The sequence below is a fragment of the Lotus japonicus genome, chromosome 1 (genome assembly GCF_012489685.1).
Source record: "Lotus japonicus ecotype B-129 chromosome 1, LjGifu_v1.2".
Classification (NCBI taxonomy): Eukaryota; Viridiplantae; Streptophyta; class Magnoliopsida; order Fabales; family Fabaceae; genus Lotus; species Lotus japonicus.
In genome coordinates this window covers 113,182,273-113,251,743 of record NC_080041.1, presented here as the reverse complement: position 1 = coordinate 113,251,743, position 69,471 = coordinate 113,182,273, and the positions used below count along the sequence as shown (strand labels likewise).

The 69,471-nt window shown below is 36.0% G+C and overlaps 10 protein-coding genes across 20 annotated transcripts; 5 read left to right on the top strand and 5 right to left on the bottom strand.

The window, feature by feature from the left end:
* The first annotated feature begins 2,097 nt into the window (after positions 1-2,097).
* On the top strand, positions 2,098-5,519 carry LOC130729403 (transcription factor bHLH62-like). Its single transcript, XM_057581156.1, has 8 exons — positions 2,098-3,055; positions 3,404-3,637; positions 3,717-3,782; positions 3,886-3,954; positions 4,136-4,207; positions 4,304-4,528; positions 4,635-4,737; positions 5,119-5,519. The coding sequence occupies exons 1-8, from the start codon at positions 2,372-2,374 to the stop codon at positions 5,145-5,147; spliced, it is 1,482 nt and encodes a 493-aa protein (XP_057437139.1). The 5' UTR covers positions 2,098-2,371; the 3' UTR covers positions 5,148-5,519.
* Positions 5,520-10,136: 4,617 nt separating this feature from the next.
* LOC130729401 (40S ribosomal protein S8-like) lies at positions 10,137-12,960 on the bottom strand. The gene is made up of 5 exons (XM_057581155.1): positions 12,826-12,960; positions 12,658-12,730; positions 11,066-11,396; positions 10,458-10,627; positions 10,137-10,360 (listed from the first exon to the last, which is right to left on the bottom strand). Exons 1-5 carry the CDS (start codon positions 12,827-12,829, stop codon positions 10,282-10,284), a joined length of 657 nt encoding a protein of 218 aa, XP_057437138.1. The 5' UTR covers positions 12,830-12,960; the 3' UTR covers positions 10,137-10,281.
* Positions 12,961-23,409: 10,449 nt separating this feature from the next.
* On the bottom strand, positions 23,410-25,067 carry LOC130729400 (EC protein homolog). The gene is made up of 2 exons (XM_057581153.1): positions 24,112-25,067; positions 23,410-23,790 (listed from the first exon to the last, which is right to left on the bottom strand). The coding sequence occupies exons 1-2, from the start codon at positions 24,210-24,212 to the stop codon at positions 23,631-23,633; spliced, it is 261 nt and encodes an 86-aa protein (XP_057437136.1). The 5' UTR covers positions 24,213-25,067; the 3' UTR covers positions 23,410-23,630.
* Positions 25,068-25,215: 148 nt separating this feature from the next.
* Positions 25,216-32,287, bottom strand: LOC130729398 (peptidyl-prolyl cis-trans isomerase FKBP62-like). 3 transcript variants are annotated; one of them, XM_057581152.1, is made up of 13 exons: positions 32,050-32,287; positions 31,873-31,959; positions 27,951-28,211; positions 27,781-27,855; positions 27,620-27,700; positions 27,340-27,531; positions 27,156-27,245; positions 26,865-27,040; positions 26,404-26,526; positions 26,173-26,319; positions 25,963-26,090; positions 25,556-25,674; positions 25,216-25,456 (listed from the first exon to the last, which is right to left on the bottom strand). In XM_057581152.1, exons 1-12 carry the CDS (start codon positions 32,216-32,218, stop codon positions 25,563-25,565), a joined length of 1,641 nt encoding a protein of 546 aa, XP_057437135.1. In that variant the 5' UTR covers positions 32,219-32,287; the 3' UTR covers positions 25,216-25,456; positions 25,556-25,562. The 3 variants fall into 3 exon arrangements, with proteins under 3 accessions (XP_057437135.1, XP_057437134.1, XP_057437133.1); XM_057581151.1 differs by having other exon boundaries at positions 25,216-25,417; XM_057581150.1 differs by having other exon boundaries at positions 25,216-25,417; positions 25,530-25,674; positions 32,050-32,286.
* A 2,823-nt stretch (positions 32,288-35,110) lies between these two features.
* Positions 35,111-37,479, top strand: LOC130729396 (probable glucan endo-1,3-beta-glucosidase A6). Its single transcript, XM_057581148.1, has 3 exons — positions 35,111-35,514; positions 35,655-36,962; positions 37,322-37,479. Exons 1-3 carry the CDS (start codon positions 35,457-35,459, stop codon positions 37,357-37,359), a joined length of 1,404 nt encoding a protein of 467 aa, XP_057437131.1. The 5' UTR covers positions 35,111-35,456; the 3' UTR covers positions 37,360-37,479.
* Positions 37,480-37,625: 146 nt separating this feature from the next.
* LOC130729397 (UV-B-induced protein At3g17800, chloroplastic-like) lies at positions 37,626-40,416 on the top strand. The gene is made up of 2 exons (XM_057581149.1): positions 37,626-38,774; positions 39,469-40,416. The coding sequence occupies exons 1-2, from the start codon at positions 38,419-38,421 to the stop codon at positions 40,250-40,252; spliced, it is 1,140 nt and encodes a 379-aa protein (XP_057437132.1). The 5' UTR covers positions 37,626-38,418; the 3' UTR covers positions 40,253-40,416.
* A 711-nt stretch (positions 40,417-41,127) lies between these two features.
* Positions 41,128-45,006, bottom strand: LOC130729395 (chloroplast envelope quinone oxidoreductase homolog). The gene is made up of 4 exons (XM_057581147.1): positions 44,810-45,006; positions 43,624-43,765; positions 43,020-43,111; positions 41,128-41,995 (listed from the first exon to the last, which is right to left on the bottom strand). Exons 1-4 carry the CDS (start codon positions 44,873-44,875, stop codon positions 41,291-41,293), a joined length of 1,005 nt encoding a protein of 334 aa, XP_057437130.1. The 5' UTR covers positions 44,876-45,006; the 3' UTR covers positions 41,128-41,290.
* Positions 45,007-46,782: 1,776 nt separating this feature from the next.
* Positions 46,783-64,391, top strand: LOC130729393 (uncharacterized). Of its 8 annotated transcripts, none has more exons than XR_009015970.1 (13): positions 46,864-47,172; positions 47,246-47,315; positions 47,659-47,868; positions 48,673-48,854; positions 49,024-49,198; positions 49,279-49,484; positions 49,966-50,091; positions 50,186-50,316; positions 54,447-54,590; positions 54,681-54,762; positions 57,266-57,329; positions 58,110-58,885; positions 58,963-59,547. XR_009015970.1 is itself a non-coding variant. In XM_057581140.1 (9 exons), the coding sequence occupies exons 1-9, from the start codon at positions 47,133-47,135 to the stop codon at positions 64,201-64,203; spliced, it is 1,410 nt and encodes a 469-aa protein (XP_057437123.1). In that variant the 5' UTR covers positions 46,783-47,132; the 3' UTR covers positions 64,204-64,391. The 8 variants fall into 8 exon arrangements, 4 of the variants coding, with proteins under 4 accessions (XP_057437123.1, XP_057437125.1, XP_057437126.1 ...); XR_009015969.1 differs by having other exon boundaries at positions 57,266-57,359; XR_009015971.1 differs by lacking the exons at positions 57,266-57,329; positions 58,110-58,885; positions 58,963-59,547 and adding exons at positions 55,780-56,125; positions 56,207-57,231.
* LOC130729394 (uncharacterized) lies at positions 60,016-61,845 on the top strand. Of its 2 annotated transcripts, none has more exons than XM_057581146.1 (3): positions 60,016-61,099; positions 61,183-61,470; positions 61,660-61,845. In XM_057581146.1, exons 1-2 carry the CDS (start codon positions 60,884-60,886, stop codon positions 61,447-61,449), a joined length of 483 nt encoding a protein of 160 aa, XP_057437129.1. In that variant the 5' UTR covers positions 60,016-60,883; the 3' UTR covers positions 61,450-61,470; positions 61,660-61,845. The 2 variants fall into 2 exon arrangements, with proteins under 2 accessions (XP_057437129.1, XP_057437128.1); XM_057581145.1 differs by having other exon boundaries at positions 61,655-61,845.
* An 897-nt stretch (positions 64,392-65,288) lies between the features above and the next one.
* On the bottom strand, positions 65,289-68,971 carry LOC130729391 (GTP cyclohydrolase 1-like). Its single transcript, XM_057581139.1, is given in 3 exon segments — positions 65,289-66,014; positions 66,016-66,752; positions 68,299-68,971. Coding segments are annotated over 3 exon segments (1,386 nt in total). The 5' UTR covers positions 68,513-68,971; the 3' UTR covers positions 65,289-65,579.
* Positions 68,972-69,471: the final 500 nt, after the last annotated feature.

Below are 69,471 nucleotides of genomic sequence, written 5' to 3'. Positions count from 1 at the left end.
AAGTAAGTGCCATCCAAGAGAAAATGAATGTATCATAGGATGGCAAGAAAAGCAACCACGACAAGAGGAGAAAAGCTCTTGAGTTTCAAGAAGGTATTAGTATTTGACACAATGTGACCATTTGTTTCTAAAAGTCACACCTCTGATGACTGAGAACAACATCATGTATGGGTGTATTTGACACAATGTGTAGTCAGGATCCATTGTATCATTTAATACAAAATTTCACTTTATTAACATATTTATACGTATGTACTTCAATAGTATGCACTTTTCATTAGTACATAAATTAAAGTGGGTTATCTAAATGACCATGATAAAGTTTGGGTTAAATAACCTACCATCCAATCACATTGAAGATAAGTGAGTTGAAATTTCTATATTTTATTTATTAATTTATTTTCAACTCATTTATCTCCAATGTGATTGGATGGTGGGTTATTTAACCCAAACTTTATCATGGGTCATTTAGACAACTCTAATTAAAGTGGGTAAACTCATATTTCAAAAATGTGTCACATTAATTAATTAAATTAGATTAAGAAATGTTTAATTACTCATCACATTTTTGAAAATATGATTAGTTGACAATGTAAATATTAGTGCGTTGGAATTTAAACTCTTATGGAAGTTTTTAAATTTAATCTACTTCACCATAGCTTTTGATGCAATGGTTGAATTGATAAAATTGATTATTTTAAAGTTGAGTATACAAAATTTGACTTGTGGTGTTAACAAATATTTTATATATGTGGGAGCAGGCGAAATTAGAAGGGGCTTGGTAGAGTATTTGCATGGTACTGCATATTTCGAGAAAAAAGAGACATTTTGATGTTTTAACGTCCAAGGCCCGGCAAACACTCTCGTCCGTCTTTTACGGAGGTAATAGATTAGTAATTCTTGGGTCAAGGCACAGTAAACAAATTCAATTCTGACTTTCAAATGTCATAAGAGCATCTCTAATTTCTAACACATTTTTTTATCTCTATCTTTTTACTATCATGTCAAATATATTTATATTTTTTCCTTCCATTTCTCTAATCATTATGTAAGGTTTATGAAAGATAACTCTAGTAATAAGAGCTGAGAGACATATGAGTTTAAGAGGAGAAAATACATAGATCAATTTTCATATGTGTAATTTATCTATCTAATTTCTAAAATAAAAAAGTGTATGCATTGCAACAATTTTCCTACACTTATATATATTTTTTTTCATTCATATTTTTTACCGTATCACTTATTATATCTCTTACTTTTCTTTTATCTATTACTATCAGCTCTAAAATTGGAGAAAAAGAGCTCATTTGAATTTGGGCTATAGAGTATTTATTCAAATTTATCATATTATTTTTTTAGTAGTTAAATTTGAATAGGTGTTTTTTAGTCCGTATTCAAATAAAATTCAAATAGATGAGAAGAAATAAACATAACATTTTGCATACTTGATAAAGTGTTTACCAACTAATTTTTCTTAAAAAATGCTACCATTTGTGTACCACAAAATAGGAAAAAACAGTCATATAAAAAAATCTCCATCTCTTTTTTTTTTTGTTTATTTCAATATACACACAAAAATTATGTCCACCAATCTTTATTGAAAAAAGATCAATCTTGATTGATTCATACTCCAAAGAAAATTCATTTCATTTCAACTTATTTTTATTTCTACTCTCTCATCTTTTTATATTATATCACATATTACATTTTATATTTTTCTCTTTTTTCTTGTTATCTATTTCATTCCTCCACCTCTTTTTTCACTAAAAAAAATGAGGTATGAACAAAATATCATGCAAAAAGAATAATGTTTTGATTACATTCTAAAAGAAATATGAGAAATAAAAGAAATATAATACACATGTGATAAGAATGGAAGAGAGATTTAAATAGAAAAAATAAGTGGAAAAGAGATGAAAGAAAAAATAAATTGTGATATGTACTCATGAAAAGAGAATATCAAGTTACTGCTATCCAACAGAAGAAACAGTGTTACTGCTAGAATTATAAACAACACCAAAAATAACAAAAAGTCAAACATTGAGAATTATGATTGAACTTGATGTTGGATCTCTATTTAGGCCCCCCATAGCAACCCTCTCACTCCCCTTTCCCTTCCCCTCTGTTTATCTCCTCTCTCTCTCTTGCTTATTTCACACCAAACCCAACCTTCTCAACCATTTCACTGATCATTCCATTCCACCACCCAAAACCCAATTCCCCCTCTTTTCTAATGTAACCCAATTTCACAACCAATTTAACCCCTCAAACATCATCATCACCTTCATTCTTCAACTTAATTTCATCATCACATCCATTTTTTCCATTCTTCAACTTGAGCTTGAGCTTGATCTGCTTCATCTGTTAACTGATGGAAAATCAATTCTTCTCTAATGGTGGTGTTCCACCTCAACTGCATTTTGACCCTTCAATGCCCACTTGGCAATCACCACCACCACCACAATCATCTGAGCAGAACCAAGATTGCTTCTACAACACCCAAACATGGGAGAATTCAACGGATCATCACGCTCTTCACTTCGATTCCGCCATGAGTTCAATGGTTTCTTCTCCTGCAGCTTCCAATTCCAACATGTCCAGTGACAATTTCGCCATCAGGGAGCTCATTGGGAAATTGGGGAACATTGGTGGTGGCGGTGATGAGATCTCACCGGGTTTTCTCAAATCAATGGCCTTGAATTCCACTGTGGCGGAATTCTCAGGCGATCCCGGGTTCGCGGCGCGGGCGGCCAAGTTTTCTTGCATTGGAAGTAGGAGTTTCAATGGCAGGAGTAGCCAATTGGGGCTGAACAACAATGCTGAGTTGACTCAGAGTCAGAGGTCTCCTTCATTGATGGAAAATGGGATGCTTCTACCTAGAGTCTCGAGTAGTCCATCGTTGAAATTGCTTGGGTCTCAAATGGAAGGGACCAATTCTCAAGAGGAATCTACAATCTCTGAGCAGAAACCTTCCCCTTGTGTCAATTCCAGGAAAAGAAAAGCTTCTTCCAGAGGAAAAGCCAAAGAAACTGCAAACTCTACCAACCCTCCCATGGTAACGACTTTTTCTTAGAATTCATGTTATTAGACCCAACTCTATAACAAAAGTTAGCTCAGAGGTAATGATCGCTTTATCGTATATAACGACATATTTAGTTATATCTCTGGTCAATGCGGTACTTCTGGACACGGCCCCTCGTGCCCAGGATTGGAAATTTGGAAGAATATGCATGATTAGACATCTGCGCGTGGTCCATAATAGTTTTATGATAGACTCTGATACCATCTTAAAATTAGAGTCAGACCTTAACTGAATCTAAACCTTTCAAATAAAAAATTGTCTTGTTTTTCACCTTTAATTCATATGGCAATTTTCTGAATCCTAAAGCTTCTTTTACTGCAGGATGCTGAAGCTAGCGAAGACCAAAATGCTAAGCGCGGAAAGCCGAATGAGGATGAAGGAAAAGAAAAAAATGGCTCAGTTAAGGCTGAGGAAGATTCCAAAGCGGGTACTAGTAGTGGAGGTGATGAGAAACAGAACATGAGTAGCTCAAAACCTCCTGAGCCACCAAAGGATTACATTCATGTGAGAGCAAGAAGAGGTCAAGCTACTGATAGCCATAGTCTTGCAGAAAGAGTAAGAATCACTTCCAATGACAATGACAACAAACAAACGTGTGCACGCTTTCGTTTTTGACATTGTGTATTTGTAATAGGTTCGAAGGGAGAAAATCAGTGAAAGGATGAAGCTGCTCCAAGATCTTGTTCCAGGTTGCAATAAGGTGCGCTGATAAGCTAGATCAGAAGTCAAAATTGGATTAGTCTGTTTGCTATTTTAACTAAATGTGTTCCTTACTAATTTGGTTTTTGAACTATTCCTTGTAGGTCACTGGAAAAGCACTTATGCTTGATGAAATTATAAACTATGTCCAGTCATTGCAGCGTCAAGTTGAGGTGGGATGACAATCTTTTTGCAGTTGTTCAATTACTGGAGAAATCTAAACTTTCCATTACCATTTTATTTTTTGATGTTAAGATAATAAATGATGAAATAATTGAAAAATCTCAACCTTAGAATGATGATCACAAGGTTTTAGATTTCTTGCTCATTAAGTATGCTTCTTTCTATGTGCAGTTCCTATCTATGAAATTGTCTTCTGTTAACACCAGGCTGGATTTTAGCACTGAAAGTCTAATCTCAAAAGATGTAAGTTTCAGGGCTCTAGACAATGGATTTGCTTTATTAGAAAAAAATATTGGTTTTTTCTGATATGGGATTTGTTGACTTATATGGTGATTTCAGATATTTCAATCAAATAATTCTTTGGCACAACCATTATTCCCACTAGATTCCTCAGCACAAGCCTTTTATGGGCAACAGCCACAGCAAAACTCAGCAATCCACAATAACTTTCCTAATGGAACTGTGACCCACACCTCAGTGGACCCATTACATACTGGTGATCTGTGCCAAAACCTTGGCATGCAGTTACTTCCACTAAATGGGATTAATGAAGGTGGCTCTCAGGTAATAAATTTCTTCTAGCTTCTCTTCAGAAAAAGTGAATAAAAAGGGTCCATTTTTTCTGCAGTTTCATGCACTTTTCTCTTACTCTTCTTATCCGACGATGCAGTTTCCACTAACGTTCTCTGAAGATGACCTCCACACCATAGTTCAAATGGGATTTGGTCAAACTGCAAATAGGAAAACACCAATAAGATTTCAGAGTATCAACGGTAACAATAAAGCAATTGAAATAGAGTAAACCTTCAAATTCATCTTTGAAAGATCCCGCGTCGGGTAGGATCGTCCCTGAAAGAAAGAAATGTCTTCATAAGTCCATGAATGTGACAATGGTTAGTTAAGTTGGTCCCTCCGTCACTTTTCATCCACTAACGGCCAGAGATTTTTTAAGTGACAAATGGACCAACTAGATTGGCGAATGACACATTCATAGAGACTTTTGAAAGTGTTTTCCTTCTTTTAAGGACGAACTGCTCCACGTTATATATTTCGGGGACGAATTTGAGGGTTCATTTTGGAAAATATGTTAATGACCTGTCATTTTCCGCAGGCCCAAAAAATTGATCTTCATATTATTTTCTTGTCCAATGCAGGCTCAAATCAAGTGCCCTATGAAAATTAAGCTCTGATCACCATTCATTACGCCTGAATTGATGCCCAGAGGAATAGGAAGATTGCTGTTGTACACATCAACAAGAGATTTAATTCGAACAACCCCATGAATTATTAAGCCATTATTGTCACTATTCAGTAGGTCTAATAGAAGCCTCTTTTGTCTTTATGTTAGCCATTCCCATTTCTTTTCTTTTTCTTCTTACCCTTTCCCTTTCCATGATTATAATTTTTAATCATCTGGGGTTGTTCTTTTCAATTTTTTTCACTGTAAAATCTTTAGGAACGATTCTGTATTATTCTCTTGGTGCAAATTCTTGTTATTATTGCGCCAAATTGTAAGATAGTGCTAATTAAAGGAGTTTTTTTCTACCAGCTATCATTATCACTCCTCACTTTTACAGTTTACTATTATTGTGTGCTTTATATAATTCATACATCACATCAACTCATAAAAAAATTCGTGGGTCTTCATTAAAATCACATTAAAGGTCATGTCAATTTAACCTTCTGCTAAATCGCGTAATCTGGTGGATATGATTCTCACTTGTGTTGGTAACCAGCTGTATTAGTGGGGTCTTTTCTAATCACAAATTTCTAATTTGAATGATTAGGACATTTGGTTAACTTAAGCTATGCTCAACCACAATTTCTGGCATTTTCTTGGTATTTTTTCCCTGTAACTCTCTTAGGATCACCAACAGCAGAAGCTTCTGTCCCTATTTTTCCTTTAACTGTATGAAATAGAAAAATCGAAAGGGATTAGAGGTTAGAGAGGTTAGAAGTTACAACCACTCCTTATTTTTTTAACCACATTTAACTTTCATTATCATGTTGAACCAGGTATAATACTACTAGCATTAAAACTCTCAGTCTCTCACTATTAAATATTTAACACAACTACATCCATAAGACTTGAGCATGAAATCTCTGCTTAAACTAGAATAATACAACAACAATTAATCTCCGCGCTTGATGATAAAACCACTCTCCTTTCAAAGAAAAACAAAAGTTTATCACTAATATAGAGCATTAAATTAAAGGAATCCCAGGTTGGCACAGTGTTGAACTTCTGACTAGGCCCCCAATGAATGATTGAGCTTTATAATTTCACAACTTTTATTATTCTTTTTGTGAATATGAAAAGGGGCTTGTAGTGGACTTCAGGTTTGGAAAAGATACTCTTTGAGATATTAGACTAATATTTTTCTGAAGGGTTGTTAGCAAAAATCCAGTTTATAAGGTTTAACTAAAGATTTCTGGGGTTCCTGTCTTACCATTTTAATATTACTGGGTCTATAATTGGTTTGCAGGTTTCTGTGATTTAATAAATGGAAAGATGCTTTGAATGTGGTGCTGTATACAGAACACTTGCACATAATAATATATTACCAGACTTGTTTATTATTGTATAATGGAAAGTTTATTTTAAGAAAAGAAAAAGTATCATTAACAAATGGGAATGGAAAGTGATAATCTGACAGCCCTGTCTCCAAAAACTACCAACGCCTAATCATATTGAGACGTGTCAGGGATCGATTCGTATATATTTTGTTCAGAATGTGAACAATTATTAATGACACAAAACAAATAATGTATGAAATTATTAGATTGAGGCTTTAATTATGTTAAACTTTTGGTCTAATATATATTCGGAAGTCATAAATATACTAATCTGAGTCTAATCGGGTGAGCCTATTTAAAGAGTCAAACCTCTCCAATCTAAATGCAAATTAAATTGTATGTACTATTATAAAATTTAATCTATGTTTAGATGATATATTAATATATTGAATAACGTGAATTTACATAATTTAATAATTTCCTACTTTTCCTCAATAATATTTGCTGTGTTTCTCTTTATTTGTGTTAATATCTTGGATACAAGGTAAATGTGAGTGACTAATGAATTGGAAGAAACATAAAAGATGGAAGGTGAGAGCTTGATCTAAAACAATGATGAAGGTGCTTATTATGTTATAGCTTAAGCTATTCCCAATATAAAGGATTAGTAAATCAAATAATAGATAGTAAATGGCCGCTTATATTATGAGTTTTTTTCTATCCCAGCTTTCATCTGTTTAGATATTAAGAGTATGATTAACCAAGTTCTAGGAGGTGATGTTTCTAAGAGAAAATTGAATTGGCTGAAGTGGGATAAATTATCTCAATTCAAGGCTTTTGGTGGGCTTCGTTTTCGTATTTTTAAATGTTTTTCACAACCTGCCTCAATGATGGAGATTGTTGAGATTTGAAGACTCCTTGATGGCGAGGGTTTCTAAGACTTGTTATTTCCAGATATCCCTTTGGGCTTGCTAAGCATGAGTTACACCTTAATTATACTTGAAGTAGTGTGTCTAACATTAAAAAAGTATTACTACTACAAGCCAATGATTATGTATAAAAAGTCATAAGAGTATAAAATTTAATTTAAGTTTAATAAAAATTGTCAAAAAAGAAAAAAATTATAATAAATTAAAAAATCATTGTTATGTAAAGAAAACAATAAAATCAAACTATTTTCATTATTAATTATTTAATATTCTCTAAAACTTTCCTCTCTACTCTTTCTCGACCTTGTACGAATGGTGGTTGGCTCGCAGCTAGGGATGTCAATGGGTACGGGTGGGCATGAATAGTATATATCCATCACCCACTCCGCAGGTAAAAATCTGTATTCGTACCTGCTCCATACCCACATGGATATCTATTAAGTGAATTTTTAGCAGATTTTGGAATATCCATGGATATTCATGGATTGTGAACAGTGTAAATGTAAAAAATGAATAGGCAAATGTAAAAAATAGTTCAGAGATGGCAACAAGAGTGATAAAAAATTACCCAAGAGATGAAAGCTAGATAAAACGCAGAATATTGAAGAGGTACTGAAGAACGTAATTTAAGAACACAACATGATGAAGAACGCTTAGGGCCCGTTTGGTGCGACGTATATTATAATGCCTGATAGTATAAGACCTGATAATATTAGGCCTGATAGTATAAGCCCTGATAACTTTCTTATACTATCCAGCGTTTGGCCATACTCTGTATAATTTACCATATCGTTTAAATTAATGCAATTTTATGTTTAGTGAAGTATTGAATAATGATATATAATAAAAATCAAATATGGAGGTGATTATAACAGTGGTGGCGGTGGTGATGGAAGTGGTGGTAGGTTGATGGTGGTGGTGGCAATGGTGGTAGGTTGGTGTTGGTGGCGGTGGTGGTGACAGTGGAGATAGGTTGGTGGTGGTGGTGGCAGCGATGGTGGTTGTGGTGGTGGCGATGATAGGGTGGTGGTGGTGGTGGTAAGGCGGTGGCGGCTGCGGTAGGGTGGCGGCTACGGTGGAGGGTGGAGGCAATGGTGGTGGTGGTGGCGATAGGGTGGTGGCAATAGAGTGGTGGCGACGATTATGGTGGTGGTGGTGATAGGGTGGTGGTGGTTACGGTGGCGGCAACACCGGTGGTGGCGGCGGCGGTGGTGGTGATCGGCTGGTAGCGATGGTGGTTGTGGTGTTGGCGACGATAGGGTGGTGGTGGTAAGGCGGTGGCAGCTGTAGTAGGGTGGCGGCGACGGTGGAGTAGAGGCAATGGTGGTGGTGGTGGCGAAAGGGTGGTGGTTGTGGTGTCGGTGGTGGCGGTGGTGGCAATAGAGTGGTGGTGGTGGCGATAGGGTGGTGGTTGTGGTGTCGGTGGTGGTGGTGGTGGCGGCAACCCCAGTGGTGACGGTAGGGCGGTGGTGGCGGCGGCGGCGGTGATCGGGTGGTGGCGGCAACACCGGTGGCGGTGGTGGTGCCAATGGTGGTGTAAGTTGGCAGCAATGGAGGGTGGTGGTGATGGTGACTTATACGTCACAACTTTATCATGCCTTATCCATCACCATCACTCACATGATGGATTAAATAATACGTCATTTTAACGTATAAGGGGACTTTGATGGATAAACTTATACAATACAATGTCTCACCAAACAATGGATAAACTCATAATGTATTGTATAAGCTTATAATATCATGTGTAATACGACATGCCAAACGAGCCCTTAGCAACAGGTTAATTTAGATAAAACTGCAAATTTGAATTGAAGTACTGTTACCATGAAATTTGTGTTAATTTTCTCTCCCCTATACCAGAATTGATTATTTAAGAAGTTACAATAAATAGCTTAAGAAAATAATTAATTTTCTGCTTTTTAATTAAAATATATTTTCTCAAAACAATCACAAACACCTGAATATATGCATAAGTGATTATTTAAAAAAAAAAGTGATTATTTTTAAATTAAAAAAAAATGGCAAACTAGCCCTTAATAAGGATCAAAGATGATGATTTACTAACTGCTTGTGAGTTAACTTTTGTTAACAAAATGACTTAAAATTTAAAGTTTAAGGATTAACAAAGATGAAATTAAAGTTAAAGAGCCCATTTGCAAAATGGCAATTTAAGATGGCTTCATGAATTGTTCCCAAATTATTATTGAAAATATTGTTTACAGTTTTCAAAATTAACCGCAACTATGAAATGTATGCATAAAGGGCAACCCAAATGTACCAAATAGCCTTGCACTTACATCACTCCCGTAACTATGAAATGTATGCATAAAGGGCTAACATCACACAACTGATTTGACCAACCCAACCTAAAAATGTATGCATAAAGGGCAACCCAAATGTACCAAATAGCCTTTTTACAATTATGATACTAGTATTTATAATGTAAAAAGGCTCTAAAATGAACTTCAAGTGAAAAAACAAGTATATATTGATCAATTAAATTTTATATATTAAACTACAGTTTACTTATTTGAGGTAACATCAACCATGGGTATGATGGAATGTGAAGATTTGAAATTCTCTGGAATAGCCTAAATATTTTGAAATTTTCACCGGATTTTGGATTATCAATTACCCTCAAATCCGAGAGCTAATAGAGCTAATAAGGGTTACTTGCATGGAATATGTTGAATAGAGAAAATATGTAGAATATCAGCATCATGTAAAAGGCCAAAATCAAAATTCAGATGACATTAGCATAAAACTAGTCAAACGTTCACACTAACAATATCCTACAACATCATCTTGAACAGTACCAATTTCAACAAAACCAACTCAAAGACAAGAAGAAATTTGGAAAACACAAAATTAGGCTGCAGCACCCTTTCCCTTCTTCTTCTGAAGTTTCTTCATGTAAAATTCCAGTTCCTTACCTTCTAGTATGTACCTACACAAATCAGGAGGAAAAAAGGGTTAAGCAACAAAAATAAACAAATAGTCCCACCCAGCTCCAAAACATTCTGCCACAAACAGTTGAAGCATACCCATCAGCCCTGCCACATTGACCCGGGCGAGAAGAAATACATGCCAGCAATCGGCCACCACTAAATTGCTCTTCGATGTGGGCATCAAGAGTACGATCTTTCTGGCGATTCTCAAGCTTCCTCTGCACATGGTTACTTTTCTTTCCGTCTTCAGCAGCAGCTTCACCCTCCTGAAAGGTTCAGGTAAAAAGATCAGGCAATGAACATCAGCTTTGAGACAAGACTCAACTACTAATAGGAAAGAGCACAATCCACAAAATGATTCACCAGTACCATTTATAGGGGATAAATATTGATTATTTATTAAAAACATTGAATAGGAATATGCATTGCACATTACATATTAAAGATTTGACCCAGCAAGTATATAGGACTCTAAGAACAAGTCAGTTTTGAATGTAAAAAATAACAAAACAATCAACTTTATTTAACATATTGCTCAGAAACATATAATGTAACAGAAACTGATATGCCAGAGATTGCGTTCAATTTCAACATTTCTTATGCTCATTATTAATTCAATAAGATATTATTTAAGAAATATACAAAAGCATAGAGATATATCAAGGAAAAAAATGGAAAATGGAGAAAATTTCCCAAAGCATCACCTCTGTAGAGTCCTTCTTGGATGTTGTTTTCTTCTTTCTGCCAATATCAACCCCATAGTGCTGAAGGTACCACTGTTTGAACGGAGCAGCATCAACCTGAACAATAGCACTTTTGACCAGGGTTTGGGTTCGCACAAGCTCATTGTTTGAGGCATTGTAAACCACATCTAATAGACGCGTCTTGCGAGTTACTGTTTCACTACCCCATGAAAAGTTTCCAGTATCCAATCTCAGTGCCCTCCACTTCACGTTGCCACCTCTAACACGAATCCTCCTAATAGTCTTGTTGCTTGACAACTTGGTGTTTGCTGCCTGGCGACCGAGCTCATACCTATATATATACAGGACAAACAACTTAGAATGATAGAGTACCGCGGCATCACACTAAAACAGAAAGCCAAAACATTACATACATCAATGAATAAATAATCAAACAATCACACTAAAATCGATCTGCAATAACCGGTGTAAACAAATAAAAATCCTAGCCACATTCAGCAGCAAAGAATAACAAGTTACAACCATAGTTGTCAAGTGTGTGATAGTGGCCCTAAAAGACCATCACGGGCATCCATTGCACCCATCCAGCTTCACAGCTGTCTCAGCTGCCATAGCAGCAGATAAACAGGTATTTCATATTTTCACATGCTACAGGGCCATAAATAAAAATTGGAAACTCCAAAAAGAACCTCAAATGTTAACATTGGAGGGGCCATTTATTGGTGTAATTTAGGGATGTCAGACGAGACAGGTCTCAAAACTCCATTGTTTATTCAATAGTCTCAAATTTCAAGTTAAAACGTATGATTGGGTCATTTCTGTATGATTGTAGAGTTTACCTAAACTCTCAAGTTTGACAGCCTTGCCATGTATTATGACATGAATTTTGTACAATTTTGTCTGACAATTAAGCATTTAAATTTATGACACAAATTATATAAACTGAAAACAAATTTTCAAAATAGCAATTATCCAGCTATGTGCTAAATGACTAGCATTTTGGGGATCAACCACTTCGCACCGCTATTCAGATTCGTAACTATGGTTACAACTCATAAGAAGAGATAACCAATTAGTTCACTAGTTCATTTGCAGGGAGAAATGGATAGCTAGCTATTTCATTATTAACCCTTTGCGGATCAGTTTATTTACATTCAGTAATTCAAATTTTCCTGACATAGACGATACTTCATTCAAATTCAAACTACGAAGCAAACACATTCAAATCTGAACATTAAACAGATTTTGGATTGGTATGATTAATATGAATTTTTAATTCATTAACCATTTGAATTCTCCATTTTCCCAGTGAACTCTAAATTTCAAAAATGTCTAAAGCTAGATCTCACATAGTAGCTGGCAGATAAAGATCCATTTTAAAAAAAAACCAACAATGACTCTACATAGCAGATTACAATCAATACCATTTTTACATAAACACAGGCTCATTTTAGAGCATCCTGAGTTTACAACCATCAAAAAATCAATAAAAATGACTACCAAATAAACATAAACATCTGATTCAGCATGAAAATCAAACAAGTTTAAGAAATGCATGAAATTCAAAATGGAGTTTAAGAAAATAGGCTTACTTTCTCTTCTTCCTCCAGCTCTTCTTCTTGCCACCAGTGGCACGTCTCTTGTGCATGGAATCCCTAGAAATACCTGTACAAGAACAAAAGCAAAACCCATTAGAGAGAAAATTCAACTACCACATACCCTAACTGCGATCGCAGAGTAACAGTGAAGGTGAACCATACCCATCTTGGTGGAGCGTTGATCTCTCTCTCTCTCACACACACTCTCTGTGTCGCCCCCTACCTGTGATTCTATCACAAAACCCTAACTGCGCTATATATCAAACGCTATTTCATAAAACGGACCCGGCCTTGTTTCACAGTATTGGGCCCAAACTTTCCAACAAACCCATCGGCCCTACTTTTTTATGGTAATTTTTTTTTTGATCGGAAAGATACATTTTATGGTAATTTAACTGACTATATCGCGATTGACCAAAAAAAAAAAAAACTGACTATATCGCGGTGAAGTTTTATTCGCACCTAGGGATGGCAACGGGTAGGATCGGGCACGGGTTTTACAATTACCAAACCCAAATCCAAATCTCAAAACCCAAACCCAAACCCAAACACAAACCCTTATGGGCGATAAAATGAAATCCATGCTCAAATCCATTGGGTTTCGGATTTACCCGAAACTCAAACCCAAACCCATTAGTTACGTAGCAACTCAATCAAGAACTTACTTTTATATAAAAAAAAAAGTGAATTTCATATAAAGAAAAAAAAATACTATTCATCATCCTCATCCATCACTAAAGTGAGACAACAATAGTTTAAAGTTTACTTTCTCAAACATACAAAAGTACAATTAATCATCAAACACTAAGAACAAAGTTTATAAATATATATATATATATATATATGTATGAAGGTTTTTTTGTAATTTTATGTTTCAGGTATCTTTGGGTTTGGGTTTGGGCGGGTATGGGCACGGATTTAACTAATACCAAATCCAAACCATAAATGGCTACGGTAACGGGCAAAACTCAAACCCAAACCCAAATCCAGTCAACTCGGATTTTGCCCGTCAAATCGGATCGGGTTCGGGCGGGTACCCATGGGTTTGGGCAAAATTGCCATCCCTATTCGCACCTAGAAATATAAGAAGTTCAAGTATGATAGCTCAAGTGGTAGAATCTGGGGACATATGAGTTGGGTAGCGGGAGGTCCAGAGATCGATTCTTGACGGGCATGGACGAACCCATATACGTTTGACAAAGCATTACTAAAAAAAATATGACAAAATATAGAAATTTTGTTAAAGGGGTTGTCTAAATAACCTATGAGAAAGCTTGGGTTAAATAACACATCATCCAATCACATGGAGATAAGTGGGTTCGAAATAAATTAATAGATAAAATATAGAAATTTCAACTCACTTATCCTCGATGTGAATATAAGTACATGAAAGGAATTAAGTACTAAGCCTCATGATAATTTTTTGATGCATAAGTTTTCTTAAATATCAAATTTAGTATAGTATCATGTTCAAAAACAAAATTAGTATAGTATCATACTATAAACAAAAAAATTTATTTAACCCTAAGTAAATAATCAACGAATGTTGGATCCTAAAGGATCACTCTCTAAGTTTTGATGCTTAATAATCAAGTAATTAAAAAGATTTTATAGTAGTTTTTTTTTTTGAACTATTATGCATGAAATCGGTGAAGAAAGGATCATCAACCAAAAGCATCATCAGAAGATAAGAATTTGGGGATCTTATGCCTTGGTAATGGAAACTAGCAAAGATGATGCTGAGCAGGGCCGGTCCCGACATTTTAGAGGCCCTGGGCAAATAATAAAAATTGACCCCTAATGATTTTTTTAAAAGAACATTATCTATTTAAATTGTAAATAGCATCAACAACTTCAAAAATATGTTACACTTATTTATTTAAGAAATTCAGCAGTTGATAATTCATCGCTATTTTTGTGATGAAAGTTTCCGTCACAAATTCTGTCACTAAATATTTAAAATATAAAATTTTAAAAACATCATACAAAATGTAGAAAAAGTCGGATTCGAACCTGGGCTTCCAAGGAGGAGAGGTTCTAACCAGCCTTAATGTTGCCAACAAGATTGACATCTCTTACTTTAATATTTTAGCGTTTTGTTTATTATGAACGTTTAATGAATTTTTTTTTGGGCCCCTTCTTTTTTGAGGCCCTGGGCTGTGGGCCTGCTTGTACAGACCCAGGGCCGGCCCTGATGCTGAGCAGCTCAATGAAGACCTTTAAGAGCAAGCATTCAAATGGAAAAAACTGATTCAACAAGGATGTTCCGTTGGAATCAAGCTGAATTCCAACTATGTGCGAACACCAAATACATGCACCAAGCTATTAAAGTTCTTAAACCAATCAAGCACTGAAGACTTCAAACTACAAAGATCACATCCTGAAGCCCACACTAAAAAAAGCTACATGTGCTGGGATAAAGATCAAATGAAGGAGCACTTCCAGAAGAAGCTTATACCAAAGGAAGAACATAAGCTGAAGAAAACTTGAATCAGATCGAAGCTAAAGAAGATAGTGAAGCAAGCACTCATCTTGAAGATCATATATTCATGGCACGTTTGGTACGATGTATAGTATAAGGTCTGATAGTACAAGGCCTGATTGTATTAGGCTTGATAGAATAAAGTCTGATAAAATTTTAATACTATACAACGTTTTGTCATACACTATATAATTTGGTGGCAACACTGGTAATGTGGTAATGGTGGTATTGAAAGGTCATGATGGTGGCAGTGGTGGTGGCGGCAGTAGTGGCAGTGATGGCAGTGGTGGATGGTGGCGGTGGTTGTAGAGGGTGGGGGCGGCGACAGTGGTGGTATGAAGGTATCAACGATGGTGGCAGTGGTGGAGCATGGTGGTGGCAGCGACGACAGTGGTGGTGGTGACGGCAACGGTGGTGGTAGTGGTGGCAGTAGTGGCGGCAGTGATGGTGGAGGGTGATGGTAGTGGCGATAGCGATGACTAGAGCGTGGTGGTGGTGGCGACGACGGTGGTGGCGGCGACAGTGGCGGCGGTAGTGGTGGAGGCGGTGGTGGTGGAAGGTGGTTGTGGTGGCGGCGACGGTGATGGTGGATGCGGTGGTGGTGGTGGTGGAGGGTGGTTGTGGTGGTGGTGGTGGTGGTGCAAACGACGATGGTGGCGGTAGTGACGGTGGTGGTGGTGGTAGTGGTGCAGCGGCGGTGGTGGAGGGTGGTTGTGGTGGTGGTGGTGGCGACGGTGGTGGTGGTGGAGGGTGGTTGTGGTGGTGGTGGTGCCGACGACGGTGGTGGCAGTAGTGATGGTGGTGGTGGTGGTAGTGGTGGCGGAGGGTGGTTGTGGTGGTAGTAGTGGCAGCGACGGTGGTGGTGGAGGGTGGTTGTAGTCACATCAACAGGGGTGGTGGTAGTGCCGGCGACGGCGGTGGCGACAATGACGGTGGTGGTGGTGGTAGTGGTGGAGGCGGTGGTGGTGGAGGTGGTTGTGATGGAGGTGGTTGTGGTGGCGGCGGCGATGACGGTGGTGGTGGTGGTGGTGGAGGGTGGTTGTGGTGACGGTTGATTAAATATATTGAAGTAGTTTATACATTGAAATCTTATCATGCCTTATCCATCATCTATAGGGTGGATTAAATAATCCATCATTTTGATGTATAAGAGGAGATTGATATATAAGCTTATACAATACAATGTTGGATAAGCCCATAATGTATTGTATAAGCTTATACAATCATGCCTAATACGGTGTACCAAACGAGTCCTCAAGCTTCTTATAACAAACCAAACACGTTGAAAAATATTTTGGGAGTAATGGTCATATTAGTCCCTCTATTTGTAACGACTTTTGATTTTGGTCCAACCCCGAAAAACATTTGATCCATATCCCTCCGATTGCATCTAGTTTGGATTTGGTCCTCGCCGAATGGTAAAGCTCCAACGAGACTGCTAAGTGGCAGGTGAATGATGACGTGACTTTATCCACATTATTTTTAATTAAATTTTAATTCCACAAATATATTTAATAATTAAATTAAATAAAAAAATATTAATTACAAAAATAAAAATTAAAAAGAAAAGAGTGACTATTAATAAGAAATGAATGACGTGATTTTAGAATTAATAAAAAATTTATTTTCCAGATTTTTTTTCTTTCTCCAATATCAAAAAATTACAAAATCCTCTCCTTCCATAAAATATTCCCAAATTTATGAGACAATTACAAAATCCTCTTCTTCCATCAAATTTTCCCCTCATTTCATCCAAGCTTTCACATCAATCACTACTCCATCTTCCTCCCTCCTCCTGAAGCTCCCATTCTCCATGTCTATCCAGGCTGGTCTCGCCGCGACCAACACCATAACCTCTTCATCTTCCTCTTCCAATTCTTCTTCACTATCATCTTCTTGCGGGAAAACCCCAATATACTCCGGAACAAAATCCCCAAATAAATTCTAGAGGAAGTGAACGAGATGCTTCCTTCAGATCTGAAGACTAAACATGAGAGAGTGAATGGGATTGATGAGTAGATATGGATCTGAGTCTATGAAGTTCTTGTCTTCTTGAAGAGAGGGAGACAGTGATTGATTCATGAACTGTCAAGAGCGAGAACGAGAACAAGAACTAGGAGTTTGAATCTCTATCGTGGCGTTTAGATGTTGGCTGGAACATTGGCAGCTCTAGGCGCAGCGACACAGTCGATGATGGTCGTGATGTGGTGGTGCTAGGTTTTCCTTCTCCATATCTCTCTCGGTCTCCTTTCCAATGTTAAAGTTTCAATTTTTATAATTCTGAGTTGGGTTAGAGTTGTCTGTAAATTGGGGTTGATTATTCTGCCTTTTTAGCGTTGTACAATTTTGGGTTTTGTGGGATCTATTGGTGGGTTTGTGGGTAGGAGATTGCTTGGTTTTCTGGGTGAATTGATGGTTTAGGGTTGGTGTTCTGGATGTAAGGAGGTTACAAATTTCAGGCAGTGGTGATTTTTCTAGGTGAATTGAGGGACTTGGGTGTTCGTTCTATGAAGTTGATGACAAACAACCTTGCAAAATTCATTGGGCTTAAAGGTCATGGCTTGTCAATTTCTGGCAGGGTTCCGGTGTTATCACAGATTACAAAAGAAAACAAGAAGTACTTGGAGACCAAGCGTGTGAAAATGGGTCATGACTATAACGTTGAATTCAACAAGTTGAACAACAATGATGACAGTGTTACTTGGGAAGCTAGTGGTGATGGTGACTCTAATGCTGCTGCTAGCATATAAATCTGTTTCTTTTCTACCATATGCAAACAATTCATGTCATATTTTCGGTTGAAGGTTGAGTTTACATGGTTTTGTGTTTTGTTTGAGATTGGAGGTTGATTTTCCTGGTTTGAATGAGAAAGGATGAAAAACACTCATGAAGATGAAGAACATTCATGAAGATGAACTTTTTTGGGTTTTTCATGATTTATGTTTGCATGTGGTAGAAAAGAAACAGATTTATATGCTAGCAGCAGCATCAGAGTCATCATCACCACTAGCTTGCCCATTAACACTGTCATCATTGTTGTTCAACTTCTTGTTAAATTCAACGCTACAGTCATGACCCATTTTCACACGTTTGGTCCCCAAGTACTTCTTGTTTTCTTTTGTAGTTAGTGATAACATTGGGGCTCTGTGAGAAATTGGCAAGCCATAACCTTTGAGCCCAATGAATTTTGTAGAGTTGTTTGTCATCAGCTTCATAGAACGAACACCCAAGTCCCCCAATTCACCTAGAAAAATCACCACTACCCAAAATTTGTAACTCCCTACATCCATAACACCAATCCCAAACCATCAATTCACCCATAAAACCAAGAAATCTACAACCCACAAACTCACCAATATATCCCACAAAACCCAAAACTCTACAATGCTAATAAAGCAGAAAAGCCAACCCCAATTTACAAATAACCACCCAAACCCAAATTAGAATCAGAAAAATTGAAACTTTAACAATGGAAATGAGATCGCGAGAGAGAGATATGGCGAAGGAAAACCCATCACCACCACAACACGACCATCATCGGAACCCCAACACCACCACATCACGTCCATCATCGACTGTCTCCGCGCCTAGCCAATGTTCCAGCCAGCATCAAAACATCACGAATAGAGCTTCTAACTCCTGGTTCTTGTTCTCATTCTCGCTCTTGATGGTTCATGAATCAATCACCGTCTTAGTGCTTCATAGTATTCTTCACCAATCTCATTGTATCCATTATTAATTTAAATGTAGAATTAGCAAAGAAAGTTTGAATGATTTTGAAAAATACACAAGCTCACCAATTTGTGAACTGCCATAATTTGTCTTGGCATCTAATATTGTCAAATTATAGCATCAAACAGTAAGCACTATAGCTCCCAAAAAATTATAACCCACAACATAAAAATAAAGGGCCATAAATAACCAATTAGTAGTCACAGTAGACTAAGAATGCAAACTAAGATATGTATACAAATGCTATTAAACTTATAAATTTCAATATCTCCTGCATTTTGTCTAATTGTATTCTATGCATGTTTTTTAGAAGAAAGTAAAGAAATGATGTATTCTAAAAGGAAATAATCCCTACTATGATACATTTGCAAAAGAGGACTACAATGTTAATGCTGACTTCCTATAAGATGGACCGGATATGTAAGATTTGCTTCTCTTGCATGCTTATGCACTAAATAAGTAAATATCACATGGAAGAGTGTTTAAAAAGAAAACCAGTATATGGCTTCCCTATTACTATTATACTTGGAAACTATCATATAAATTATAAAGTTATAATGCTTATAACTTTGGCTTGCCATTAAAATGGCTGGGAAGATTGTTAACTTATGTCTGGAAAATGGTTTAACATTATTCAATTTATTGTCTATCCTATAATTCTTGTCTATGTATCAGCCATTATAGTTGTTATTGGAAATTTGGAATTGTGATCACATCATTGTTTCAATATTAATACTATTTTGCTGCCATATCACAAAGGAAATTGTGTTAAATTTTAACTAAAGGAAGGGTTATTTTGGAATATCAACTAATAGTGAGTTTACCTCCCCAACTTCTCCTGCATGTGATTGAATTTAAATTTGACATTTGGGGGTTAACTTCTGATGTCTTTGTTATAAGGTCTATGTTTTTTGTGGTTGAGGGAATACAGTGAGGAAGTTTATTGATGGTGAACTTGGGTACTTGAGGTGAGCCGAAGGTGAGAGTTTTTCTAGTTCTGAAGGAATAAACTTTGGGTTTGGAATGTGATGCAATACAGATTTTCAGGACAATCTCACCCTTCCTAGTAGAGAAAACCCGATTCTTCTCTAGTTGGTAAGTTTGTTAAACTTCATTACCTTCCTTGAAAAATAACAATGTTTGATAATAGAAGTTGAAAGAGTATTTCTCTCTTTCTATTATATATATATTTTTTATCCTTACTAATCCTTTCTAAACCCATTACCCTTCATCACATAAATAGAGAATGCAAAAGAAGTGAAAGACAATCCATCTCATTGAATTATTTGATTAAATATCATAGTTGCTTTAAGAACAATATGCATTGCAGAAACTAATAATAGGAACCAAAGAATGTTTTCTCCTCTTGCGTAACACTAGAACAAAATGCACCGTATGAACTAAAGATTGAACCAAAGAATGCTTCCAACCTAATGCATTTAAAATTAAAACAGATCATTAGAAACCAATGAGACACAATATTAGGAGTAAAATACACTCACCCCCTCAATGTTTGTGAGAATAACACTTAGCTCCGTTCTTATAAAAAATATACACTACACCCCAATAATAATCTCATAATTACACTTAGCTCAATTCTTCTTTAAAATCTACGCTCCACCCCACCCCTCTAACATCATCCAAAATATGCTAACGAGATATTCCTTTAACTCAAAATTAATTAATTTAAATATAAATAATAAATGATAAAATTATCCTCTAACCAAATAATAAATATACTATAGTTTTGTAAATATTCTAAATATTTATAAAATATCTTAAATACCTCTAAAATTAAAAATAATAATTAAAATTTATATTTATTACGGTCAAAATATTTCAAGATAACATTTATAAAATTATAAAAAAAATATGAGTAAAGAAAAATATTTTTAAATTAAATATACAAAAATATCTTGGAAACAGTTATTGTATAAATAAAAAATAATTTTATTTCATTCTCGAAAAATAATCTTAGTGATTTCAAAATTTATTTTTACAGCATGAAAACAAAGATTTATTCTCTCTCAAAAACTTGATATATCAAACTTAATAATAAGAAACTTAAGTTTACTAAAAAAAATTGGGAATGAGTTTACTAAATTTTAAAAAATAATTGTGTTATGACCCTATGTGATTGATTACCTTAGTTATTAGGCTAGTATGAGCATTTAAGCACATGATCACATTTTAAGTTTCAAAATATAAGTTGTTTAATGTTATGCACATGTAGGTTAGCTCAAGTGGTAAGAGTTGGGGGACATAAGGGTTGGGTGGGATGAAAAGTGAAGGTTCAGGATTCGAACCATGAGTAGGACTAATTTACTAATGTTTATAACAACTAACATTTGTCTATAAAAAAATTAAGAACTCATCATTTGATAGATATTTTGATTGAAATACCTCGTATTTAAATTTGATTTATATTAACGAGAGAGAAATATTTTGACAGTAATAAATATCAAGTTTAATTATTATTATTTACTTAGAGGTATTTAACATATTTTATAAATATTTCGAATATAAAAAAATTATAGTTTATTTATTATTTAGTTAGAGATAATTTAATCTATTTATTATTTATATTTAAATTAATTAATTTTGAGATAAATGAATATTCCGTTAGCATCTTTTGGATGACGTTAAAGGGGTGGGGTGGAGTGTAGATTTTAGAGAAGAATTGAGCTAAGTGTAATTATGAGATTTTTATTGGGGTCATGAAGTGTAGATTTTAGATAAGAATGGAGTTAAGTGTTATTCTCACATACCTTGAGGGGTGAGTGTATGTTACTCTAATATTAGAGTTGTGTGATTTTAAAGTTTGATTCTCTTGTCAAATTGCAAGAACCAAAGAAAATATTAAGAAGTAACAAAACTAAATAAATGAAGAACATGCCTGCACATTATGAGTCTTCAATCATGCAAGGTATAGAGACAGAGACACCATCCATCCAAATTAAAAAAAGTACTTCCACTAACTCATTGGTCTTGCAATATCTTTACCAATCGATCCCTTGGTCATAAATTTCATCAGATTGGATGCCCAAGATTTATCGACCTTCCATATCATTGTAGCATTGTAGGTTCGGTTCCTTCACAACTACTATGCTCAGAAATACATTGCCAAAGTTTCTTATTCTCATTCCCATGTTAAAATGTCAATCCAGACATTAAAAACCAAAAACCAAAAAACCAAAAACCAAAAGAGGAACTAGGCAAGAATTCTCATGTTTTGGCATTTATGCATTGTATAAAATATATCAGTCCAAACATTCAAAATCTTTTTTTTTATGGAAAAATTACGATTCTATTCTCATGTTGAAATGCACATATTTCTTGTCACCTAATGAGTGTATTTTCCATTAAGGCATTGAATACAAGAAAAGAAAACATGAACCAGTATATGGATCATGGATGGGGAATGTGGACCGTCAGATCTGGAAAATGGATGGCTGGGATCTCCTCTCCCAAATGAATAGTACAGACACTTTCTCTTTGCTTAAGCTTTATTTAGTAATAGATGTGAGAGAATGAAAATTAAATATAACTTTTTGGTAAATAAATTGTACCATTTAGGAATTGATCCTTGGACCTCCCCACCTCAACCTATATATCCCCTAGTTCTTACCATTTGAGCTATCAAGTAGGGACAGTTAAATATAATTTAAAATCATTAGTGACACCTTTGATTAGAAAAATGTTATACACCTTTGGGTCATTTTCTTAAAAAACCAATAATATTGGTGGTCTAATTTTTTTATGGGTGCTTCCTAGTGAGGATGGTTCTTTCTTAGGCCTCCACTTTGAGGATACTGTTTTAATTTTGTAACTTGGGGGGTTCTTTGAGCTTGGTTGGCTGATTGTCTTCCTTGTCTATAATGGCTTATCTTGAGATTATTATTCTCATGTTTTTCTATAAATAAAATTTTATGCTTTTGAAAAAAAAAAGTTATATTATTTAAAATTTATTTTACTATCATAAGTTTCATTTAATATTTTATTATTATAATTCATAACTTCTATTAGTATTCAAATATATAAATTTTTTAATATTATTTCTATTTATTTATATAAATTTATTGTTTTTCTTATAATTCTATTTGTCCCTTTGAATTATTGAACTAATTTTTTTTATAAATTTTTCTAAGTTCAAGGTTTCATTTTTGAGTTTAATGATTGTACAGTGTACATTGTCTGTATAAAAATAATATTTTTACACGGACGTCCAATAACTGAATGTTACATATTCAAATAAAACCTTATTTTCTGATTTGACAACCTATTATTTCAAATAAAACCTTATTTTCTGATTTGACAACCTATTATTGACAACCTATTATTGGATATCAGTGTAACATTTTTACACAGACGTCCAATAACTGAATGTCACATATATTCAAATAAAAACTTATTTTCTGATTTTAAAAAAGATTTAAATTGACAGTGTACCATTAAATTCTTACTTTTTGATTTTTTTTGTCATTTGGTGAAATTGTAAAACTTCCCTTATTTACCATTAAGAAAGAGATATAGACAGAAATGCACCTTTTTTTATTCCTGCTAGATTTTGAAGATAAGTAGGTCCAGGCATACAACATGTAATTCCATACCATTTCATATTCTAGAGACAGTCCTCCAGATATTTAGGTAGAATATGTAATAACATAAAGCTAATTGAAAAAACATGCATCCACAATTTGAACACTACACGAGACTAATTAACATAGAAACCACATATTGGACTCCTGTGAGATCAAGGGCGGCAGGAAGCACAGGTGCAACTCGCGTCACAAGAGCAACCAGTTCCGGCAGCAACAGTTTTGGGACATGAGCATGGATTGCACTCACAGTGCTCTCCGCATGAACATGTCAAGTGCTCAGCTCCACCCCTTGCACCACCACCACTTGTGCACCTGCAGCATGCATCTTAATTGTACAATCAATAATTGTGATGATACTCTTTTCTTTCCAAAGAAAAATAAATGACCTAACTAATTTAAGGATGATGATTGCTCGATCTACTGTATATATGGACTTATTTGGCAAAATCTCTGATCAATGTGAGAGTTCTAAAAAAAAGTAAAGGAACTTGTGTAGTGTTGCTCCGAATCCTCCAAATTAAAGAGTTTTAACTAGTACGTAACAGCAAATTAAGCAACAAGGAACTGATATGATTAATTGACACCAACATGGTGAGTTGAATTTTTGAACAAAAAAGAAAATAGATATTCCACCTGCAAGTGGAACCACCAGCGCATGGAACTGTGCAGCCACACTTGTTATCACATGCTCCTGCCCCTACTGCAATTTCTCCTCTACCACCAGTATCTGCCATTTCTGATTTCTCTCTTTCTCAAATGCTAGCTTCTTCACACTTCCCTTTTCTGTTGAAAGTGCTCAATATCGATGTCTCCGCTTCTACTATGTATATATCTTAGGAGTTGTACTCATGAATCATGATGTTAAATTTGATTTTAATGTACTACGTGGCAACAGCTTCACATTCAATTCTATTAGCTGAAACCACGTAGAGAGTAATAGGTAAATTCGGATCAGTATCACTGTCGTTTAACTGGCACACATCCCAAACTTAATGTTGTACCAGGTTATATATCTTTCGACCTGTTCTCCGCATGGAAAGCCTCGTGGCTTCTTAACTTTTTTCATGCCAACAAGGCAACAAGTGTTCGCACTGTGTTTAGATATGTCTGACATTACATAGTAGCAGTTAGCTATGTTTGGATTAATGACTAGTTGATCCATCAATTATAATCCAATTCAAAATTTATCCAAATGCATTCATTTTACACCATTAATTCTTCACTCACCATGGTTAGAGAATTTTAGGCCATTAATGCTCCCCCGCCCCCCTCAAGCAATTCATGATTCAACCCATTGGTATCATTCTCAACTAGAACATGCAAAATATTATTTCCCTAGAAGATGAAGACCCAAATGTGCGATTTGAAGAATAGATCATCATTTTAATACCTAAAATTAAGGATGAAAAATGATATTTTTGTCCCTAAAAGATGAAAAAGACAATCAATATAGTCTGTTATAACTTATAAGAACCAAATCAATGTATTGATGGCCTTTTCATCTTTTAAGGAGAAAAAAAAATTCATTTTACAATGATCCATATCTTTCAAGAAAATAAAAGAGTTAGAATCTAGTCTAGGAGAGAAAGCTAAGACACTATTAGAGGAAAACCCTCAAGCGCCTACTCCCTATGAAACCCCAGTGGAGAAGCCAAACGAAGGGAGATGGCTTAGCCTACCCTATTCCACATCTACTAGGGAGTTCTCGTATAAATCATTACAGTCAATAGGGAAAGATTTAACCAGGCCAATTATGTTAAAGATATATGTGAGTTTTACATTGGCTGCCAAAAGCCTAACAATTATGTTACCATTCGATATTAAATACTGTATGAATGTCCATCCTCATTTTAATAATACAACAACATTCAAACCCAATAAAAACAGGGACTCAACTTTCCTTGTTGCATATAAATATTGCTTTGCGTTTACATTCTGCCTGCCAAATAGAAGAGTGCATATTTATTAATACACGGCCCTGAAAGACATTCAATCATATCAGCAGCAAAAGCTTAACTATATTGGCGATTAGTCATAAAAAGCAAACATACTAGAAAATCGATGATGGCATCCTCACATTGCTCTCAAGACCCAGCCTTTGTGAACTTGTTGAGCATATTTCCATAAAATCTCGCCTCCTTTTTATTAAACTCCTTTACCTTTTCCTTCAAAGTCTTGTACTGCAGCTTGACTTCCCTGGTACATGCATCAAGAACACATACATTGCAACTTACCACAAGAACCATACAATGGGAGTCCAAAATAGAAAATATATTGCCCAAAATTATAGCAATTAATCTCAGAATAGTGTGTTTGGATTAGCAGTTTCCTCAAACAATTTTGAAGTTTTGAACACCCAAAAGCTTATCTCCGTAATTGATTTTGATTTTAGAATCAATTGTAGAAGTTTATCCAAACATGCACTAAATAGTATTTGAATCGCACCCAAAAGGTCCAAAAGAGAAGTTTATTCGGAGCATATACCTGTTGTCAGGGTCAACCTCAAGAGCTTTCTTGATGTCAAGTTCTGCCAAATCCAAGTCAGCTAACTGCATCAATGCCTCGGCCCTTCTATAGAGGGCTTTCACGTTTGTGCTCTCAAGGTTTAACACCTATCAATCACATAAGAAAAAACATTAGTTTTTTAAATGTAAAAGAACATAGTGATTTCTATAGATGGAGACAGTATAATACCCTGGTACACAATTTCTCCGCTTCTATAAAGTCATTTAACTTCAGCTTGCAAGCAGCATTGTTTAGATTGCAGGCAACCTTCAAGGTCTTCGACTGCTTTTTCTCCTCCTCACTAAACGAGGTATCATACTCTACGTATTTCACAGCCTACAGTTAAATTTCGGTGACCAAGGTCTCAGAAGATGCACCAACATGTAAAACAGTAAACTAATGTATAATTTCTCCAAATACCTTATCATATCTTTTGGAAGCTCTAGCATATTTACCAGCTTTAAACAACACATTCCCTTCTTCTTTCTTCTTACCAGCAGCTTCAATTTTCTCTTGAGTGTTCAGATCCCAGGACTCCTTCTCCTGAGGGAAAGAAAGATATTAGAATTACTAAGAGAGACTTCCAAAATACAAAATCCAGAATAAGAAAATGAATAAGAGTGTCAAATACAGAAAGGAAGGGTCAACGACAAAGCACAAATCAAATTCTAGAACATCAATCTTATTCCATGGTGCGCCAAATTGCCAAGAAAGCTGGTCATCTTATTCTAATAATTTTTTTACGACTTGGTTGAGATAGAAGTAAGTCCCAAACAAGATGCTAGGTCTTTTTAATAACAAATTCGAAAATACTTTCCAACAAAAATAAAACATTAACTATTAAAGCACAGCTTCAATTCATCACTCAGTTCTTAACTAACCTTCTCAAATGACACTAGTTCAACTTCATAATACACAGTTGAATTAGGAGGTATCACAGCCAACTCCTGCTGGGACTCTGATATACCAAAAGCATACTCGGGTGCAATAGTCAACAATGCTACCTCACTCTTCTTCATAGTCATTACAGCTCTATCAAGACCATCGATGACTTGCTCTGTTTCAGACATTCACATACACAACCCCCCAAAAATAAAAATAAAAACAGATAGATAAATAAATAAGAGTGGATGTCGAGGAATGGGGTAAAACATAGGCATGCTTCAACTTACCCTCATCTGTCTTGAATTCAAACAGCTCTTCTTCATCATGGCCCTTTTTCAAAAAGACAGTACCATCTTGCAGCTTACCAATTAGTTTCACTAGAAGATGCAAAATGATAAAGAAATTATCAACAAAAATGTACTAAACATAGAAATAAAAGCAATAATGGTCATTCACAAAATTATTAATCACATTTCACTATGGCCCCCTCATTTGGACGCTCAAATCCTTCTCCATCCTTGAGGATCTTCTTTATGATCTTGTCACCAGTTACTTCTGACACAGTCTTCCAAGAGACTAACTCGAGCGTAATCTGCAATGTTGCATTTGGTGGAACTGCACCTTCATCACCATGTGCTGGCTGCCCCTTCACACCAAATCCATCTATGACCCAACAAGGAAATGGATAAAGGAAAGAGCATAGAGTATATTAGTCATTACATATCACCAAAGCATTCCGTAGACAACTTACATTGTGGCTTTACTTTCAAAATCACTTTCTCTCCCTTCTTCATGGTTTTAACAGCCTTTGACAACGCAGGACAATAATGACCTATCATGAATTAAAAATTAACTTAAGACACCGACAAAGAAGATAACAAATGTTTACTAACAAAGTTTATAGGCATTGACCCTCTCTGACAGTGAATTCCACTCCATCAGACTTTGCAACAAGCTTTCCATCTTCCAGATGAACCTCATACTTAACTGCATTACCAGTGAGTACAATAAATAGTTAAGACTGAGCCAACTAATGCAGGAGGAATCAAATAAAAAGAACTATATGGGAAGTGTATATATACCCAATACTTCATCAAGATCCTTGGGGTTCTCCCATTTCTCCCCCTCAGTCAATATCTTCTTATATATCCCGCCATCCTTGCTTATATCCTTCAAACTAGTCCAAGACAGAAGCTCAACATCAAATTGGAGTGTTGCATTAGGAGGAATTGTTGGAGGGGAACCACTTTCACCATAAGCTAGCTCAGGAGGTATGGTGAAAAGTGCATTTTCACCTTTCTTCATGGTTTTAATACCTTCATCCCATCCTTTAATTACTTGCCCTGCACATCCATGACATCAATTAGAGAAATTTTCAAGAAATGACTGAAGAATACTTCCAAACTGTTTTTCTTTCTACTAGTCAAGCATAGTCAAGCATACAATTTATATCTTAACCATTGACACAAATATCAAAAACCAGAACTTCATTAAGTTGCATCACAAGCTGCCCCGGTACCCAACAAAACAATTTAAGAAAGCCTGAGAAGACACCCCACAAAGAATGCCAACAGAATCACCGAACAGTAAATGAAAGACTAAACATCCATATGTTTGCTAACATAGCAGTCCATAGAAGGGAAATTCCTGCTTCAATTTATATTTTACAATAAAGTTGTTTGGCTAAGTATCGGTGGAAAAGTGCAACGGAGAAAAATAGAGGTGTAAAAGCGTCAATAAGTGTACTTTGAGGTTCTATTACAAAGAACAACAGAGTACATTCTTCCATAACCTTGTTAAACTCTAGTTTTAACTCATAAAATTGTACGAGTTTGCAATCCTACGTGACTAAATTGATTTACATTGCATGTAAACTCGTTTTCTAATCAACTCGGGTGAACTCGCAAGTTCACGAGTTCAGCAAAAAAGGGAGAATATCCATTTTTTTGCCAAAATGGCAACATTTCATCACACAGTCAATACAGTACTACTTTTAATCTTTGCAAATTCCTCTCGCTTTGTCCCTTTCCTTCTATTCTCTAATATTCCTTTGCTTGTTGCACACAAGAGTGAGCTGGTGCAATATTTCTAAAATTGTCTACAAACCATGATTTGGAATCTTATGTCATATAAATTCTTCTTAATTTCAAATTATGAATTGATAATCAGATATCCAGAGGAACATATAATAGTTATATTTTTACTCTTACTCGAAGATCATGAACTTGCTCTTGTTTAAAGTTTTTCAGTCTTTTACCTTGGAAATTTGTGTTAATTTTTTTCCAGTTAACTTATGTTTAGTCATTTTGTGTATAACTTTAACTTGTTATTATTAGTTTGTCATTGTTTGATTTGGCTAGTTAAGAATATTTTTAATTTTATTAATGTTTTCATCACTATCGGGGTTCTTTTAATTTAACTTTTGCATGAGTTAGCTCTTATGTGTTTACATAAACTCCCAGTTTGACAACGAACAGGTATGTCAGCATATACAGTTCCATACGATTCTGAATCGTGTGACTGATCAAAATTTAGATACCTCAAATAAGGATTCAGAAATCAATCTAATAAAAGAAGGATAACCTAGTCCAACGAAAGGGATTTGTTTTCTCAAACGAGGCCAAAAAGGGCAAACCATGCATAAAATTGAATTTCATAATGAGTGTCGTTCTGGAAAAGGAAGGCAGAAGAATGATGAGAAGGAAGCCTATGCAGCAAGAGAGGACTCAGATGAAGATCCAATTTCCCTCATGGTCACAACTACACAAGTTCTGAATCTGGAATTGACAATTGGTACCTTGATTCAGGGTGTTCCAACCACATGACCAGCCACAAAGATTGGCTGGTAGAGTTTGATGATTCAAGGATCAGGAAAGTGAAGTTTGCTGATGGTAGAACCTTGAAGGTGGAAGGCAAAGACAATGTGGTGATTCACACCAAGGATGGAAAAACTGCAGTAACAGAGAATGTTTTCTATGTGCCTGACATGAATGCAATTTATTGAGCTGTGGGCAACTTGTGGAAAAGGGATACACTGTGATCATGAAGGATGCTTATTTTCAGCTGTTTAGTGCTGAAAATAAGTTGCTTGAAGATGAGCAGTGGGACTGGAAAAAGGGTGAAACCAGTTTGAGAAGGGTTCAGATTGACATGTTTGATAATTCAAGTGAAACTGAAGACATTCCTGCACCTGAACCGATTCCAGAAGTTGTGCCAGAAGAAATTGAACACGATCAAAGACCTCAAAGACAAAGAAATAGGCCAGAGAGATATTCACAATTTCAAACAGCACCAGATCATGCTGTGACTGATGAAGGGGAATTACTGCAGCTTTTAGCTTTCATAGCAGATGCAGAACCTCTCAATGTTGATAAAGCACTGGTTAAGCCAGTGTGGAAGAAGGCCATGGTTTAGCATATGTTTTCAACATACAAAAGAAATACACTGACTCCCTGTTACGTATACTGGGCACTGAACAAACCACACCAAAAAAATGCTTAGATCGTCATTTTCGATAAAAAATAATTTCACTTTAGCGACACATCATGCCGAACTTGGCATGTTTAATGAAATGGGAATGCTAAAACCTATCCCTAGAATACTACTTAAATAAGAAAAAGATACTTAATGAAAACAAAAGCATTTATTTGATTGAAAGCACTAAATTCCGTCCCATACTTATTTTTTTTTTTAATAAATGGAAGCATGTAATAATGTATAAAATGCTTCTTGACTAACAATACTCTTAGCCCTTAGGGTTGTTCGGAGGGGGTTAAGACAATAATATAATATTCATAACAGTACATAGAGAATTAAAATATTAGTTTTAATAATCTACTATCATTCTATATTTTTCATCCTACACAATTATTAAATTAAGAATATTAATTTATAATGAAATTTTTTCCATTTCCTCTCTTTCGCTTCAAAACACCTCCTCCCAAAAAATAAGGGTTCTGGAAGAAAACAATTAAAAGAAAAAATTGCTATTTTCAAATTAAATAATTATATAATGTTTATCATAATAGATAAATGATTAGGGCATAATGTTGATTTATCATTTTATAACTTTCATTCTAAACAATAGTACTCAAAGTAGAAAGTATTTATTCAAAATCCAAAAACTGTCCTCTCAATCAACCCATTTTTGTATTGAAGGTTTAACAAGGGTAAACATTTTACTTTCCAATTCATGGAATTATATAATATTATGCAAAAAAAATGTATAAGCATATCAAAATAAATACTAATTTACGAATTTATTTCTTTTCTTAAAGATATTTATTTGAAAAATTTATCCCCTGCTCACTTACCCCTCAAAAATCTTCCATACAAAATTATAAATATACACTTACCATGACATATATACAAAACAATTTGATACATTCACATTTATTTTCTCTTGCATCCCAATTTATTCCTTTTCTTTTGATTCACTTCTTTATCTCTCTGCTTGGAGATGGAAATAAAATCAGTTGTGAATAAATTAGTGTTTTACCAAAGTACACTAACTTCCCAATCCCATGAACCTACATTAAACCCTTTTCCCCTCGTTAAGCAAAACGGTCTCGGTTGAGAATGAAAATCAGTATCTACACCCACAAATACCATTTTTTCTCTCAATCCATCATCGTGTTACATCACATCATATATCACATATATCAGTTATCCCTATTCGTCCCCGAAAGTTAGCTCAAGTGGTAAGAGCTAGGGAACATAAGGGTTCGAGAGGGTGAAGGGTCCAGGGTTCAAACCATGAGGAGGACTAATTTACTAACATTACTAACAACTAACATTTGCCTATAAAAAAAAAATCAGTTATCCCTATTCTCTTCCTATCTCCAAAATGGGGTATACCACGAAGCATTATTATTGAGCAAATGTGATGTCCCATGAATCTTTTACTTTCACAAACTTCATACTCAGAGTCTCACACACTCACAATTCAGTTCACAATATACATAAAAAAAAAAGGAAAAATAATAGTTGAATGACGTTACCGACCCTGTCCGAGCGTGAAGGAGAAAGGAGCATCCCTGTCGCGGCTTGAATCGAATTTCGACCCGTCAAGCAAGGTCCCCGTGTAGTGAACTATCAATCAAACACAAAAACCTCAAATTAAATCAAAACAAACAAAAATCCTAAAATGAAGGAGAAGAACACGGAGATTGTTTGTACTACCTTGGACTTCGTCGCCGACTTCAGGGGTTTCCCAACCTTGACCTTCCTTGAGGAGCTTCTTCCTGAGACCACTGTTGCCGATCTCTCTCTCCTCGCCCACCTTGTCTTCGGGGAGATCGAAGTCCTCGTTCATCGCCTCCATTGGGGGTATGTCCATCACTTCTTCCATCGCACAGAGTAGCGGAAATTGAAGTCGTACAGAAAGAAGGAAGATGAGTTAACAATAGGGAGACTAAGAGGTTCTAGAGAGTTCCATAGGCTAAGGAAAGATTAAAGAATAGAATAATCTTTTGTCTATGAGGTGTCAATAAGTGATTTAATTGAAAAAGAAGAGAGAAATAAATAGAAAATAAAGGTAAAAAATGGGCGGAAGTGTGTATAAATCATAACTATGAAGGAAAATATTCTTTTGAGTGAGAGGTTCTTTTAAGTAATGTAAAAAAAATTGTAAAAATAGTACAATTTAGAAAATATTTGTTAAATGATGGTTTGTGTGGTGATATGGTCAGGAAAGTCAAACACGCATCAAAAGAGACTCATACTTATATTTGAATGAGATAAAAGTGCACAAAAACTCAAACACATCTCAAGTGAGGCTTGTCGCTTATTTATTTGACTTGTTTAAACAAGCCTCAATGAAGCTTGATTTATTAAGACGAAAGTGAACGTCAAACTGAAATTAACTAGTCAAATTCTTTTTGTTTGAACCAATCTATCGTGAATAATTGAATCGATTGCTATTGCTCAGGAATCCTAATCCCTTGGGAATTTAGGCAACGTATATAGGTTGTTATGGAATTTGAGAATCTCAACTCTCCACAATTTTGAAGTCCATAACTAACTAACTAACTCCCTAGCAAAACTAACCCAATTATTTATAAAAACCTTTAACTCGGTTCCCCCAACAGTTAGAAAATCCTATATGCCCACATGGCATTACTAACTGACTCTCTCGTTTCCCCTCCTCTGATAGACTTTTGTTATTTATGGCCTTCCTTTATGACTAATAACATCAACCCTCCCCCCCACCCCGACAATCACCTTGTCCTCAAGGTGCAGAGATGGAAAAACAGTATTGAAATCTTCCCAACTATTCTCACAAGGAGGCAAATCTTGCCATTACATCAATACCTCTCAACCTCCAACTGAAGTTTCCCGGTAAAACAGAACTGAAATTGGTTGCACATGCAAAATCATGTCTTCAGACAACATAAGTGGCAAAGTTTGAGATTCTCCAAGACTTGGAACTGACTTCTTAAGCAAGGACACATAAAATACAAGATGCACCCGACTCTAAGGTGGAAGATCAAAATGTATAGGCCGCAACTTCCAATTCGCCTGTAATTTGAAAAGGTCCATAAAATCGAGGACTCAGCTTCTAGTTCTTCCTCTAAGCCAAATTTTGAAGCTTATAGGGTTGCAACTTAAGGTAAACCCAATCCCCCCCACTTGAAACTCCACTTCCCCTCTTATGTTTATTTGCCCGAACCTTCATTTTATCTTGAGCCTTAAGTAGATTATCCATTAATTCCTTGAGCAACACATCTTTGTCTCTTGTCAGTTTATTAACCTCATCCACCTTTGAAGGAATAGTAGAACCTTTCAAAATACCCAGAGGATCCTGCCGTATAATGCCTTGAAGGGAGCCATCTTAGAAGAGACATTGTAATTAGTGTTAAACTACAACTCTGCCTAGGGCAACAGATCTGGCCAACTCTTAGTTTTAGTTCCTGTCAAACACCTTAAGTATGTTTCCAAACAGCGGTTAGCCACTTAAGTTTGCCCATATGATTGAGGATGATAGGCAGTAGAAAATTCAATTTAGTACCAACCCTCCTGAAAAGCTCTTTCTACAACTGGCTCATAAAGATAAGGACTATTTCCAAGACTACGGAAGAAGAACCCATGAAGTTTAATTATGCCTTTCACGTATATAGCTGTCACATCTGATCTAAGGCTGTGTAAGGGTGCCCCAAGAGAAAAAATGAGTATATTTGGTCAATCCATCAATAACCACCAAGATAGTTTCTTTCCCTTTGGTTCTTGGCAAAGACCCTATAAAATCCATAAACACATATGTCCATAATTGAGTGGGAATGGGTAGAGGTTGTAAGAGTCCTGAAAGGTCTCATATTTATTTCTTTCACAGACCTCACAAATGTGAATAACCTTCCTCATGCCTTCCCAATAGACCACCCCCGCTACCCTTGTAAAAGTTCTATGGAAACCAGAATAATGGCCCCATATAAAGAATTATGAAACTCTGCCATTAGCAAGGCCGCAAGGGTATCTTTGCAGAATTCTTTGGAATGACCAAACACCCTTTGTAAAACAATCTACCATGTTAAAAAACATATCCAGGATGAGAGGAAGAATCTGAAATTAGGTTTGAATAATTTTCTGCAAATTCAGATCATTATGGACCTCGTGTTCTCATTCCCCTAACTCATTTTGCCACCAAATAGTTAAAGCATAATACATCATAAGACAAGGCATTAGTCACAATATTCTCCTTTCCATGATTGTATTGAATGTCAAAATTAAACCAAACCAACTTGGAAGTCCATTTAAATTGTTCATTACACATTACCCTTTGCTCATTAAAAAAATTTCAAACTTATTTGATCCATTTTGATGAGAAATATATGCCCCAATATGTAATGCTTCCATTTGAGCAAATTGTTGAAAGTTTTCAATTAAGCAAAATCTATCATAAGCAAGAAACAGAAAAGCCTAAACCTTTGGGGAAAAAATGTCGGTGAAAGGACTAATGGGATCATGAGGCATTAATCCGCATCAATATCTTTCTACTTACTTTCCAGTTTCCAGCACAAAGGTCCTCGGAAACTATGCACTAAGCTGAACGCACATGACCCTTTTTTTATCTCTCAAACGGCTAGCTTCTTCTCTTTCTCTTTATGGCATACAGATACAGGTACGGTGTAAACCTTTTCAGACTCACTATGTTAATTATCACCATCATCTTGCTTCATAGAAACTCACCAAACCAAATGCTTACTTTGCTCTATACTTGAGCTTAAAAAGGAGACCCCGGCCCCACCTTTTTCACTAGATTCCTCTTATTTTCACCTTTTGCAATAAAGAGAAAAAGTTAAATATTCCCACCCAACTGCAAAATCCACGAAGTTGCCGTTGTTCAACTCATTAATGATCATTTCCTACAACTACAACCTCACACTCTTCCACTCTCCAAGCATATGCATATCCATTCCCTTCTCTGAAACACTCACCTTCTATTTTATCTTCCCTCACCAACATTGTTTCTAGTTCATAGGTTGATCTAAACACAGACACATTGTGCCAAGTGGAGGGAGTAACAGAGTAGAAAACAGAGCAAAACTGTCCATGGTATAGGGAATTAGGGATCCAACCTCTGTTTCAACAAAATGTCTATTGCTCTTCTCACTGCAATGTTAGTATTCTCCATGGTTTTCAACACATCAAGTAAGAAAACCTCGTTTTTTTTCTACTTTCTACTGGTTTTGTTTTGTTTTGTTTTGTTTTGTTCTGTTCACTAACATGTTCTTCTTCTTCTTCTTCTTCTTCTTCTTCTTCTTCTTCTTCTTCTTCTTCTTCTTCTTCAGGTGCAGCAGCATTCTCATCACAACCAGGAATCTGCTACGGCCAACTAGGCAGCAACCTTCCACCACCGCGAAAATCAGCTGAGCTCATCAAATCCCTCAAAGCCAAACGCGTCAAAATCTACGACGCAAACCCAGAAATCCTAAACTCTCTCAAGAACACCAACCTCCAAGTTTCAATCATGGTGCCCAACGAAATCATCTCCAACATCTCCACCAACCAAACCTTCTCCGACCAATGGGTCCACACCAACGTCGTACCCTTCCTCCCACACACCCTCATCCGCTACCTCCTCGTCGGCAACGAAGTCATCAGCTCCACCACCAACGAAACCTGGCCCCACCTCGTCCCCGCGATGCGCCGTATCAAACGCTCCCTCACCGCCTTCGGGATCCACAAGGTCAAAGTCGGAACTCCCTCCGCCATGGACGTTCTGGGATCCTCGTTCCCACCCTCAAACGGTGCGTTTCGTGAGGATATATCGGGTCGGGTCATGAAACCCATGCTACAATTCTTGAACCACACCAAGTCGTTCTTCTTCCTCGACGTGTACCCGTTTTTTGCTTGGGCCTCCGACCCGGTCAACATTGACCTTGATTACGCGCTGTTTCGGGCTAAGAAGAAGAACATCACGGTTTCGGATCCGGGTTCGGGTTTGGTTTACACTAACCTATTTGACCAGATGGTGGACGCGGTGTATTTCGCCATGGAGAAACTCGGGTTTCCGGGTATTCGGATCTTCGTCGCGGAAACGGGTTGGCCCAATGGAGGTGATATTGACCAGATTGGGGCCAATCCTTTCAACGCGGCAACTTACAATCGGAATTTTGTGAAGAAAGTTATGAGAAAACCGGCGGTTGGGACTCCGGCTCGACCGGGTTCGATTCTTCCATCGTTCTTATTCGCCTTGTTTAATGAGAACAATAAACCGGGTCCGGGGACGGAGAGACATTTCGGGTTGCTGTACCCGAACAGGTCAAGAGTGTATGACATTGATTTATCCGGTGAGACGCCGGAGTCGGAGTTCCAAGCTTTGCCTCCGCCGGAGAACAATGTGCCTTACAAGGGGAAGATTTGGTGCGTGGCGGAGCGCGGTGGTAATGTGACAGCCCTAGCGGCGGCTCTTTCGTACGCATGCTCCCAAGGGAACCACACGTGCGATAAGATCCGACCCGGAAAAGCATGTTCTAGACCCGATTCGCTTTTTTGGCACGCGAGCTATGCGTTTAGCTCTTATTGGTCACAGTTTAAGAAATTGGGGGGAACTTGCTACTTCAACGGACTTGCCACGCAAACTGCAAAGGACCCCAGTAAGTCAATTTTATTTTTTTGAAAGTTAAAGTTTTGTTTAAATTTTTACTATGATTTTTTGAACAATACCAAAAAAGAGACTTATAGAGTCAATTTTATTCTTTCTTAGTGGGTTTTAAACTAGATTTTGTTTATTTTTCTTGTCTTTCTGCATATGTAATCATTGAAATGAAGTGTTTGATTAGCTAATAAGAGGACATGTAATGATTAGATTGGTTTAAATTTGAAGTATTTTTTTTTTTGAATTAGGGAAAATGAATTTTTTGTTAAATCAATTTTGGAAGGAATTCTTTGTTGTTTGTTCCCTAAATAATATTTGACCAATTATTTGGCATTTTCCTCTTTTAAACTTGCGTAGGTTATGGATCTTGTAAGTTTCCGAGTGTGACACTATGAGGAGGAATCAAATCAAGCAAATGGGGTTCTCATCATCATCATCATCATCATCATCATCATCATCATCATCATCATCATCATCATCATCATCATCATCATCATCATCATCATCATCATCATCATCACTTCCACCATTTAATGATTCTTTTTATTGACTCTGTAATATTAGGAATTTTGAATTTGGATGTTCTTTTTTATGTACTTTAATTTAATGTTGCTTTCATGTCATTAATGTGTGCTCCTCCTATAGTAAACATTGAACCCACGAAGGAGGAACTTACATTGAAGTATGATAGCATAATTGGATCGTCATTATATGAAATTATGATGCTGGGAGTAAGGTCTGATACAATATTTTTAGGGTTTATTTAATTACAGTTTTATTTTTTAACTTTTAAAATTGTGTCATATATCACATTGATCATAAATTCAAAAAATATTTGAGAAGAAAGTAAAGATTTGATGATTTTATACATATGGGGGCTTTTTTTGATGCAAATACATATGGGATATGGGGGCTTTGACCCTCTATGTAAAAAAAATGATTTTATACTAAGAAATTTATATTTATCTCAGGGACACGTTAAAACTTAAACTTAATGTTCACAAAGACCCTAAATTCAAATTGGTATGAGATAGAACAAAGAGAAAAAGAGATAAGATAATGTTTTGTGGACTCTAAATTCAAATTAGTATGAACTAGAAACAGATAGAAGACAGGCAAGATATCATGTGATCGAAAATTAGATAAGAAAAAAAAGATAAACTAGATATGATTTATGAATTGTTGATAACGTTGGAGTGTTCAAAAATTACTAAATTAGTATTCAAATCAAATCAAGTCAAATTATGATCTATATAACCAAATTTCAGCACCAAATCAAATCAATAGGACAGAATCTTCAACCCTTCTTCCACTCCTCAAATTCAGAACACTCTCAAACAACCCTATCCTTTTACCAAACTAATTTCATTAATTTTGTGTAACTCTCCAACACCATCACTTCATATTCAACAACCACATTATTCTTCTTCTTCTTCTCTTCCAAGAAACACACCATGGTAACTCTCCAACAACCACCAGTGTTTAATTCCTCATCATCTTCTTCTTCATTGAAACCCCAGTTGAGATTCTTCACCGAAAAGCATGTGGGGAACTCTTGTTTGGTCCTCAGGCGCAAAACCATGAAGGTGAAAGCCAGTTTAGGACAGAGCCACTGCGAGTTCCGAAGCCTCAACACGCCCCTTGAACCAAGAACCAATGTAGGGAAGTTCCTCAGTGGTGTTCTTCAGAATCACCCCCAGTTGTTTCACATTAATGCAAAGGAAGAGTTGAAACTTTTGAGTGATGATAGAGATTCTGCTGTTTCTCGCATGCTTCTTAGTCAAGGTTCTGATGAAGCATTGCTTCACAGGTTTGTGATCAATTTCAAAACCCTTTTCTTTTGATTTTGATTTTGTTTTGTTTTGTTTTTAGCTCGTGTTTTTGTTTTTCTGAGACTGCTTCTTTGTTATGTATCCTTCTTAAATATATAAAACAAAAAATGAAAGAATGTGGACTTGTTTGCCGTAGTGAAATTATGATCCTTCATGTTGGATACGTTAATACATAATGCTTTGGTTCTCTTGGTTTCTTGGATACTTTAACTTAATTTTCTCTAGTTTAATTTCCATACAACTTCTCTTTTGTAGTTTTCTCAGGATTGCATTTGATGTAATTTTCTCTACACTTATTGTTATTTATCTGCATTATGCAAAAACAATCTTAGTTAGATAGATAGCTAGACAATAGCTTTTAGTTTTGGTTAATAAGTGTTCTGTTAATTGGAATTCCATAAGGCAGTTCAATGACTTTTACTTCTTCATTTAATGGGGCCAGGTTTCACTGCATTTCCCTTACTGGGAATAGATTATTTTGGTTATGTAATTGAACCCTCCTGACATGATTTAAGAATTAAGATATAAGGACATTATGGCATGATTTAATCTATATGCAGCCAACCCCACCTTGAGAATAGATTTTGAAATTCAATGCATAATATTGTGTATACTTGTAGATATTCATTTAAAAATGTATTTACTTAATTTTTTTTCTTTTCTGAATGCTAGGAGGATTGCAAAGTTAAAGGATAAGGAGTGTGAGATTGCTGTAGAAGATGTCATGTATATGCTGATTTTGCAAAAGTTCTCCGAGATCAGGGCACCTCTGGTTCCAAAGCTCTCTAGTTGCATATACAATGGAAGGCTAGAGATATTGCCTTCTAAGGATTGGGAGCTAGAATCTCTTCACAGCCCGGAAGTTTTGGATATCGTAAGGGAATACACGAGCCTTGTAACAAACTTGAAAGCAAATCCTAGCATAAATGAGACCTGGGCAACGACTACGACGCAAAAACCCCGGCTTCGTGGAGTCTATGTTGCTTCCATATTATATGGTTATCTTTTGAAGTCAGTTTCATTGAGATACCACCTAGAACGAAGCCTATCTTTGTCAACTCATGATGATCCTTATGCTGGTCATGGGTCCAAAGGTGTGATCTTTGGCCAAAAGAAGAGTCTTGTACAATATGAATGGCAAGGCTTGGTAAGAGAGGAAGAGAAAATTGAAGGTTTGAAAAGTTATGTCATGGGCTTTCACACTCTATTGTTGCAAAGATGTGGCACACTGAGATCTAAGGAAGCTGTGAATATGGTACGCAGTCATAGTCAAGCACTTTTTGGGAAGGAGAAATCTGCTTCATCTGAGCATGATGATGGTGATGATGATGCTATTTTAACTTCGTTTTCTAGTCTGAGGAGGCTAGTCTTGGAAGCTGTTGCTTTTGGATCCTTCCTCTGGGAGGCAGAAGATTACATTGAGAGTGTATATAAGCTTAAATACCATGAACCATAGTTAAGGATCCGGATCAGGCGTATTTTCTTTGTATATAAGTGAGTTTTGGCCTTAGTTTTTTAGCTTTACATCAATTTTATATTTGTATACTTATAGTATGAGTTAACTAAAAAATGTACAGTTTTAGTGCTTGATTATTTACCTGCGGGATTTAATTCGTTACAAAGTTGTCTCACCTATTTAATGCATACATGTGAAGAAAGAGGTAAACAAAATTTCAATATGAGGGAACATGAAAGAATTTTCACATGAGAGGATCCTTATCCTATGCACATGTGTTTGTATTAACGTGCTGAGAAGTGACCAAAAGTACTTTCAATCCAATGAGACTAGAGGAAAGTATTGGGGTAGAGGTGAATTGGAATGTGCGTAAACAACGTTGAGTCAATCCTTCAAGTGAATTCCATTCATTAAACGTACCTTGAAAATCATAAACCTCACGTAAAACAATGTTATAACGGAAGACAAGCGACGCTACTATTATGTGGAACAAATTTTAATTTTGATGCCCGACTTGGCTTATGCTAAATTTTGACGCTAAATCAAAGGTTTCTTGTAGTACCTTGGCTTTGTCATATCACTTTCTTAGTACAACACATATCTATATGTTTGTTGGAAAATAATTTTTAAACCCCAACACAGTGCAACTATCTAAGGGACATAAGTGTTATGCGGAGATTTTCGACTGCCGTTAAATGTAAAGAGTAAAGTAACAAAAGCCTTTAACCTCGACTTTTTCAAGAAACCTCCGTAATCATCTGTATGGGTGTATACGAGTTGGATTGATTGAGGTTTGCTACAAAATAGAATCTTGTCTTTTGAACTCTTTTTATTATTGGTTATTATTATTGGACAAACCTTTTGAACTATTAGGATGACTTGAAGTCCACGCATATTGTTACGAGACAAGTTGAGGAGACATGGCACATCATCTTGTCTTTTTCGTGGAAATTATTGAGATCTTGCATAGCATGTACATGGTTCTCTTATATCAAGATATTCCTTAAAATTCATATAATGTACTGTATACAGTCAGCATTATTGTGCACATTTAGAGCTCAAAACTATTTTCCCAGTTGCATGACCATCAATACTCTTAGCCCAGGCATCTGCAGCCTTGGTTAGAGGATATTTGGAGTCTATAACTGTTCTAAGCTTTCCTTCCTTAACCAAATCCACCAGATACTGAAGGTCCTTCCCCTTTGGAACTAAAAGCAAAGGCACAAGTTGCTTTTTGGAAAAGGTAAGTTTCTTCAGAGCAAATGTCGCCATTGAACTCAAAGTAGGAGTTATGTCCACAACCTTCCCGTTCACGCTCAAGTTCGGCTCGAAAGTGGACCAAGGAAAGCCCTCTGCACAGTGGACCACTCCATCATATTTCTTACCGGATGGACTTTTCAACGCAGTGCCTGCCGGGGTCTTGTAATCAAGTACCTCATCAGCGCCTAAACTTTTGATCAATTCGACGTTGCGAGCTCCACAGGTGGCAGTGACATGAGTGTTTCCTAGCTTTGCAAGCTGAACTGCGTAGTGTCCTACGCCACCTGAGGCAGCGGTGATCAAAATGTTTTTCCGTTCACTGCTTCCGTCAAGTTTGATCCCTATGGATTGGGTGAGTGCCTGGAGTGCTGTGAGACCAGCAACAGGTAAGCCGGCACATTCGGATGCCTTGATTTCAGATGGTCTTGAAGCAGTGAGAAACTCCTTGACAACAGCAAACTCGGCTAGTGCTCCTCCACCACTCTACCATAATAAAATTTCATGACCAATAAAACAGGAGGCTGGTTGATATTGACATAATAAATAGGAAACCATATCTGAACGACTGGACATGTATCAGGAACAACTTATATTACTCTTAAAAACTAAGTACTAAACTCATCAAGGTTTTATTCTGGTATACTGATAATATCTTTTGTGTCATTGCATCAGGTGTAGTTAAGTCAAATGTTAAATATTGAACATTAAACATGTATATGTTTGTTTCTGGGTTATAATTTGAAAATAAGACCAGAAATAGATCTTAGATAAAAGAACCACAGTTATTAGCAGTGTAATAGCATAAGAATAGATTTAAAATAGGATAACTTCTACCTTAGATCATTTTTTATGTCTCAAAGTCAAAATTCCATTACTAAATTTATACATTATTCTCATTTAAATACCAGAATCAAGTACTTAAATTAGTAGAAGTAACAAGTGCAATAAGATATTCAAATGCAATAGATAACTCAATATATATGTTCATGTACAGTAAGATACCAGAAAAGAAGTTAGTATGTGACTCAAAATGGAAAGTCGTGTGAAGTTAATTAAATTATCATTTTTGTTGTGAGCAGTGACTAACAAACTATTAGAAAACTTTAGCACAAAGACAAAGATCTAAAGTCTGTTCAGTTGAAGAAAATGTTTATATTTTCATGTATTGTTCTTACTAATATTTCCAAAAGTGTCACTTTCTTTTCACATTTTTTCTTACTTTCAATTTTTTGTTTAAGAAATAGTGAAAACAGAATTTGGTTGTTTCACCATTTTCTAAAACAGATAATGTAAGAACAAGGAGATATTTTTGTAAATATTCAATGAAAATGAAAAATGAAAACAACAAATATTTTCTCAAACCATAATATTTCCAGATAATTATCTTGCTGAGTGAAGTCTTCAAATACATGATTTATTAATAAAGAGACTAGATATTCGTAGTAGTAATGTAGTATTCTTTTCAAACTAACAGAGCTAGAAAAATAGAGTATACCCAACAACTTACAAAGGGGTTAACCATGCCGACAACTTTGTCACCAGGTTTGAATTTCTTGACACCCTGACCAATTTCCACGACCTCTCCTGCTATATCAGTGCCTATTACAGAATGTTGACTCTTTAATATAGTCCTCTTGAAATGTTTGGAAAACATAACAATAACATAAAGTACTACATTGAAATTAGAACTCGATTTCAACAATCAGAAAATCACCATTTAAATATCAAATTCAATTTGTACTTTGTAATTGATTTGAAACTAATTTTGTATTTTGCTTCTGATTCCAGATATTTTAGTGAATGGTGCAATTAAAGTGAGATCTAAGATTGCAAAAGTGGTAGTGGATGTCAAGATAAGATAAAAGCATCAATACTGCAGTGATAGACTGTATTTTAAGAGAACATAAGATCATTGCATGAAAATTTAAACACTAGAAGAGGCAGATATTCATCGGATTCTTGTCAAAGACAACTGCTTGAAATCTATGAAATTCATATAAATTTCTAAAGGTGATGATGTATGTTTAACCAAAAAATACAATAATCTCTTTGAAACATAAATAAAAATCTCAAACAAGAGAAAGAGAGAAAAGGAAACAAAAGGAAGCTACCAGGTATGTATGGGAACTTCCGGGGCAATAGTGGCCTCAACTTGCCTATCTGTACTTTCCAATCAAATGGATTTATGCTAGCAGCTTCCAATTTAATCAAAACCTCATCTTTACTAGGAGCAGGTATGGGAACTTCAACTTGCTGCAGTACGTAAAAATTATAAATCACATTTGTAATCTACTAATGGTTTTTATGTCATTAACGATTTCTAAGCCCAGAAGTGTTTCCTACATCAGATTGAACTTTCTTTTCCGCTTCAGGCAACGTTCAGGGTGCACAGATAAAGTTGTCACTTATTAATGCATGTTACATATATTAGTTTCGTATATGATATGGGTATGAAGATGAAGATTCTTCGTTAACCTTTTGAAAGCTGTCAACCCAAAAACCTCCCTATACCACTCATAAGTCATATCCCCAGATAAAGTGTCTCTTGGATGAAGACTTACTCTACAGATATTAGCTTCTAATTTGACAGTCGAAAACCACAAAAACTTACTTTACAGCTCCGTTTTTACCCTCAATAAAAGAAGGAAGTTTATTAAATTGAGGAACATGTTATAATTCATAAGTCACTTCTCTTCCAAAGAAGTCATCATTAACATTCGGCTTTTGATACTAGAGAGAACCACAACATGCTTGACCTAGGAACATCATATAATCCTGTAAAATTTGACAACAAAGTAATTCAACAATACACAATTTTTCGCTGATGGCGGGTTTTGACAAGCTTTGGCTACAGCTATCTCTCTCTCAAACACACAATTTATCTAAATATCCACCCAATTTACATTCACAGAGACATAGTTTCAAACAGAAACGCTGCAATATCAATGTTAGGGTAACAGAGAATTGGCTACTTTTCTTGTCTCCACTGATGCATTTGTGAGCCACCAAAATCTTTCACCATCCATGACACAGCATGATGATTAGTTTAACCATGAACCAATAAAATTAAAAAAAAAAAACCTGTCAGGGTTTGTACATTTTCAAATTCATCAACACTATGTGACTAACACTTGTTCACTGTCAAAGAATTTATCCAACATAGAAATTTAAATTATAAAACAAGAACAGATTGGGCATGTATGTTGTACCTTCCTACTGGGACATCATCATGAATCATGGCTAGTAATCAAAATGAGACATGTAAACAATCATAACAACAATTGAAATTAAAAAAACCTTTAAGGCAGAAGGTCCTCCACCATAGCTATTGTACTGAACCGCATGCATGAGCTTGCTACCCATGTCGAGAATGTACTGGAAATTGGAAAGACGCAGAGAGAAGAAGAATGGAGGTTAGAGTGAGGGTGTGGATAGCAAGAAGACAAGTAGTGGCATCAGGTTACGGTTCTTGGACACCACGTCAACAATATCAAATTCCCCCGTGGAATACAGATTTATTTTTGGGAAAAAATGCAAATTAAATGTTTGACTCTCGTGCCACTTGGACCTTAACCTTTTAAAATGTGCATTTATTTCTCCAAACTTATTAAAATGTGCACAAACAACTCTTTTGTTGACTTTTCTTTTAGTAATTTTTAGTAGTCTTTATCACTTTACAAGGTAAAGAGATAAAAAAAATTGAAACAAAGTAGAGGAGATTCTTATTTACCTTTAGCTAGGCAACATCCTAATTAAACGTGTGTTAAATTTCTATTGAAATTAACATGAATTTACATTGCATTCGACATAAGAAAATCTGGCTTCTTCAATTTATGTTTAATTCAACGTGTCAAATTCTAACTTTTCTATTGATATTCTAAAATACATGAAATTATGTTTGTATTTGCATCAACCCCCAATCAAATATACAGATTTCTACTAAATTGCAATATCAATTTATACAGCCACAAAACTCAAGCATTCTCAGTAACATATCCCAAAGCACCCTTGTAGTTGTTCCACAATTCTGTCACCATATTTGATATCATGTCAGAGAGTTCCTCAAATAGCTCTGTCACCTGGTTTAAAGACTCCTCCAATGTAGTCTTGAATTTCTCAGCAAGTTCTCCAGCCACAGATCCTGTAGCAGACACAGATCCTGTGATGCTCTCTTTAAGAATATCAAACACTGAAGAGATTATGAAACTTATGGAGTCAATAACCATCTGAAGGATGAACTCAAAACATGACCTGATGATCTCTGCAACATGTTGAAATATTCCAAGTGAGCCCTCACCAGATTGTTTCAAACCTTGGATTAACAGCACAATTGTACGAGCTATAGTGTTGAAGATTAAACGTGTTAACACACTCCATAGTGTCACCACAACAAATGTAATTGGTTTCAGAAGAAGAACCAACATTGGAACAACAAAGTTTATGTTTGATGGAGTAGTAAGCTTAGCAAAGAAGGCAGAATCAAAGTTCTATAATATACATCAATTTCTAGGGACTTTGAATTGAAGGTTTCAAAGTCACATTCAATTTTTCTAAATAGTTTATATAGCAAGTAAACTCTTGAACGCCAATTAATTGATTAGATGTAGCTTCCAAGTATAAGCTAATGAGTAAATTATTGCTTACACCTGACCAAGTTAGAAACTTCAAACTTGCAAGGATGAAAATGACGCAAATTATTTGTATTAGATATTGTCGAAAAAATGTACTAATCAATACTAAATAAACATTGGTTATCGATCACTATTGAAAGAGGTTTCTTGACGTATGCTTCAAAGTAACTCAACTTAATATATGCAGTATGCTTTAAAAATGATCTGTTACTACATAAACATTACAATATTACATTTTTATGTGCATTTTTTTTTTGAAACTCTGGAACCTGTAAGTTATTGAACTTATAGAGCAGTACTTAAACCCCTGTGGTGAAAGTTTTATGAGACTACGCAAAGTATTATTGAAGAAAAAAATTCATAAAAGATAGGAACAAGAATTACGACTAACAACAAAGATTATAAAATAAAAATAAATGAATATAAGAGTTTATTGAATTTTGGTTAACGCGTGCTATGCACTTGCACTGAGCTAATTAAGAGGGAGCCACTTCTTGAATCAGGAAAGCTCACAGAAACAACTGTTTGGAGTGCTCAAGCTAACAATAGAATAGAAAACCAAAGAAAATTTAAACAAAGTTGTCGGACTCAAAAAACACTTACATGAGACTTACCTCACCACAAGGGGACTAGTAGGAGTTCGAAACTGCCACCTGTCAAATACGAGATTTGTTGAGTTTGCATGTAACCGAAAATCTTGTTGAGATAAAATGATCCGTTGAATACTTCTCTAGTTCTCTATAATGAATCTTACATAACAAGTCAAAAACTAATTTGCACAAAAGAAGGAAAAATCCAGTTGAAATGAATCTCCAGTCCACTCTGTATACATAGAGTTTATTTTTTTGATTGAATTTAAGATAAAAATTAAAATTATTATATAAAATAAAATAGAGCATCTATTTGTTCTGAGTTAGCTTGAAAACAGAGCAGAGGAGGAAGAAGTTGGCTTCACTCCCAAACCACTGAATCAGCATCACCAATTCATCATGGGTGGAGGTCATGACTCCATTGTTGCACTTTCCCAAGGTATTTTTCTTTTCCCCTTTACATGGATTCTTGTATGTGTGTTTGACCAAACTACCCACATCCCAATGCTCAGGTACATATGAAGATTCTTGTTCTGAAGAGGATTATCTCTTGCTTTCTTCTCACCCCCAACCTGCTCTCAGGTACTGATCATCACTACCTATTTTTACTATTTCAATTTCCTCAAAGTTTATAATTGTTCAGCTGCTGCTACAAATTTGGTAATACTATAAATATTTCCTTGATTTTTAATCATAATTATTCCTTAAATCAATATATTGTAAGTTGTAACTATTGATTAAATATATGTATATGTAACTCTTTCACTTTGTTTTTGTCGTGGAAATCTCCATTTTTACTCATGAATTTAATAACTGTTTACTGACACTGTAAAAAAGTTTGTCCAATCATATTTTGCTTGTTCTTTTTTTTTTTTTTTTTCAATTAAAGTATGATGTTGAAATATGATTGGATGGTTATGTGAAGCTTGCAAGATGATGACAATAGAGTTCATATGGAGGAGTACAACTTAGTCTCTGCAGAAATTGGTGAACAAAGTACACAGCCTTCTTCTAGGGTTGATTTTGATGTCAATGAAAGGAAGAGGCTTCGTGTCTACCAAGAAATACTGCAAACTTATGATCAATTGAAGATTGATAGCAAGAATTTGAAAGAAGCAAAAGAAAAAATCTTGAGGTATTGAACTTAAAACTTATTTGTTTAATCTGCTTTCCCATATACGTTTTAATGAGAAAGTTTCCAGGTTAATTTTTATTATTATGAAATTTTACTTCTATACATTGAAATTTATAGCATCCTCTTTTGGAAATTTGGTATCTGAATAGTTAATTGAGAAACAGAATGAAAAAGGCCAAATCAAGGAGTTTCCTGTGGTTATTTTTCCTTGTTCTGAAACTCCTTGAGAAAAATAGTGTAGGACTTTGGGCAAAAGCATAAAATTTGTATTATGTATGATAAGCTGAGCAACAGCTTTATTCACTGTGGACATTTGTTTGTACAGTCTAGGAGGAAGGGGGTGGTGTGGTTCCTAATGGACATTTGAGTTTTTCAGTTCTATACTTTGTTCATGGAAACAACATTGCTGATAAATAAAATTGGAAACAGAATCAGATCAGAGTAGATCCTAGATATTTGTTAGTTTTAATATCTACTGTTATCTCTGTACGTGCAATGCCTTGAAACATCAGTTGCCAAATTTTGCGCTTCGCTGCTTCCTTTTATGTTCCATGGATGAAGGCCTCTGCTTATATTATTCTTCCCCCCCCTATCTTATATGCTTCATTTGATGGAAATTTGTTATCCTTAACTTTAAGTATATAATTGAAATTTCTTTGTAGATCATTCTAAAATTAAATTTCAAATGTTTGTGTGAGAACATATGTGGAGTTGTGGACCTAAAGGAAGTTTATTGTGAGTGTGATGTGAAACCTTAAAGTTTCAATGTTGATTATGTGATATGTGGTGGTTTGATTGTCACAGCTATAGGCCTGGAGCATGGATTGAGAAGGTTGGTGGCTTGAAGCTATGTGATTATGATGTTCCGAAGACAACATGCCTCATTTTGGTTGGTCCAAGTGGTTCTGGGAAAAGTAGTCTCATAAATAGAATCTCTAAGGTGTTTGAGGATGACAATTTTGCACCAGCAAGGGCACAAGTATCATGTATAATGTTTTTCACTTTATCTTTCATGGAAATTTGAAGTATGAAGGAGTAATTTCATTTCATTGTTTAATATATTGTTGTCTATCAGGATGAATCACTGTTAACTCAGCTAATTGGTTTCCAACGCATTATCATGTATAATTTGTTCGCCTTATCTTTTGATGACAGATAATTCACTTAATGGGGATGGAACTTGTTTCCTCCGAGAGTATATGATTCCAAGAGAGAAAACTTCTATCTGTCTATATGATACACGTAGCTTGTCTGATGATTTAAATGAGAACAATAGAATGCTGAAGAATTGGATGACAAAAGGTGTTTGTAATGGAGAGCTTGTTGTCAGGTTTGAATATTTAATATACATAACTTCCCAAGTTACTTATATTCCAATAATTATATGAAGATCTAGTAATTGCCTGTCAGGAATACCGATAATCAGAAATTGAGGAAAAGTTTAAAGCATAAAGACAACAAGAAAGGTTTATTTTCCAGCAAGAGCAGAGAAGTTAATTTTGTGATATATGTTGTTAATGGTCTTTCGGTTCTGAATGCAATGGAGAATACTTCGGAGACGCAGTACACTGAAACAATTGTTTCCACTTTCAATTGCCCGTTCCTGTCATTTAAAGGTATTTGCAAGGCATGCTCCTGTGTCTTCCCTTTCATAAATTTGATAGAATCATTAAACTGTTTTCATTATACATGTGTTTCCCCCAAGGAAGAAGAGCTATATAGGCCAAATTCTTATAACATAAACATTGTCATATCTACAAGTTGGGTTCTTCCAACCTTGAGGAGAAGGTTGCTTTTGAAGGTGGCTGTATTGTTTGAATAGAAGGGTGGAACAAAGGGCGCCGGAGTAGTTTGGATTAAGTAGGGTAGTTAGTTAGTTAGTTAGAGGAGACTCAACTGCATAAATAAGGAAGAAAAAGTAGTACAATGGATACATTCATAAAATTAAGAAGTTTGTATGAAAAGGGGAACTCTTGGAAGAGAATTCTTTCTCGACTCTCAGTCATTAAATTGGTCATTTCCTTTTATATTGTGTTAATCAATTTCCCTGGGATCATAACAGTAGTCAATCTGACAGTTTATTCCTATTACCTGCAGATGACAAACCTGTACTTGTTTTCACTCATGGGGATCTCCTATCACTCTCTGACCGTGCTCGTGTCCGTGCACATTTGGGGAACATATTGGGAACTCCTCCAACAATGCAAATTTTTGACATCCCAGGTAGCCTTTCGATTTATATTACCATCCCTTTTATTGAATATTCTTTGATGTTATTAAGTTAACATAAGTTTAACAATTCTTATCTATTCTGTAGAAAGTGATGATCTAGTCACTGAATCTGCCATTATTGGAATGTTACGATATAGTCTTGAGCATGCTGACAGCAATTTTCCTCAGAAAAGCAAGATAGATAAGATTTTATTTCCCAAAATTCATCAACACAAGGTGATAATGAAATATTGAAGTTTTACTTTTCTTCTTTATAATATTATAATTATCCTGACATATTTCTTGATCTTTTTTATTTTTATTATTATTCTGGACACAGATTTGTTTCTTTGTATCCTTTTATTAGGACAGATGTGCAGCCTATCATGTAAGAGAGAGAGAGAGAGAGAGAGTTTGTAACAGAATGAAGTTTCTGTTATTAAATTACCAACTGAATTTTTACATCTGTTTTTTATAACAGACAAACTGACTAGCCTATACCAGAATCTATACTAGTAGCAATAACTTAAGAGTTAAACTATCAAATACATTAACAGAGTCGTATACTCTATTAAAGTGGCTCAGTCAGAGTTAGACATTGCCATCTCCTACAGTAAGTATAAAGTATGCTCTTGACATTTTGGAGGAGACTGGTCTTCAAGATTTGCAAACCAGTGGGCACCCTAATGTCAAGCTTCTGCCCAATCAAGGGTGTGTTTGAAGTATAATAAGAAATCATACATGTGTCTTGAGTCTTGAACCAATAGTTTAAGTTTTTGGGATAGTTAGTTCATGACTTGTCAAACTGGGAAGCTACTTATTTAGCTGACAAATCTGAGTCCTGTGCTGCTGGAACCTCTCGGTGATCTGCCCAAATTCCAGATACCTTGGAGGACTGAATCTCACACACAGATCAAACTCAGTAGCCAAGAAGCAATAATATTGTTGTTTCTTTCCCAGGAATGACAAATTATCATCGATTCTTCAGGAGCCGGAATAAGGATCGTTCCATCATCAAATCCCAACTTTTTCTGCGCTAATCAGTGTCCATCTTGATTGTAAAACACCAAGAATTATACTTGTCCCCATTGAGTTGCTAGGAAACAAGATTCATCCTGGAGTTACCCCATGGTTAAGCAAAAAGGGGGCTTGCGGGGTCATCTGTGATGAATGAACAGGAAGCAAAACTCACAGGAGGCCACTTATCGGTAGCACTCTTGAGGTCATAGCTGAAACATGTTTTACTAGGAACTAAACGAATGAGAGGTGCTGTTTGATCATCCATTTTCACTCTTCCACGGACTGATACATGTACCGAATGCCATATCCATAGTTATATATATATATATATATAACTATATCTCGATACCAAATCTATATATGCGCCATTTTGTCGGCTGAGAGGTCATTTAACCTCCTTTCTTCCCTCTAAAAAAACTAGCAGCCTCATTTCTGGCTTATGAGCTCGCCTTAGTACAGAATTCAGAATAAGGCGAAAGATTCTTGAGGGCGGAGCTTGAAAGAATACCACTATTACCACACCACTATTACCATATAAAACAGGTAGAGAGGAAAGCTCAGTGGGAGCTGAGTTCTCATTGTTGAAGAGAATGAAAAAATGGAAGTTGCAGTTACATGTGTCAAAGCTGTCTTTTATACAGAGATAAATAACTAACTGTGAATTTAAACTAAATCTCAACTAACAACTAACTTAACAGAATTTAACTTTAATTCTTAAGTCTTGACAATTATATCTATTATCCTTGATAAATATGATGATCCTAGGAGTATTTCTTGCAATTGCCTTGGCACAGAATGAGTCCTTGCGCCACCAGTGTCGTGCTCCTCGACAGAGAGTTCATGCGCAAAAACTGAAAGTTCCGAAGATGAAACCAGATATAGAGTGGCATCACTGGCATCGTCCTCAACAGGAAGACCGCAGTGGAAAAGTTGATGCGCCAAAAATGAAAAAAGTTCCTAAAATGAAATCCCGAAATAGGGTGGATTAAAATTCGGCACATATGATATGGTAGATGTGAATAGTGCTTATATGGATCATTGGATTGTGTATAAAGGTTCTGTTCTGTCCTGTGTATTCCTTTGCAATGGTAATCTTACGATAATATATATGGAAACTATCCTGTTGGAAAATGCTAGTAATGAACATTTTTAAATTTTAACATACTTTTGTTATAAACTGAGTACAGTTTGAATTGTGAATGCATATATCTTTATACTTGGGTTGGTCAATCCTTTCTTTAACATGATTAGTCTATTCTATTTACATGAACAAAGAATTAAGTGTGTTTTCACCTAGTTTAGTAAAATTTACATGAACTATACTCGATAATAACATAAGGCTTATATATGTTTTTAGTCATTGGAAATATGACAAACGTTGGTTTCAGTTGTTGATAAAATATTTCTTAGTTTTTAGTCTATTCTATTTACATGAACAAAGAATTAAGTGTGCTGCTGGAAACCAGCACTATTCATAGAGACCACATTAGGCCCATCACCCTTTACCATATTCTCCTTCCCCAAAAGGCCAGATCTAGCACTACTACCCTTAGCCCCCGAACGAGGTGAGCCATTAGAAACCTTCAGAATCCCATGAGCCAAACCACGACCCTCCCCCAGATCAACACTCTTCCCAGAACTGGGAATCCTGACCTTGGAACTACCACTTTCACCATCCAAAGCCTGAAAACGAGAACCCTTGCTAGGAGAACCACCACTCTGGTTTCCCCCTTTTGAATTCCTCCTACGATAGGGCTTCTTAACCATCATCCACGGGCTAAAGCACTTCTCCTCATCAACCTTGACCATACCCTAAGCATCCTGGAAAATAGACTCGGGCTCAGCACCATCATCTTGAACCATAGCCACAGGGCCAGCACTAGAAGTAGTCTTATCTACACTTAGCCCTTCAGGGGAATGCACACAATGCTCATCCTTATGCCCATATCTTCCACACTTGAAACAAATGATATGCAGTCCTTCATACTCAACCTTATAGGTGTCCCCCAGAACAGTAATGGTTGGAACAAGTTGCTGACCCAGATCTACCTCAATACAAATCCTCGCAAACTTCCCCCTAGAATGAATGGAGGTATGCATATCGATCTTCAGCATGGTACCAACCATAGATCCAGCCCTATGCAAAAACTTACTCTAATATAACTCCACTGGCAGATCAGGAAAGCGAACCCACACAACAACCCTACGCATCTCTAAATCCTTGGCTCTGAATTTTGACCGCCACCTCTAGACAAGGAGGTAGTGATCAGCGATCATCCAAGGGCCCTCAAACAAATCATATTGATAGTCCTTCTTAAAAGAAAACCAAACCAGATAGAAATCATCATTAAGATCGATGACCCTAATTCCCCCTTCCTTAACCCACACCAGATCCACAATCTCCTCCGGCGACAGATCCTCACCAAAGCCCTCCCCAGAAATCACCTTAGGGCCTGTTTGGGATAGCGTTTGCAGCAGCAAACGATAGCGTTTGCAGCAGCAAACTCATGTTGCGTTCACCGAAACGCCGTTCCGAAATTTTCCGTCCCCGTTTGGATTAGCGTTTGCAGCAACGCAAAAACGCTAAAAGTCACCCAAAATAGTCTTCTGCTGGAATTGATAATTTGGAGCGTTGGGCGTTGGAGCGTTAGGCGTTGGAGCGTTCGACCGTTGAAAGGAAGGCATAAATTTGATTTTTGCCCCTTTCCTTGTCTTTGTTCAGTTTTCCCATGTCGTGCTCAATCCTGGTTTGGAACTCGCATCCGTGCTCGATCCAGGTCTCTGAAGATAACTTTATTCCTTTCTAGCCAAAGGGACCAGAGAACCGCAACCCAGATTGTTTTGACCCCCCTTTGTTGCAAATCTGTCCCAAATTCGCTACCATGTTGCAAATCCGGAAGTGAGCTTGGCAATCCAAAGGCAGAGCTGAAGACACATTCAACCACTTGTAGCAATGGTTCCACACTTTTGCTGCAAAATCAAGTTGAGTTTAGTCTACAATCTCCCCCCAAAGAGCTCTCCACGCAAAGCTGAGGACATTTGAGATAGCAAAGCCTCTACAAAGTTGATCAAAGGCAGGTAAAACATCAGAATTCAATCCCTGCAGTAGCAAGAAGCTCCTCTGGTATAGGGAAAATTGAATTATAATTTGAGGTCCAGAGAGTTATTTTTTTCTTTTTTCAACCAGAGAGTTCTTTTCATTTTGCACACTTTCTTTAAAAATTATAGAATAATAGAAACCAAAATTGTTTATATATAATGCTTCTTATAATCTGTTCACGTTTTAAATTTACTTCCTTTCATTTATTACTTGTTCTGTTTATTACTCCTTGCGCATGGAATTTCAGATATGGAGTTACCAACTCTCTTAAAGGAAAGTAAATGCAAGTAGGTGCATCAGACATTGGTTCATACCTTGAATTAAATTTTGGCTTTCTAATCATTGCCTCACTCACAAACTCATCTTATGTGCATCTGATATAGAATTAAAGGCAAGTGGTAAATCCATTTATTTCTTAGTTTGTTTATTCCTTTGGTGTCTCTATTTATATATTGAAAAACATTGGTTCACCCTATCACAGTGGATGGTTGAGGACTTGAAGAGTGTCTGAAGAGGGTTCTCTTTGTAATCCATCTTCTTGGTTCATTCTTGCAAGCTATTAGGTTTGTAACTATTCTACTCTTGCTATTTTTACTCTTGCTTAAATGATTGTGCTATTCAATATTCATGTGTGCAAGTTGAAAAATTGGGTCTTGGTCTCTTTTAATGTTCCAAAATCTAAACTGGGTTTTGATCTGAAAAACTGTGTAATTTTCTATTCAATATGTTCTCTTTGACATGCTGATCTGAAATCTCATGCTCAATCTACTGACATTAGAAAAACTGCATATTTACAAGATTTTAAGTCCCTATTTATGCTAAAGTTTGTATGTTTGTGACGTTAGTAACTTGGTATTTTTTCTCTTGCTTGTAATAGAAATGTGTTGTTCTTTTTCTTGCTAATAATTGATAAGTGTTCTATAGAATTTTGAATGATCTTTAGCACCTCTTTGCTACTGTTATGAGTCTTTCATGTCCTTGGTTCTTAACTTCTCTTTTGTTGCTTGTGAAAACTAGCCTGTTAAAAAACATTGTTTAAGCTTTGCATATCCAAATCTTAGTAAAATACTTCATTATAACATACCATTTTTGTTGATGACTAGTTGACTACTGAATAAACCTGTATCAGTACTTTATTTTGCTTTATATAGTGTCTCCAAGAATAATAACTCCCCCTAATGTGGATACCAGATTAAGCACTTGTATGGCAGCACGTCTCTAAGGATGTAAATGTGGAGCCAGTTTAAGGTTCAAGTTGTAGCTTCTACATAACTGTAGATGAAATGTGTGCACAACACAAAAAAGTTAATATAACAATAACATACTCATTCAACATAAACTTATGATAATAATAACAACTAAAATACACTCATGATTCTGTTTTTCTGAGCACACAGTTGCCAAACACCATAAGCTAGCTAATTCAGTACCTAGATAAAGAGGATGAGACCAACCAAGTCCAACTTTGGATTTTTTCTGTTATGATATTATAGTAATGAGATGCTGAATTATAGTAATTTGCTATGAACAATAATACTGTTATATGCACTTTTATCATGTTTGATATCTTTTTGTGATAGAACAATGGGTAACAACAAAAGAGAGAAAACCATTATGGATAACTCAAAGGCTACATGGGATTTTCAAGCAACTAAGTTGTATGTCAAATTATGTTTGGCTGAACATCATAAAGGGGAACGTTTAGGATCCAACTTTACAAAGAAAGGGTGGATATCTATTTTAACCAAATTTAATGCATCAACTGGAAGAAATTATGATAAGCCCAAGTTAAAAAACAAATGAGATAATTTTAAGAGGGAGTGCCAAGCATGGTACAAGTTATTTGAAAAGGAAACAGGTTTGGGATGGGATAAGGCAAAGAATATCGTAGATGCCCCAGATGAATGGTGGGAGAAAAAGCAATTGGTATGGATTTTTTAATGCAAAGTTCTAAAATTTTCATACCTTTCACATAATATATGATGTTAATTAGTTGAAAACTTGCAGGAAAATCCACTATATGGAAAATACCGAGAGAAAGGACTTTCTTTTGGTGAAGAACTAACTATTGTGTTTAAGGATGTGGTGGCTACGGGAAAGTCTGCATGGGCACCTACTTCTGGGATATTACCTAATGGCCTAAGCCAAAATGATGATGTTTATCGTCCATGCTTAGAGAGTGATGAAGAAGATAGAGAGGAAGGATCCGGAGATAGTGAAGAACTTATTCATAGTAGCGATGTACCAAGTGTTGGAGTAAGCAATGAATTCCAAAATATAAATTTAAGTACTTCCCAAGGAAATAATAGTGAAACTAGCACTGGGAAGAGGAAAAGGGTTGAGACTAGTGCAAAAAATCAGAACAAGAAAAAGACAAAATAGTCTGCCTCAAAACAAATAGCTGATGCAATAACTAAGATAGCGGATGCATCTGAGTCACGCACCACTGCTATAAACACACTTGTAGCTCCCGGTTCATCTATTGGTGAAGTTATGGCTGAGATTCAACAAATGGAGGCTATTATAAGTGATCCTGAATTGCATTCTAGATGTTGTTAGCTCATGATGATAAAGGATGCAAGGATTATGTTTGCATTCTTGAAAGGATATGATAAAAACTTGTTGGATTGGCTTAAGTATGCAGCTTATAACCCATTTCCTAGTCGTGGGTGATGCGTATTGTGTTATGTACTAGTACTGCTACTACAAAATTAAGCATATGAATGTAGTATAACCTTAATGGTTTGTTTGTTATGAATTTAGGGCTTTGAAAACTTAAATGTTGGTTTGTCTTGTATTTGAAGAAGAAAATGAATGAAAGATATTTTTCTTTATGCATGCAATTCTTTAGTGATGTTTTATACAATGCAAGTGATTATTTGCAGAAGTAGTGTTATGTTGTGTTGTGTCTATACTTATTATATGTTTTGGTTTTACTGATATGGATGCAATAAAAATCTGATATGGGTGATTAACAAAGATCCTGTGACTTGGACTTCCATTATTGGTGTTTATGCAAGGTTTGGAATGATGAGTGAATTTATGAGGTTCTTATGTGGTATGCAGGAAAGTTGCTTGGAGTATGCTTTGAGCTAAGGCTTCCCTTCTGTCAAGCCTAAACTTTGGAAAGGTCAAAGGAAAATTATTGAATTTTATCCAGGTTTCAATTGGCTTAATGTTTTCAAATTTGCTCGTTAGATTTCCCACTGATATGCTTGTTATTGAGCGTTTGGGCTTAGGAAGCTGACATGTTACTGTCAAAACTGTTTGCATTATAGTTTCCATGAGCACTCACTTCCACTATTTTGGTTGCTCAAATCAAGCACATATGCCAATTACTGTCTTAGTGCTGAATGCAAATCTCTTTTCCCTCTTGTTGTCAAGCTGCACGTTTTCTTGATCCAGATTAGAATAGCTTTGTTTTTTCTGGTTTTTTTTTTCTTCTGTAACATGTGTATTGTCGTTGCTTATGTTCTTCTATCATCCTTAATTCATGACTTGTTTATGCTCCTTGGGACTGCATTTCATAAAGCCTAAAAAATAGTGACTAAAAATGCTCTTGTCAAATCATTTATTGATTTTCCCTTTGAAATTAGAACCCCATAAATTTGCATTTTATTACATACATCGTAGTGGAAGGGGAAGATATAGATGTCTTTATTTTCTTGTATACAAGGAGGGAAAAGAAAAATGATATTTCTTGTTTTTTGGTCTTTGGGGAAGGGCCAATGAGCCTACAACGTATATGCATAGATTTGGGCTGATTATACACCCTTTCCCCAAGATGCATTTCGTGCTCTAGAAATAAGAATAGTAATTGGTCTTAGTACCAATATTGTCCAAGAAGCATCTCATTCCAACGTATCATTTTATCATATAGTAAATGTAGAATTGTTTCTTATATTGATAGGTTTGACAAGATCAATGGATGATCGGAATGAAGAATCTTTGGAAGATCAGTCTGAAGAATCTATGTTACTTTCTATTTTAGAAGATGATATAAAGGAGAATGAAGAGGTCAGTGCTTTAATTGGTCAATACACAGTAAAATATCTATGCAAAGAGCCACGAAGGGACGACAATCAAATAGGGCATGCGTGGGTGCAAGAAATTTACATGGGCATCCCATCCGTTGTTATGAGATGTTTCGAATGGAAAAACATGTATTTTATCAATTCTGCAATGAATTGGTTGGACATGGTTTACAAGCAACTAAAGGAATGGGGATAGAAGAAATGGTTGAAATGTTCTTGAACTTGCTTGGTCATGGAGAGGGAAACAGGATGATGCAGGAAAGGTTCCAACATTCTGGTGAGACTGTAAGTAGGCATTTCCACAGAGTATTAGTTGCTTGTCTTAAGCTGTAATTTGAATACATTAAGCCACAAGATCGAAGGTTTCGTAATGTTAATGAAAAAATTCAAAATGACCGACGATATTGGCCCTTTTTTGAAAATGCTATAGGAGCCATTGATGGTACTCATATCCCATGTGTGGTTAGTTCTAGTGAACAACCCAGATATATTGGAAGAAAAGGATATCCCACTCAAAATATAATGGATGTATGTGATTGGGACATGTGTTTTATTTTTGCATTACCGGGGTGGGAAGGCACTGCACATGATGCTCGTGTATTTGAAAATGCTCTCACAACAGCCTCAATGGATTTCCCACATCCACATCTAGGTATGATTCTTGTTACTATATTTTATCTATATATATGCATTAAAATCACAATATACATGACCATATTTTTTTAATAGGAAAATATTATTTGGTGGATGCTGGCTATCCAACACCAGTTGGCTATATTGGTCCATATAGATCTGAACGCTACCACCTTCCAGATTTTAGACGCTCAACTGGATTTGCAAGCAACAATGAAGTGTTCAATTATTATCATTCGAGTTTACGATGCACAATAAAAAGGACTTTTGGGGTATGGAAAAATAGGTTTGCAATGTTACGTTGCATGCCTAGTTTTAAATTTGAGACACAAGTGCAAATAGTTATTGCGACGATGACTATTCATAACTTTATTCGAAGGAAATCAGCTACTGATTCTGATTTCATGCACTTTGAAGATGAAGATATCCTTGAAAATGACAATGATAATCAAGTTGGTGAGAATCCATCCATAACTGTTGCATCTTCGACAGAAATGGATTTTGTTCGGAATTCAATTAGAGATCAAATTGTAGAGAGCATGCAAAATCACTAGTTTGTGTATTTGTACTTTGAACATGTAATCTATTTATTATCCAAGCACCATCTGCCCTATGATGTGATGATTTTTCACCTTTGTTATTACTTATTAATTTATACCCACAGTTATAATGTTTGGAAAATTAGGATAATAATGTCTTTTTTTTTTTTAATTCTAAACGTGAGTTTGATTCATTCATCCAAACAATAGTCATAGAGCATCTCACTCTCAGCACCATCCAGATCCACTTGTCCATTGTGAGTCATCATGGTCTTAACCTTCTTAGTACTACGAACACGCTGATCATCCTCCTCTAAAGATTTGGACCGATCAACCTCAAGGACGGCGGAGATCGTCGTCGATCCCGCCATCGGGAGCGAAAAATCGATGAAAACCAAGAAGAAAGAACTGAGAAAAACACGCGCTAGTCACGCGCTAACTTTTCCGTTGCTAGTCAATGTGAGAAATTGATTTTCATTTTCCATTAAAAAAAAAAAACGAAATTGATTTTCATTTTGAAATTCAAAACATTTAATTCGAGTTTCATTTTCATTTTGGGAAAAACATTTAATTCGAGAATCTTCTATTCCCGCCTCAACCGTTCACATCATTCTGCAATTGCATTCTCTAACTGACTCCGTTCTTCATCTAACTGACAAACTGCTTCCCTGACACCGTTCTGCCACACGCTACGCTCTGCAGCCACACGCTACGCTCTGCAACCACACGCTCCGCTCTGCAACCACACGCTCCGCAACACGCTACGCTCGCTCACATGGCGGTTACGTTCACTGCGATGAAATCCTCCCTCTCTCTCATGGCTCCTTTTCAGTGCCTGATCAAGAAGAATTCGGTTTCCTTCAAACAGAGGCGGGTTGTGAAAATCTTTGCCAGTTACAACCCTCACATGATGAAAATCGAACTTCAAGAGTTCAAGATCAAAGAATGCATTGAAGCATTGAAGAAGGATATGAAATCGACAAACCAGAGATTGGACTTCTTTGAGTCCATGCTTGAAAAAATGCCTACCAGTCTTGAAGATGAAGATCGTGCGGGAGTTGACGTAATTTGTTCTCGACTACGTGGCAATATCGATGCATTCGATCATGGTTTGATCAGCTTTGAAGCTGAATTGCAAGGATTGAAGGCTGAAAAGAGAAAGCTGATAGATGCAGTTCTCTCACTCTATCCACCGGTAAATTAGGGTTTTGCTTAATTTCAAATTCATGTCTCATTGTTCAATTTCTATTCATTTTGATGACATTGATGCAGTTCTCTCAAATTCATGTTGCTTAATTTCATCTTCTTGGTGCTTAATTTCTATGTTCATTTTGATGTTAAATTCTGACCGGTATTGACTTATATTCTATGTTAGTCTACATTTTTATATTCTTGGTAATTAGGAGAGACTGTTGTTCGAAAGAATTGAACTGCATGAATCTAGCCTGAAAGAACGGATTAAAGCTTGAAAAAAAGAGATGGAAACGATTAAGAACAAGCTACAACAGCATTATGCTTCTATTTTTGAGGTCGCTGAACCCAAGGACCTCGCTGTTGCTGAAGCTACGTCCACTCTTCAAAACCTGCATCACTATGAGGAAGTTTTGGCTGGCTTCGAACTGGAAGCACAGACCAAGATGGTTGAGAAACAGAAGCTGATCCTTTCCATTCTTTCTAATGAGATACACCCCACGGTAATTTTTTGGGTTTTTTATATGTAAACTTGCCCTCAATTTGTTATTTCATCCTCTTTAGACTGACCTTAAATCCTTCTCAGGAAAAGGAAAATATGCAAAGAATTGAAAAAGCGGAAATTAATCTGGTAAAAGAGATAAAACTTGTCACAGAGGATCTAAAGGTTGCTAAGCAGCAAGTTAATTTCTGTTCTGTAGTGATTGAGCATGCTGAAGATTTGGACCTAGCGTCTGCTAGAAGGAAGGCCTCACTCGCTGGTGCCAATTTTCGCGAACTTAAGCGTGTTTTGGCTCGGTATGTGTATGAACTCAAGACTTTGATGACCGAGAAGGAAATGCTCCTCAACTAAGTTCTCTCCCTTTATCCAACGGTAAGAGTTTTCTCAAATACATGCTTAATTTCAAATTCATCATCTTGGTGTTTAATTTCTATGTTATATTCTAACTGGTATTGAATTAATTCCTCTCTGCCCTTCTCTTTTTGTGTGCTTAATATTCATCTTCTTTTCTGATTATATGTATTTCTTGTGGCCTGTGGGCGTTTTTTTATTGAAGGTCAGATATGCTGGAAGCTTTGGGGCCTGATGTCAGGAGAAGAGAATACATACAAAATCAAATGTAATCGTTTCTTAGTTTCATAGAGTTGCTCCCTGATATGTCCGGGAAAGAGAGAAAAGTACATACAAAATCAAATGTAATCGTTTTTACCTTTAAATACATACTGTATAAATCATATATGTTTCATAGAGTTGCTCCCTGATGTTGTCCTTTTCGAAAAGTATCTTTGCTTCCCTTGTTTGCTGGGTATTTTGTTTCGTGAACCCATTTATCATTCATTATATTTTGGTTTTCTTTTCCTTTGGAAATTCGATGGGATGGCTTCGAATTCAAGTTCTCTCGTGTTTTGTGAAGCTGAAATTTTTATTTTATTTTTTAATCTTTTTTGTGGAGTCCTATGCTTTAATGTCCTCTGCCCCACCCCAGTGCAATTGAATGGAGAGTGTTATTGAATTACCAACTGAATTTTTACATCTGTTTTTTATAACAGACAAACTGACTAGCCTATAACAGAATCTATACTATTAGCAATAACTTAAGAGTTAAACTATCAAATACATTAACAGAGTCGTATACTCTATTAAAGTGGCTCAGTCAGAGTAAGACATTGCCATCTCATACAGTAAGTATAAAGTATGCTCTTACATTTTGGAGGAGACTGGTCTTCAAGATTTGCAAACCAGTGGGCACCCTAATGTCAAGCTTCTGCCCAATCAAGGGTGTGTTTGAAGTATAATATGAAATCTGATAGAAATCTGAATGAAGAGGTGGGCTTAGTGGTAAATGCTTCAGTGGGCCAAGAAGAGAACAGGCCCAAGGTTTGGCAAGTCTATAGGAGGAAACGGGGCAAGGCTGCTGAGGTGGCCTTGGCTCAACAGAATTAGGTGTTAGTATAAAGTAACCAAGGAAAAGGGAATAAGATCATTCTGGATTGATAATTCTGTTATAGAGAGAGAGTAGCATCTCCCTTGGAGAGAACGCTCGAGAGCTTCTCTGGGTTGTTAGAGTTTTTCTAACAGCACACCTTATCACAATATCTTCTGTAATTGCCCACTTGAATCAATACAATTGCATTTCTATTCCTTCATTTCATCTTCATTACTTGTTAGCTTCCAAATATCCATCAAAATCATTCATGTGTCTTGAGTCTTGAACCAATAGTTTAAGTTTTTGGGATAGTTAGTTCATGACTTGTCAAACTGGGAAGCTACTTATTTAGTTGACAAATCTGAGTCCTGTGCTGCTGGAACCTCTCGGTGATCTGCCCAAATTCCAGATACCTTGAAGGACTGAATCTCACACACAGATCGAACTCAGTAGCCAAGAAGCAATAATATTGTTGTTTCTTTCCCAGGAATGACAAATTATCATCGATTCTTCAGGAGCCGGAACAAGGATCGATCCATCATCAAATCCCAACTTTTTCTGGGCTAATCAGTGTCCATCTTGATTGTAAAACACCAAGAATTATACTTGTCCCCATTGAGTTGCTAGGAAACAAGATTCATCCTGGAGTTACCCCATGGTTAAGCAAAAAGGGGGCTTGCGGGGTCATCTGTGATGAATGAACAGGAAGCAAAACTCACAGGAGGCCACCTATCGGTAGCACTCTTGAGGTCATAGCTGAAACATGTTTTACTAGGAACTAAACGAATGAGAGGTTCTGTTTGATCATCCATTTTCACTCTTCCACGGACTGATACATGTACCGATTACCGAATGCCATATCCATAGTTATCAATAGTTATATATATATATATATATATATATATATATATATATATATAACTATATCCCGATACCAAATCTATATATGCGCCATTTTGTCGGATGAAAGGTCATTTAATCCCTTTCTTCCCTCTAAAAAACTAGCCGCCTCATTTCTGGCTTATGAGCTCGCCTTAGTACAGAATTCAGAATAAGGCGAAAGATTCTTGAGGGTGGAGCTTGAAAGAATACCACTATTACCATATAAAACAGGTAGAGAGGAAAGCTCAGTGGGAGCTGAGTTGTTGAAGAGAATGAAAAATGGAAGTTGCAGTTACATGTGTCAAAGCTGACTTTTATACAGAGATAAATAACTAACTGTGAATGTAAACTAAATCTCAACTAACAACTAACTTAACAGAACTTAACTTTAATTGAATTCATCAATCGGTCTTAAGTCTTGACAATTACCATTTATGTATCATCCTTTCGTAATATGTTATTGAGATTTTGCTAGCTGCTATTGATAAAAGAACATGTAATAAATTTGCTAATGATCGTGCTTGCAGGCCAAACAATTATATCTATTATCCTTGATAAATATGATGATCCTAGGAGTATTTCTTGCAATTGCCTTGGCACAGAATGAGTCCTTGCGCCACCAGAGTCGTGCTCCTCAACAGAGAGTTCATGCGCCAAAACTGAAAGTTCCAAAGATGAAACCAGATATAGAGTGGCATCACTGGCATGGTCCTCAACAGGAAGACCGTAGTGGAAAAGTTGATGCGCCAAAAATGAAAAAAGTTCCTAAGATGAAATCCCGAAATAGGGTGGATTAAAATTCGGCACATATGATATGGTAGATGTGAATAGTGCTTATATGGATCATTGGATTGTATATAAAGGTTCTGTTCTGTCCTGTGTGTTCCTTTGCAATGGTAATCTTACGATAATATATATGGAAACTATCCTGTTGGAAAATGCTAGTAATGAACATTTTTAAATTTTAACATACTTTTGTTATAAACTGAGTACAGTTTGAATTGTGAATGCATATATCTTTATACTTGGGTTGGTCAATCCTTTCTTTAACATGATTAGTCTATTCTATTTACATGAACAAAGAATTAAGTGTGTTTTCACCTAGTTTAGTAAAATTTACATGAACTATACTCGATAATAACATAAGGCTTATATATGTTTTTAGTCATTGGAAATATGACAAACGTTGGTTTCAGTTGTTGATAAAATATTTCTTAGTTTTTAATCCCTGGAAATATACATTGTTATTTGTTTTACATTGTCATTAAGTTTTGCTTATGTGGCTCACGGAATGATGATTCGTCATTCCTACTTTGAGTTTTTTTATCTGATTTGGCACCACCCATATAAACAAGGAAGAGTTTGGACGTTAGTTTTTGATGGAGATTTTGCAAGGGGCAATTTGAAATGAGTTAGGCTACGGTGGCGATGAAAGTCGTGAGTGTAAATGGGTGGGGCCCATTGAGACAAATTAGATAAAAAAAACTTCGAAGGGTGAGTCATTATTTTGTAAGTCTTATAAGTAAACTTACCAGTAAGGATTTTTTTTTTGAGGGATATTTCCATGGATTAAAAACTAAAAATTTTTAGGGACTAAAACCAATAATATTTGACATATTTCCAGGGAGAATATATTGAAAATAAAAATGCCAAAGGTGTACTCATGACATTTCTGCAATCATTTTTAATGACAGCAACTCTTCCTTTTCGTGATAGAAGCTGTCCTTAATGAGGTTTCTGTCATTTCATTGTGAGTTTTATGGTTAAATGACAACTGTTTATTATGAAGGCAAATTCTAACTGTAACTACTAAAAATATCTGCTTCCTGCCGTATGGTTCCCGACCTTCACTCATCCTCATTTGACACCCATCTACATAACAATGATCAGTTCAATACCCTTCCACTGTAGCATTTAAATTCAAAATAAAATATTCAAGCCATTCCCCTTTGTGAACCTTTCATATAAAGTAATAAGATACAAATTATTCTAACTTACATTTCAACGCATTAATAGAGAAGCAAGATTTTACATTGACTCAAATTTATCTATATGCGAATGCTGCTGAACTTCTGACTGAAATTTCAAAATGCATAGAATCATGAAAACTGAATCTAAATTATTTCAACTGAGCTCAAACAAGAATCATTGCATGATGTATTGCTCTCAAGTCTCAAGAAGATGTAGGACTTGGAATACCCTGCAAGAAAGAAGCCCTTGCAGCAATGTCGGTTGAAAAGCGTCCTAACACAGCAATAGTAGCTGTACTACTTCCAAACTTTTCGATTCCCCTCGAAATCATACATGTGTGGCTTGCCTCTACAACTACTATCACATCACCACCTAACAATGGGGAAACAGTTTCAGCTATCTGCCTGGTAAGCCTTTCCTGAACTTGGAGCTTAAAGCCATAAAAATGCACCATTGACTGTAGAAGAGATTTTGTAATAGGTTTAAATCCATCAGATATGAAGTATCCTATGTGAACAACACCATGAAATGGAAGTAGATGATGCTCACATTGTGACCAAAAAGGTAAGTTCACCTCCGAGTATATTTTTTCGCCATTGAAACTAACCTCCTTATTGACATTTACAGAATCTACAAAGAAAACCATTCAGCTTCATATCCAAGTTACTGTTTTGAAAGTTCATTAACCATTTCACAAATCTCCTTGGGGTTCCTGTAAGCTCCTTCCTCAATGGATCTTCTCCCAAATATTTAATAATTGAAGCTATTGCAGAGACCATTACAGGATTGGCTGGTTGAATTTTGGATTTGGCGGAAAGAGAAGACTCAGAAGGACACCAGCACGGGTCAGATGGTCCTCTAAAATGAAAATTTTCCACATTGATACCTCTAAATTTAAGAAGACTAAAGAAATCAGCCCATACATCTGTGTTTTTGTTTTCGAAAACCCCAGAACCTGAGGAAACAAGTATCTTCACCCATCCTTGGTAGTTCGAGTCAAGAAAAGCTGATTCTATGTCTGGAAAGTGGATATGTGTACATTGAAGTATGATAGCAACACCTGCTGGCTTTATTCCCAGATGCAAAGCAGAACACACCTCATCCGCAAGACGCTGAGGTTCTTGGAGCCGTTTTGCAAATACTTCAGCAACGCGAGCTAGCTTGCTTAAACCAACAACTCTTCCACCGGAAGGAACATAACCTACATGACACTTGACCTGGAACGGAAGCAAGCAGGACTCGCAATAGGAAAACAAGTCAAGATCTCTGACAATCACAAGTCCACCTGCTCCGCCCGCATGTCCAACACTATTATCTAGACCAGCTTCAGGGAATAAAGCGCCTTGAACAATGTCTTTCACCTTTAGTTTGTAACCTGGAAGGTGACAGATCTCCATATGATTAGTAACTAGTAATAAAATTATTCATGAAAATATGAGACTTTTTAATTTAATACAATGCGACAAGGACGTACTTGAGTGGGAAATGAATGGAGAAACGAAAATCACGTACATCAAGGAACCACAAATTGAAGAAGAAATGCACTTCTTATTTACAGCAAGAGCAGCAAATTGCAGCATGGGTCACAATATTGTAAAGGAATAGAAGTAATGCAGAAAAGCTTAAACCAGTACTTCAGCATTCAGGTATGAAATCAATGATATCTTTCATGTAATCATCAAGAGGAGAGACCAAATGCAGTCTACTTCCAAGATTGAAAATGATAATCTTTATATAATAATGGAGACCAAACCAACATCATGACATTTAATGGAGACATACGAAGAAAAGAGGTCAAATTGAACTGAAATTTAATAGACATAGAAAAAAAATAGTTAATTCAAGTAATCTAGGAATGTGACAAAAGACAGTAAGTGCAACACTATTTTGCAGAGCACAGCATCAACATTTTTTAACAAAAGATACATTATTCTCAATGGTTGTATGGGATTGAATATCAAGAAGTAAATAGCTAATAAGAAAGTAAGGTCATTGTTGCCGAGAAATTAAAAGATTAGATGAGTGGTTGCACTATACAAGAACAGATTATAAGTGAAAGCTTTAGCAAAAACTATAGGCGAAATCGTCATAAATGGTTTGGATTTAAATGGTTTGTCATTAGATATGATTTATGATAGGACATTATATCACTCCCTTCCTACTCGCCGTGTTTATGGTCTAGCACTGTGTCACACTAGAAATGTTCTAGATAAAGAAAAAGAATTTACCAATATCTTCTATTATATGGCATATTCCTCTCAAGCATTTAACATGAATGCCAGAGTGCAATTACAGGTATCCGTCTTGTGCTACCTTACTCAGAGGAGTACTCTCAGCAAATGCACTCATAGAGTTGCAATTCGAGACCAGCACTAGAATCAGGTAGTGAACTAAATTACTAAACAAAAGCATTTCAAAATATACTATTTTTTTCTAAGCAAAATCAAAACCAACCCACAATTACTGACAGCCTAAGATTCAGTGTTGAAGTTGACAGCGACAAAAGGAAAAAAAAAATTAAAGAAATTTTAAACTCCTTATGGTAAATATGGTTAGCACTTAGCACTCACTAACAATGTGGGTCCCTACAGTTTTCTTCACTCGGAAGGCTTGTCCTATTCACTAGGAAAGGACAAACATGAACTGAAGAAGTAGAAAGTACTTCCTAATGCAGAAAGACTAATTAGTATCAACTGTAATCAGTCAAAAAGGGTCGCATAATTCCACATATCCAGGTAATTAACATGGATGACATAATTGGCATTAGTTCCAAACTTTGATATCAGGCCAAACACAATCCATTTGCTCATATAAAACTATAGAGCCAAAGTTGAAAATGATATAACATAAGATCCATCACCATTTAAATCGAATAGAAAAAAGTAAATGTTGTCTAGTAAATTGGGGAACAAAGTAGTCACCTCTGGTTCCTTCACGAAGGGCCTTAGCAACACGAAGAGGTGTCTTTCTTAGACCTTCCCTGTTTATGTCTTCCCCAAGACCCAGCAACAAAACCTTCACAGCATCTTCAATGGTGGCATTATTCCCCTCTTCCTCCACACTCAGTTCAGCAAAACCATTCGTAGCTCCATTTTCAAGTTTAACAGTGAAACTCCCATCATCCAAACATCCCATTGAAATACCAGAAATTCCACCAAAAAGTCTCGGTAATGACAAGGAAATGCAGAAAAGTACAGTGTTCAACTTTCCAACAACAAACAAACAAACAAACCAGTTGAAACCTTGCTAGATACGGGTCAGCAGAGTGACATGCAGCCCAAAACAAATGATTGGTCGAAGAGAATGACGAGCAAGATCTGAAGAAAAAGACAAAACTATGAGATTGACCCAACTCTTAAAAAGATAAATCACGTGTGTGTGACACAATGAAGGAAATGCAAAAGGGTGGCAGAAATCGATCTTAAAAAATGGAGATAAAGATGTTGCAGAGAAAAACAATAATGGAAAATGAACCAAGAAAATGGCAATGAAAACAAAAAAACAAAACACAGATAGAGGCCAAGAAAGAATGAAGGATGAAAAAGTGAAAGGGTTGGTGTGGTGTGGTGAGTGGAGTTGGTTGGATTGTGTGGATTTTACGTTGCTTTAAATCGTAGAGTGAAGGAATTTTATTGGTTCATCTGAATCTGGGGTTCTGGCATTTTTTATCCAGTAACGATGCTCACACGTAACACTTAGGAGACACCATATAATTTTATTTTATTTTTGTGTTCCTTCTCATTCATTCTTAAGAGTTTCTTAAATTTTGTCCCGAATGATAGCTTAAGTGATAAGAGTTAAGGGAACATGAAGGTTGGATGGAGGTGATCCAGGAAACCACTTTTGAAAATAATTGTATGTGTAATGAATTAATTATCTCAAAAGTTGAAGTTATTGGATAAAAGACACATGGATGATTATAGTTGTAAGGAAGGATCAATTTCTAATGTGTAATTTATCTTTCCGATGTACTAAAAAAGAGCTTCTTAAGTATTTAAAACATGTTTGGGTAAAAAAAACTTAATTGAGCATTTACTTAATTACGTATTTATCATATAAGAGTTTATCTTATGTCATTGAAAAGTCTACAAAGA

Coding starts and splice junctions, on each gene's coding strand:
- LOC130729403 (XM_057581156.1), top strand. CDS start 2,372: ATGGAAAATCAATTCTTCTCTAATGGTGGTGTTCCACCTCAACTGCAT. Junction 3,638..3,716: donor GCCATAGTCTTGCAGAAAGA/GTAAGAATCACT, acceptor TATTTGTAATAG/GTTCGAAGGGAGAAAATCAG. Junction 4,529..4,634: donor TTAATGAAGGTGGCTCTCAG/GTAATAAATTTC, acceptor CCGACGATGCAG/TTTCCACTAACGTTCTCTGA.
- LOC130729401 (XM_057581155.1), bottom strand. Junction 11,397..12,657: donor AGCTGGAGGAAGAAGAGAAA/GTAAGCCTATTT, acceptor GTATATATATAG/GTATGAGCTCGGTCGCCAGG. Junction 10,628..11,065: donor CCAAGAAGGACTCTACAGAG/GTGATGCTTTGG, acceptor TGAACCTTTCAG/GAGGGTGAAGCTGCTGCTGA.
- LOC130729400 (XM_057581153.1), bottom strand. CDS start 24,212: ATGGCAGATACTGGTGGTAGAGGAGAAATTGCAGTAGGGGCAGGAGCA. Junction 23,791..24,111: donor GCTGGTGGTTCCACTTGCAG/GTGGAATATCTA, acceptor TGCATGCTGCAG/GTGCACAAGTGGTGGTGGTG.
- LOC130729398 (XM_057581152.1), bottom strand. CDS start 32,218: ATGGAAGAAGTGATGGACATACCCCCAATGGAGGCGATGAACGAGGAC. Junction 27,532..27,619: donor TTTGAAAGTAAAGCCACAAT/GTAAGTTGTCTA, acceptor GTTGGGTCATAG/ATGGATTTGGTGTGAAGGGG. Junction 26,091..26,172: donor CGGAGAAATTGTGTACCAGG/GTATTATACTGT, acceptor TGTGATTGATAG/GTGTTAAACCTTGAGAGCAC.
- LOC130729396 (XM_057581148.1), top strand. CDS start 35,457: ATGTCTATTGCTCTTCTCACTGCAATGTTAGTATTCTCCATGGTTTTC. Junction 35,515..35,654: donor CATGGTTTTCAACACATCAA/GTAAGAAAACCT, acceptor CTTCTTCTTCAG/GTGCAGCAGCATTCTCATCA. Junction 36,963..37,321: donor GCAAACTGCAAAGGACCCCA/GTAAGTCAATTT, acceptor AAACTTGCGTAG/GTTATGGATCTTGTAAGTTT.
- LOC130729397 (XM_057581149.1), top strand. CDS start 38,419: ATGGTAACTCTCCAACAACCACCAGTGTTTAATTCCTCATCATCTTCT. Junction 38,775..39,468: donor GATGAAGCATTGCTTCACAG/GTTTGTGATCAA, acceptor TCTGAATGCTAG/GAGGATTGCAAAGTTAAAGG.
- LOC130729395 (XM_057581147.1), bottom strand. CDS start 44,875: ATGGGTAGCAAGCTCATGCATGCGGTTCAGTACAATAGCTATGGTGGA. Junction 43,766..44,809: donor GAGGACCTTCTGCCTTAAAG/GTTTTTTTAATT, acceptor TACGTACTGCAG/CAAGTTGAAGTTCCCATACC. Junction 41,996..43,019: donor TCGGCATGGTTAACCCCTTT/GTAAGTTGTTGG, acceptor TTATTATGGTAG/AGTGGTGGAGGAGCACTAGC.
- LOC130729393 (XM_057581140.1), top strand. CDS start 47,133: ATGGGTGGAGGTCATGACTCCATTGTTGCACTTTCCCAAG. Junction 47,316..47,658: donor CACCCCCAACCTGCTCTCAG/GTACTGATCATC, acceptor GGTTATGTGAAG/CTTGCAAGATGATGACAATA. Junction 50,317..63,933: donor CCAAAATTCATCAACACAAG/GTGATAATGAAA, acceptor TCGTGCTTGCAG/GCCAAACAATTATATCTATT.
- LOC130729394 (XM_057581146.1), top strand. CDS start 60,884: ATGGAAACGATTAAGAACAAGCTACAACAGCATTATGCTTCTATTTTT. Junction 61,100..61,182: donor CTAATGAGATACACCCCACG/GTAATTTTTTGG, acceptor AATCCTTCTCAG/GAAAAGGAAAATATGCAAAG.